The sequence below is a fragment of the Sebastes fasciatus genome, chromosome 20 (assembly GCF_043250625.1).
Source record: "Sebastes fasciatus isolate fSebFas1 chromosome 20, fSebFas1.pri, whole genome shotgun sequence".
Taxonomy (NCBI): Eukaryota; Metazoa; Chordata; class Actinopteri; order Perciformes; family Sebastidae; genus Sebastes; species Sebastes fasciatus.
The window spans coordinates 2,217,583-2,278,530 of NC_133814.1; the positions used below are offsets into that span (position 1 = coordinate 2,217,583).

The 60,948-nt window shown below is 40.9% G+C and overlaps 2 protein-coding genes across 3 annotated transcripts; one reads left to right on the top strand and one right to left on the bottom strand.

Annotated features, from left to right (window-relative positions):
• The first annotated feature begins 8,576 nt into the window (after positions 1-8,576).
• Positions 8,577-28,391, top strand: LOC141758427 (protein NLRC3-like). 2 transcript variants are annotated; one of them, XR_012591874.1, is made up of 7 exons: positions 8,578-8,787; positions 9,570-9,686; positions 11,243-11,472; positions 17,334-19,131; positions 22,374-22,550; positions 26,988-27,161; positions 27,818-27,921. XR_012591874.1 is itself a non-coding variant. In XM_074619844.1 (6 exons), exons 1-6 carry the CDS (start codon positions 8,660-8,662, stop codon positions 28,041-28,043), a joined length of 2,676 nt encoding a protein of 891 aa, XP_074475945.1. In that variant the 5' UTR covers positions 8,577-8,659; the 3' UTR covers positions 28,044-28,391. The 2 variants fall into 2 exon arrangements, 1 of the variants encoding a protein (XP_074475945.1); XM_074619844.1 differs by lacking the exon at positions 26,988-27,161 and having other exon boundaries at positions 8,577-8,787; positions 27,818-28,391.
• Positions 28,392-33,325: 4,934 nt separating this feature from the next.
• Positions 33,326-58,882, bottom strand: LOC141758444 (NACHT, LRR and PYD domains-containing protein 3-like). The gene is made up of 11 exons (XM_074619872.1): positions 58,718-58,882; positions 56,911-57,057; positions 55,678-55,794; positions 53,205-53,321; positions 50,735-50,970; positions 45,992-46,711; positions 45,038-45,929; positions 42,188-42,361; positions 41,915-42,088; positions 38,910-39,083; positions 33,326-35,804 (listed from the first exon to the last, which is right to left on the bottom strand). The coding sequence occupies exons 1-11, from the start codon at positions 58,843-58,845 to the stop codon at positions 35,795-35,797; spliced, it is 2,889 nt and encodes a 962-aa protein (XP_074475973.1). The 5' UTR covers positions 58,846-58,882; the 3' UTR covers positions 33,326-35,794.
• Between the last annotated feature and the right edge of the window lie 2,066 nt (positions 58,883-60,948).

A 60,948-nucleotide genomic window follows, 5' to 3' on the forward strand; every position in this document is an offset into this window, starting at 1 on the left:
GAATGTCACGTGTAAGCACAGTCACGGACACGCAGCTCAGACACATCTGGTCTTATTTATAAACCTTCTGGTATGAGTCAAACAGTTGAATGATTGCAAAGACTGTTTTGGTGTTTTATATGAAAAAGCTGGGTGAGTCAGAGTTCCTTGATTGTCTCCCCACCACCAGCACAATGTGGTCTGATTTCATTTCCACCCTCTCTAATTGTGCACGATGATTGAAAGGACAACGGAGAAGGAGACACCTGTAGTCAGGAAATGAATTTGTGACAGGATTTATTCCTCTCATCAGTGTTTTGTATCCCTGGGGACTCACACCTCTGTTCAGCTACTGTGGTGCGCTGATATCAGACTGACTGCCAATGGCAGATCATTTGTGTTCTATTATTTTCTAAGGTTAATTATTACAAAGGCTTGCAAGTATTCAAATGTATACTGCATTCAAATAACTGCATGGTTTTTGCCCCCAAACTGCATGTGATTATCATAAAGTGGGCATGTCTGTAAAGGGGAGACTCGTGGGTACCCATAGAACCCATTTAGATTCACATATCCTGAGGTCAGAGGTCAAGGGACCCCTTTGAAAATGGCCATGACAGTTTTTCCTCACTAAAATTTAGCCCAACTTTGGAGCGTTATTTAGTCTCCTTCCCGACATGGTGGTATGACGTGGTTGGTACCGATGGATGGTTTTCTAGTTTTATATGATATCTGTGTCTTCACTCTATAGCTGTGAAACTGAACCTACTAGAGTCTCTGAAAGACAGTAAAGTCAGTCAGGATTGTGGGTCTCAGAGGGTTAAAATAGCATTTAGACCTGCTGGGATGCTAAAACTTTCCATTAAAACACATTCCCACCTTCTAATAATAATAATAATCATAATAATACTAATAACTAGAACATTTCAGAGAAAGTTTGAGTGTGCCTGCTGCGTATACCAGTAATCAGTTTTCTGATTCTGGTTGTTTCCCAAGTGGATGTGAGGGAGCATAGGTTGTGTGTACGAGCAGTGTATTACGACCAAGCCCCCAGGAAGTGCACCGGTCGTCGATCCTGACTTTCGTAGTGGCCAAACGGCGGTACTGCAACTTCTGTGTCCGTCACGTGATGCCATTGGGCCCAAAAAGACTTTTCCCCATAGACTTACATTGGGAAAGAGACGTCTGTAGCTCTGTGATTCGTTTGTTTCTCTAACGGGACTCTAATTAGCTAATGCAGCAAGTTGGGCTAATTAACTACAGCTAACTAGCTAACTAACTAGAAAGACAAACTGACAGACAGATAAACAGATTTATCAGTTTGCTGCTCAGACTCAAACGAGCATTAGTGAACCTGCAGCTTGGACGATGACCTTTGACCTGCAGCTTCTACTATAGTCATACGTCATATTCCCATTTTAGCACCAACCTTCTTTTTTTGTTTTTGTTTTTTACTTTGAGCACAAATTTAAGTTATTTGTCAAAAAAAAATTGACAAACAGTGTGGCTAATCAACTTAGTCAGGAAATGACTCAAATAAATATGAAATATCATAGAAATGACAAAATAGACTGGAGGGGGGGCTTTAACTTAAGGACGCTAAATTAGGAAATGCTCCTGTGGGTCGTACAAACATACTCCCCTGCTTTCTGTCATCCCTTCTTCTTTCATTATCTTTGCAGACACCCGGATCAAGTAATTACACCTCCAGAGCAGCATGCTAACCCACCAACCTCCAACCAACACACACACACACACACACACACACACACACACACACACACACACACACACACACAGGTCCTCAGTTTATTCATCAAGTGTCAACCTTTAACCTTTTTCAGGTGCATGACTCAAATCAGATCCAACATGCTGACATGGAAGTGATATTCAGTTACTTTACACACAAAGCCTGTTTCTTGTATTCCACTCTGTTTACATGGCTTATCTTGAAGTTGCAACCTTGTATTTCTAAACCTACTGTATGTTTGTTTACTGACTAATTGTGTCTATTTTGAGGAGTTCTTAGGAGGCTTCGCTGCTAATTGTAATGACTACAATTAAAGCAGGGTGGAATGGCTTCACGCTGCCGCCTCAGTAAACTCAGTCTGTGTGTCACCGATGACATTGCCTTTGATAACTTTCTGAATCAACGTGTAATTACTCATTAAGCTGGCTAATTTAGACATAATCAAGTGCTTACATCATCTAAATGTCAAAATGAAAGGCAGGGAAAGAAATGATCATTTTTTTACAAGTTTGTTGAAGTGACAGTTTGAGGTGCCCTGAGCTCCTCAGTACACTCTTCTATTCAGACTGATCACAACAAGAGCAACACTGCCCCCTGTAGATCGTATCTCTTAGTTGTCTGCAGGCAGAGAAAAACAGCTCACAAACACAAAGACTTCATTCGGCTGGATTGTTGCTGGATTGTTTTGGTTGCATCAGTGTTTCTTTTTCTCTGTTTTTGTCACTTTGAGTTCTTTGTCTTGCATTTTAAATGGGCAAAAAGAGGAAAGAGAAAACAGACAAACAGAGAGAGAGAGAGCACTGCCTACGAGGGGTGGAAGTAACAAAAACAGAGTGATAAACTATCAAGTGATTTGATTCATTTAAAGCTGCTTTGACTAAAACATTCGTGATATGATCTTATATACTGGAAAAACAAAGTTCGGAAACTTGTGTTTGGTCAATTATTTCTCTGTTGTTACAATGCTAATTGGCATTGTATTTTACATGGTTGGAAAGCCTGTTTATTTACCTTCACAATGATGTCCAACTTGTAAGGATCATGCATTTGTGGGATGAGCAGCACAGCTGATTATGTGGGTAGCGCCCAAGAAAAATTTGCCAAAATGCTCTGCCAATGGTAAACAGTGTATTCTCATAAGGCTACCAGGAAGCCTGCAATGACTGCCCTTCACCGTCAGGCCCGTTGGCGTTGGTGTCGACAACACAGACAATGGAACCTGAACATGTGGGGGAATGTCATGTTCAGTGATGAGTCCAGGTTCTGTCTGTTAAAGTTGGATGGCAGGGTCAAAGTATGGAGACGACGTGGAGAACGCTATGCTGATTGTTGCACCGATGGAGTAACAGCTTTTGGTGGGGGCAGTGTCATGGTGTGGGGGGGCATCTCCCTCACTGGTAAAACAAGGCTTGTCATCATTGAAGGCCATCTCAATGCAGGGAGATATTGGGATGAGATTCTGCAGCCAGTGGCGATCCCATATCTCCACAATCTGGGACCTAACTTCATCCTCCAAGATGACAACGCTCGCCCCCACAGAGCCAGGGTTATCACAGACTACCTCCACAATGTGGGAGTAGAGAGAATGGAACGGCCTGCCAAGAGTCCACACCTCAACCCAATTCAACACTTCAGCACAGCTTGGGCGTGCTGTACGTGTTAGAATGACCAACACAACCTCGTTGGCTGACCTGCAATCATCTAATCCACCAAACAACTCAAAACAAGAGTCAATACCAACAGGAGAATACACTGTTTACCATTGGCAGAGCATTTTGGCAAATGTTTCTTGGGCGCTCCCCACATAATCAGCTGTGCTGCTCATCCCACAAATGCATGATCCTTACAAGTTGGACATCATTGTGAAGGTAAATAAACAGGCTTTCCAACCATGTAAAATACAATGCAAATTAGCATTGTAACAACAGAGAAATAATCAACCAAACACAAGTTTCCAAACTTCCAAACTGTTTTTCCAGTTTATATATATATATATCATCTTTTTCACCATCTTACACTGTAGAAAAACAGATAATGTCCTGGGAGAAAATTACCAGTACATAATCCGTTAAAGGGACTATTTGTAAGATTCAGAAATGCTGCTTAACAGCGACACCTGTGACCTTGAAATCAACGAAAGTCAGTGTCGAGCTCACGCTTGCTCGCTCTACATCGACATGAACGACACACGTCAGCTAAAACCACAATATCACTCTATATTTCAGCTGCTTGGCAGTAATGTTAGCAGACCAGACGAAGGTCTCTCCATGAATCAATGCTGATCCTAGTGTTGGCTTTTCCTGCTCAGCGCAGGCTTCAGCAGCGGGGCTCCTCAACGAGTTACGTTATCGCCTCTCGATCGCAGCCGGCAGTCGAAGACACCGGCACCCGGTCGGTAACGAGACGATAACGTAACTCGTTGAGGAGCCCCGTCACTTCACAAGACACAGGAAACCTCTGTTGGTCTGGAGGAGCTGCAGCATTTATTTCTGCACAAACGTCCATTCACTAGATATTCTCAGAGCTAAACTAACTCTTCTGCAGTGTAGAGTGAGCGCGCGTTCACGTCTAGAGGTGGAGCGAGACAGCGAGGACGCGCGCTCTGTCTGAGTGAAGGAGAGCAGGCAGCGGAGACGAGGTTCCGGCCACACGCGAGCGCGCATATGCGAACGCGCATGTGTGCCGACCCGCTACATTTATACGTTTAAAAAGTTACAAACAGTCCCGTTAAGTTTAAGGACATTTTCTTCAACCCTAAAACGAAAATTTCTGTTGATTTACAGGATGTTCTCCGTACCATTCACGGACACTTCTGTTAATCCTAAAACGGAAAAGTCTGTAAATTTACAGTATATCCTCCGTACCGAGCCAAATAACAGGCCCAACCTTTACATTCTGGAGGGAAAACATACGCTAACAATAACATTTCTTTGTGCACCGCCTGAGGCTAAAACTGGAGCTAACTCTACCTGACGTCTAAAATATAAACAGCTGAACTAAACAACAAAACCGCTTTCCAACTAAAACGATACTGTGCTAAGGTTAAGTCCTTCTTTCTCTTTATCCAAAATTTGAACTAAACTTTGCTGTGTGTGATGGTCACTGCCTCTTCCAACTTTCGCGCTAGCATTGTTCCCATAATGCAATGCGTATCTAAAAATATGGGTTAAAATTTCTGTGAAAAAGCGATACAGAATATTCCTTCATATTAACACGGTACATTAGCCCGTATTTTGACGGACTTTTCTTAGAGTGTACATTCATCATTCACAACACAAAATTACCATTTATCATTTAAGGAAAGAAAATAATTGAAGAAAAGGGAAATTATGAAAATGCTTATGAATTAAAGGGACTATTTGTAACTTTGTACGCGCATAAATGTAGCGGGTTGTCACACATGCGCGCTCGCCTGTAGCCGCTGTACCCTCCTCCTCTGCCTGCTCTCCTTCACTCAGACAGCTCAGCTCGCTCCACCTCTAGACGTGAACGCGCGCTCACTACACACTGCAGAAGAGTTAGCTTAGCTCTGAGAATATCTAGTGAATGCACAGGGGACGTTTGTGCAGAAATAACTGCTGCAGTTCCTCCAGACCAACAGAGGCTTTTCGTGTCTTGTGAAGTGACCAAGCTGTGCAGAGAGTTACGTTGTCTTCTCGTTACCGACCCGGTGCCGGTGTCTCCTCTGCTCTCTCCGGCTGCGGGCGGAGAGAGCAGGGAGACACGCTGCAGAGCCCCGCTGCCTCAGCCTGCACTTAGGCAGGAAAAGCCAACACTAGGATCAGATCTAAATCATGTTCATGGAGAGACCTTCGTCTGGTCAGCTAACATTACTGCCGAGCAGCTGAAATATAGAGTGATATTGTGGTTTTAGCTGACGTGTGTCGCCTCACTGTTTTGTCTTTATACATCCATGATTAAAACCAATACCAGACATTTCTCATATTATCAAAGATAAATATTTGCTTGTGACAAACAGAAAGAATCAGATCAAATCTGAATTCAGTCGAGGCTTCACTTCAGTTTCTCAACTGACTACAAACACATGATGTCTGTATTTTGGTGTAAAGTCAGCACCTTCATATTGTATATAATGTTTGATGTAAAATAAACAAACAGAACTGATTAACATACATATTCTAGATTTTATATTCACTAATCATGTACATACAGGAAAATTCCAGTTTCATGTTTGACTCTGCTAGTTTTCACATTACATCACTGAACACAGACACATAAAGTCCACCGTGGAGCTTTCTCCCCTCAGAAATCCGTGTTGAAGCGGTCGTGTCGTTCTCTACACCGTTCATGTTCTGTTGTTCCTGCTGGAGCTGCTTTCTGCCAGCAGATGTCACCGCTCCCTCTGTTTTACCACAAAGGAGGTTTAACTGAATGGATGCAGTGAACTCTGAACTGAAGATGTGAATGCTTTCTTTCTGACTGACTTGGTTTTGTAAAGGTTAAGTGTCATCATAATGTAGTTAATTTTGATTTAAAATGATGGAAACTGGATTTGAAAATAAACTCAGCAAACAAACGTCCACTTGGTCTCAAGTATGAACTGATTACAGTTTGGTGGTCAAAGGTCAAAGGTCACTGTGACCTCACAAAACACGTTTTTGTCCATAACTCAGGAATTCATATGCTAATTATGACAATTTCACCCAGATGTTTATTATGATAAAATTATGTAGTGATGACATTTTGGACAGACGTGGATGTAAACTGCAACTTGACTGGTTGGGGGAATCAGACAACCGTGAGGCGGTAATTCTTGTTTTTTCTTTTCGAAGAGAAAACAAGTTAATTTATTTCATCTATGTTTAAGTATTGTGAGTTAACTAATTTTACAATAAGTTAGCTCACTTTGCGATATCAACAAAGAGATGTAGCTAACGTTAGTGTTAACGGTCACTTAAATTTTTTTAAAACTTCAACATGTTTCTGTGGTTTTCTGTCCACATTTTAAGATGAACTAATATCTGTTACTGCACTGGACAGTGAACTCATCATTGTAGTAAAGATGAGACTGCAGGTATTTTGTCATATTAGCATTCAACAACTGTCTTTGACAGAACCTCTTTAACATCTCACACAATAAATAAAAGTTGACAGTGTTCCTCAGCAGGGAGAGAAAACTGCATGTTCACATGTTCTAATAAGTGCCTCTCATGTCTTACCTTTAAACTCCAGTCACAGAGCTAAGCAGACTATTTTCTGATAGAGTTCTTCATCAACAACACTTAGAGCTGTTTTAAAGACTCCACAAAAACTCTTCTGAACATCTGTTGCAAATAAAAACACATTTTAATCACTTTACCAAGTTGTGATTGTATTTCTAAATCCAGGTCGCTGGAAACGGCACGTCCTTGCTCTTTTTTTGTAAAACACAAGCAAAACGTTCACACCTTTTGTATGATATTGGAATTGAATATTGGAAGAAACATCAATATAAAGAAATGATAATATAATACATTTTAAAATTGTGCTTTGAGCAATAAAGATGTAATTTCTTGCTACCATCTGTGTTTGGATTATGAAAGAGTTGCACATTTGCAATGTAGGAAAATGGCTGAATTTTTTTTTTTATTGTGTAATTAATTTAATACATATATATATAATATAATATAATATATATAATATATGTATATATTTATATATAATATAATAAATATAATATATGTATAATTTTTCATCCAGATATTCAGAAGAATTATATTTGTATGAATCTGAAAAACAAAACAAAACAGAAAAAAATACTTAAGTTTTATACTAAATAGATTAATTAACATAATTCACATTGTACTAATTGAGCAATAAAGATGTAATTTCTGGCTACCAGAAATGGTATTAAAAAGAGTTGCGCAGTTGCAACGCAGGAAAATGGCTGAAATTGTTTTTTATTGTGCAACAGACAGAATAATTTTTCATCCAGATATTCAGAAGAATTATATTTGTATGAATCTGTAAAAGAAACAGAAACACTTAAGTTTTATACTAAATAGGTTTATTAACATGATTTAAGGATGAAGCTGAGATCTCTCCATTCCTACACCACCATGTTCTTGTTTGGTTGGCTTCGGCTTTGTTACTAGATTAAGTTTAACACCCTTCATTCACCACACAACCACTCATCCATCTGCTGACAAACTGATAACACTGACTCACACACCTCATCACCTCACCATGTGTTTTTTGGTTATTGTGTGTTTAATAATAAACTTGTTCAACTTTCAGTTTAAATCCGTGTCTCTACCGTCTCTTGTCATGGCTCATGAGCCAGGTCATGACACTCATAAACACATCAAGTTAAAAAACTGATCCGTGTGAGCGCACACACACACACGCACACACACGCACACACACGCACTCACACTCAGATAAACTCACCTGATTTCCCGTAAATAGAGATGGGAGGAGCCACACAGACCAGTTGATCCAGGTACATGCGAATAGAGAGGAAATCCTGAATGTTTTCAGTCAGCTCAAGACTCCATTTTTGAGTCAACAGAGCAGAAGGATGAAGACTGAAGACTGAAGACTGAGGCAGGGTGAGTGTTAATCCAACATTTTATTATTTCACTGTCAAAGTCTCTGAGTCAGTTTTGTCCCTGTGGACTGTAGAGGAGAGAAATGTTTGAATGAACTCAACAGTTTGATTCTTCTGTGAACACAAAGTCATGACTTGCTGAATAATATTTAATTAACCTGCTGTAACCCAAGAAAACAAGCAGAGATTTAAAGACAACTGACCAGGTGAATGCTGGACGGTTTTATTATACTCTAAACGGTGTGTGTGTGTGTGTGTTACTTCCTGTTCTCTCAGTCTTCCCTGTGACTCTTGAACAAACTTGTTTATCTTGATTCTTGTGTTCTGAGCTCACAGTCAGTGTTGCTGTTTTACCTCTCAGACTGACTTCAGATCAGAAGATGAGTGATTGTGAGGAGGAACAGGAGGACAGAGAGTCTCTAGTCTCTGGCTGTCTGTCTATGAAGAGTGACCGGCCTAAACATATTCCTCTGAACTTCAGTAATGAACCTGGACCCTCAGACACAAAGTAAGAGAGCTGCTACTACCTCATTTATAGGACTCATTTTCACTTTCCTCTACCAATACTGTTTTCTGTTGATTTTGTGTTTCTATTTTAAAATTTCTACTAAAATGTATTTGCTAACTGAAGTTGAACAAACTTTTCTTGACACAAAGAATAAAGAAGAGAGCGAGTGAGAGAGACAGTCAGTGTGTTGTTTTAATTCTGTCGGTGGGATTTTGTGTAATTCACTGTGTTGATTTCACCTGTTCAACGCACACACAAACGCCATTGTGAAAATAAACACACTAAAGTAAGGTGGAGGAAACTAAACAATAAAATGAAACCCCTCAGTTAGTTAATGCAACAAGTTGGGCTAGTTAACTACACCTAACTAGTTAACTACACCTAACTAGCTAACTACACCTAACTAGCTAACTACACCTAACTAGCTAACTAACTAGAAAGACACTGACAGACAGATAAACAGATTTATTTCAATAACTGTAATGTGATTTTGTTGATTGTGTGTTTGTATATTAAATTTCTACTAAAATGTATTTACTAACTGAAGTTTAACAAACTTTTCATGACAGAAAGAATTACATTTTGCATTCTTCCTCTTCGTATCTGTGACAGCTGTCAGTCACCCAGAACAGCTGTAATCTAAGAGGACTAATACAAACTTTTAAATCACATTATTGACAGTAGCAGTAGTTTGTGTATGTAGAGCTACTGAAATGTCTTTGTCATCAGAGAATTTATCAAGGATTCATGTGATGTGAATAAAACCATCTTGGTGTTTGCAGAGTTCAGTACAGACAGAGAGCAGAGTCTCCAGTACCCAGCTGTCTGTCTGTGAAGAGTGACTGGTCCATGGGTTATCCTCCACACTTCAGTAATGAACCTGGACCCTCAGACACAAAGTAAGAGACTGTTTTTACTGTGCACTGACCTGATGGATGATGATGCATTGAGGATGAAGACTAAATGTTCTGCTAACAGATTTATATTCCTGATGCAGAACTATTAGTGCAGATACTGTTTCAAACTAAGATGGATCTTATTCTGGGTTTTATAGCAACAAACTACTGATTGTATTTCTGTAACAAAACACCTGAGAACCTCCATTTCACAATTTACACTTCAAGAAAATATTCATATTTTTGCCGGAACGTTGAAGTCGCTTTAAATATTTACAACTATTCAAAATCTGAAAGAATGTGCTTCAAATATTTAATTAATTTTGTCACGTTTGTCCCCAAAATACTGTGTTGGTTTGACTTCTCCTAAAATCAGCTGTTATGACAGCGTTTTTGAAGTGGGGTTGTACGTATACTCCCGTGTTCTGGGAAGTAAAATTACTGCTTTTGTGAATGGAGTCTGGTGGCTTTGAAGAGAGCCATATAACGGCTTTATTTCTCCGTCAGAAAGTCCTGTCTTACGGCGAGGTAAAGCGGCTGTGGACGGGAGCAGCAGCAAAACGTATTTTAGCCACCTAAAAAAAAAAAAAATATCTGTTTAAGTGTGCGCTATATTTAGAATATTTTCTCTGCTTTACCTCGCCATCAGACAGACCTTTCTGTCGGAGAACTGATGCCGTTATATCACTGTCTTCAAACCACCAGACTCCATTCACAAAAACAGTGATTTTCCCTCTCAGAACAGGGGAGTTGCTGGTATACCACTGCTTCCATCGGTTAGTTAGTTTGTGTTATTGTGTGACTTTCTGATCTGAACTAACGTGGCGTCCACAGCAGCACATCGCTTAACTTCCTGCCGGCTCCCCTGTCTGCTTCTCCTAACTGGGAGCACGCCGACCGCCATCTGACTTACTGTTTGTCATGTTAATACACTGACTATAAGGATGTATATATTTCAATCAGGAGAGACTCCATATTGAATGAACAATAATTTAGTGCATGGTGCATGATAAGTTGAGTAGTGCAAAGTCTTTGGTGATCAGACTCCATCGTGACGTAGTATATCAAAGGGGGTAGTGATGCTGTGTCATGCTCAACACATCATGTGATTATCATAAAGTGGGCATGTCTGTAAAGGGGGGACTCGTAGGTACCCATAGAACCCATTTACATTTACATATCTGGAGGTCAGAGCGTTTTTCACGACAAGCTAGCATGACATGGTTGGTAACAATGGATTCCTTAGGTCTTCTAGTTTCATATGTTACCAGTATCACAAACTCTAGCTTGAAAATTGAGCCTGCTACAACCTCTGAAAGACAGAATAGCGTCCGTCGGATTGTTAAGAGGTTAATAAGACAGCCAGATAGGAAATTCAGCTCATTAGTGTTTATGAAAGCAGCAGAGTTGCAATAAAAGGAACACTGTCATCACAAACTGAATGCTGAATTCAAACAGAAAAGTACCAACTCTTTAACTGTTCCCTGTGACCATCTGAGCTTTGAGACATTGTCGGCCAATCAACAAATCATTGTAGTTATAAAGACATGTCTTCACAGGAAGAGGAGTGATGTTTCTGTGGAGGAGCAGCTGTCCTGCTGTGCTTTGTGTCAGGACGTCCTGAAGGATCCGGTCTCTACCAGCTGTGGACACAGGTTCTGCAGACAGTGCATCACCTCATACTGGGACCAGTCTGCTTCATCAGGAGACTCCTCCTGTCCCCAGTGTGGAGAAAGATCCAGAACAAGAGCTGGACTGCAGACAGCCGGTCAGACCAGTACTGTTCAAAGTAAGACTATACATCTGTCTGATGACATCTCCATGTCTGAAAACACTACTTGTTGGTTTAATACAGTGACATATGTTGTGTCATACTGCACGACAATTTAAGATCATTATAAGTATCATTACATTTTAAGTCCACCTGGAATTTAACTGCATGTTTTTTCTGCTCCAGCACTCATATGTGCTCTGTATCACCTGTCCTGTGTTCTCCTTTGAGAGGAAATCTGAACCCTTTGGTTTTATGATAGCAACCCTTGTCTTGGCATCAACCCAGGGGCCAGCAACCTTTACTATCACAAGAGCCTTTACTTCGCCTGTATAGACATTTCTACAACTGTTCATTGAGAGACCACAGGGACAGTCACATGACCAAAGGGACAGTCACATGACATATATATATATATATATATAAATATTTGGAAAGAAAAAGGCAACACACTGGGCAAAGACATGTTTTTGCTGCAGACTGTGAAAGAATATGAGAGATTGTTTTGTTAAAGTAAAAAAAGGTCTCATGGAAAGAGATGACCCGAGGGGGAAGCACCGAGAGACAGTAAGTAATTCAGACTTGGAGGTAAGCGACAGTAATAATTGCAGTACACAAATTCAATATTTGGCGGTACGTACGTCGGTGTTTAGTGTTTACTGCTGTTGCCAGGCAGCCTACTTTCCGTTCCGGTGCCACTCGTTGACTTCTTGCTTATCCGCTTGATATTTTGTTTGTACACCTCTTGGCGTTTCGGAGCATACTGCAACAAACAACTCGCTTGAAGTCCTTGAAGCCTTTCCTTCCGTAATGTGGTGATGTCACCAAGTTACACATTTGCATAACACAACAGTGGGCCGACTGACAAAAAATGTCCTCTTTAAATTTTCTTTTTGGGATTTTGGTTGCGACCCAACCGGAACAGCGGGTGATGGTTGTGGCCCAACCGGAACAGTGGGTGATGGTTGTGGCCCAACCGGAACAGTGGGTGATGGTTGCGTGGAGCAGACGTCGCTGGACCGCCGACAGGACACGTGGAGCTGGCGTCGACTGGACCGCCGACATGACACGTGGAGTAGGAGTCGGCTGCAATGCCAACAGGGCACGTGGATCAGGGGCCTCATGTATAAAAGACTGCGCAGCTTTCACACTGGAAGATGGCGTACTCACAAAATTGGAAAAGTACGTACGCACAGAAATTTTCACATGTATAAAACCGTGCGCACGCCTGTTCCTGCGCACCTTTCCTTTATACATCCCAATTTACGTGAAATTGAGCGCAGCTGCACGTGCGACTTGGTCCGCCTTGTCTCCTCCCATTAATAACTATGCAAATGACTAAAAACACGCTCCATGCTGTAACCTATTGTCCAAATAACGATGGCAAAACGCACTGGAAAAGGTACAAAAAAGAAGAATTTCACAGAGTGTGAAATTGAAGTGCTTGTTACTGAGGTGGAAGCTAGAAAACATATTTTATTTGATGGTCTTTCCTCGGGGAATCAGTAACAAACGCAACGCGTCTCCACAGCAGCTGACCATGCGCTCCCGAAGGCTCCCGAAGGCTCTCGAAGGCTCCCGAAGGCTCCCGAAGGCGCACGGTCAGCTGCGCCCCGTGCATCGACTGCTGAGGGGTGCCAGTTTGGCCGCGTCCTCACATATATATATATATATATATATATATATATACACACATATATATATATATACATATATATACGTATATATGTATGTATATATATACACGCATATATATATGGAACCTTCAAGATTTGAAGACTGTTTGTGTGGAAGAATGGGCCAAAATCACACCTGAGCAATGCATACGACTAGTTTCTCCATACAGGAGGCGTCTTGAAGCTGTCATTACCAACAAAGGCTTTTGTACAAAGTATTAAATAAATATCAGTAAGCGTGTTCAATACTTTTTCCCTGTGTCATTTCACATTATTACACATAACTTAATTTCTGAACTTATTTGTTTTGGTTTCTTTGTATGTATAGATTACTTGGGTTGTTACCAACATCTGGTGAAAATGTCATGTCAATAGCACCTTTGGAAATATATTTACTGAGAAAAATGGTGACGTGTTCAATACTTATTTTACCCGCTGTATATATATGTATGTATGTATGTATATATATGTATATATATATGTATATATATACTCACATATATATATGTATATATACTTATTTTACCCGCTGTATACATTCAGACATGGTCAAAATTGTTGGTACCCTTCCGTTAAAGAAAGAAAAACCCACAATGGTCACTGAAATAACTTGAAACTGACAAAAGTAATAATAAATAAAAATTTACTGAAAATTAACTAATGAAAATCGCTATCGATATTGCTTTTGAATTGTGGTTCAACAGAATCATTTTAAAAAACAAACTAATGAAACTGGCCTGGACAAAAATGATGGTACCCCTAGAAAAGATTGAAAATAATTTGACCATAGGGACATGTTAAACTAAGGTGTTTCCTGTAAATAGCGTCACAGGTGTCTTCAAACTTGTAATCAGTCAGTCTGCCTATTTAAAGGGTGAAAAGTAGTCACTGTACTGTTTGGTATCATGGTGTGTACCACACTGAACATGGACCACAGAAAGCTAAGGAGAGAGTTGTCTCAGGAGATTAGAATGAAAATTATAGACATTCATGTTAAAGGTAAAGGCTATAAGACCATCTCCAAGCAGCCTGATGCTCCAGTGACTACAGCTGCACATATTATTCAGAAGTTTAAGGTCCACGGGACTGTAGCCAACCTCCCTGGACGTGGCCGCAAGAGGAAAATTGATGACAAATCGAAGAGACGGATAATACGAAGGGTAACCAAAGAGCCCAGAACAACTTCCAAAGAGATTAGAGGTGATCTCCAAGGTCAAGGTACATCAGTGTCAGATCGTACCATCCGTCACTGTTTGAGCCAAAGTGGACTTAATGGAAGACGACCGAGGAGGACGCAAATCATAAAAAAGCGAGACTGGAATTTGCCAAAATGCATATTGACAAGCCACAAAGCTTCTGGGAGAATGTCCTTTGGACAGATGAGACAAAACTGGAGCTTTTTGGCAAGTCACATCAGCTCTATGTTCACAGACGCAAAAATTAAGCATACAAAGAAAAGAACACTGTACCTAATGTGAAACATGGAGGAGGCTCGGTTCTGTTCTGGGGCTGCTTTGCTGCATCTGACACAGGGTGTCTTGAATATGTGCAGGGTACAATGAAATCTGAAGACTATCAAGGCATTCTGGAGCAAAATGTGCTGCCCAGTGTCAGAAAGCTTGGTCTCAGTCGCAGGTCATGGGTCCTCAAACAGGATAATGACCCAAAACACACAGCTAAAAACACCCAAGAATGGCTTAGAACAAAATATTGGACTATTCTGAAGTGGCCTTCTATGAGCACTGATCTAAATCCTATTGAACATCTGTGGAAGGAGCTGAAACATGCATTCGGAGAAGGCACCCTTCAAACCTGAGACAGCTGGAGCAGTTTGCTCACGAGGAGTGGGCCGAAATACCTGTCGACAGGTGCAGAAGTCTCATTGAGAGTTACAGAAATCGCTTGATTGCAGTGATTGCCTCAAAAGGTTGTGCAACAAAATATTAAGTTAAGGGTACCATCATTTTTGTCCAGGCCAGTTTCATTAGTTTGTTTTTTAAAATGATTCTGTTGAACCACAATTCAAAAACAATAGCTGATTTTCATTAGTTCATTTTCAGTAATTTTTTATTTATTATTACTTTTGTCAGTTTCAAGTTATTTCAGTGACCATTGTGGGTTTTTCTTTCTTTAACGGAAGGGTACCAACAATTTTGCCTACGTGTGTACATATATACATACATATATATATGCATATATATATACACCTCGTTGCTTTGGCCGAACCGCTGACAGGAAACACGGAGAAGGGATAGGCTGAACCCCCGACACAGGAGCAGGCCCCGATTCGGCTGAGACACTGGGCAGTCTAGATTTCCTTCTGCGATACACACGCCTCGCTCCAGGGGGCTCCAGCCCCCAGACAGCAATCCGGTTGGAAGCCAGCAGGCCGGGGCAGGGGCTGAGGCTGAGGCTGGGGCTGAAGCCGGATGCCCAAGAAGGCATAAAAACTTTCTGCTGGATCTATTTTGGTCAGTTCGTTCTGTCAAGGTTCTGGTATTACAGTTGGACCCAAACGCAGAGAGATCAAGCGGGCAGGATAATTCAACAAAAAGTGAGCTTTTAATTGTAAGCTGGTGGAATAAAACAAAGTTGACAAAAACAAAACCAGAGTCTAGATCCTAGGAAACAACAAAGTACAAATGAAAACACACCAAAAACCAAACTGAGAAAAAAAAAAAACTACAAACCACAAGACACGAGAAACACGGGCAGGAGGAACACTAGGAACATGGCAGGAGTGACGAGTAAAACGGAGACAAGGCAAACCAGGCAGGAACGACAACGAACTGACAAAAGGGGGAACACACAGGCTTTAACACAAGAGGGTGATAGACACAGGTGGAACAAATCAGGGCGGGGCAGACACTCAAAAAAAAGGCGGGAAAACAAACAAAGGTAGGAAGTAAAACCACACAAGAACACAGGAGGAGTGAATTTAAAACTAAAACAGGAAACACTACAATGCAGACAAAATAACAGAAAACCCAAATCCAAGAAAAAACAATTCACTTATACAGAACTAATAGACTAAAAGGAGGAACACAAGATCTAAACAAAAAGGAAACAAGTCCTAATGTCCTCTGGCACAGCCAGACCATGACAAGAGAACTATTAAACTGTGTAAAGCAGTAACATCACTGTTGAGAAAAGAGAAAGTTTGTGACCCGGCCGCCATGTTGAGATCAGTTGAGGAAATACCGAGCACCGCCCACCAGCTAAACACTTCACTACAAGATGTTTCTGAACACATTTGAGGAGAGTAATAGACATTACAGTAACAGAATATTGATTCATATTTGATCAGCGCTGCCTAGTTTGATCAGAGTTCTCAAGTGATTGACAGTTGCCTCCGTTGAATGAACAGCCAATAGGAACACTCTCTCTCTGAAATGACCTGTGATTGGTAAAATTCTCCCGTCACGGGCTAGATTTTCGAAAGCCTGAAAACAGAGCGATGAGGAGGAGCAGAAGTCTAGTTTTCTCTCAGAACACTTGAATTATAATATGCTGAAAGGTTATTTTTTGCCCAATGATACCAAAACATTCTGCCTACTGCATGTTTTAAGTCCAGTGTGTAGGATCTGGTGGTATCTGCTGGTATTTTTTCACACTTAAACACAGGCTGCAGAGTTAATTGTTTACCGCTACGACCACCAACAGCCCTCGTCACATGTCATGTTGCTTTTTCATACATCAGAGGACTAATTTGCTGAATCTTCACAGGTCTTTAGACCGTAGTGGAAACACAGACAAAAGTGGACTGAAGGAACCTTTTAGTCCCTTAAAAGTAGTAGGACTAAAAATGTCCCAGGAACTTTTGGTGGAAACCCGGCTTTTGTTATTGGTGCTGTTCAATAAAAACAGGTCTACACAACGAGATATGAACATATTCTGCATTATTTGATGAGTGGACCAGTTTTAAATACTACAGTGAGGAAGGAACAGCCACAGTGAGCTGTTTAGATGAAGAGCTGCAGACGGACAGCTGAGGCTCCGCCTCCTCTGCTGTCAATCAAACATGTACACCGACTGAGAGAAAAAAAGGAGCATTTCTGATGCTTCCACAAAAATTGGATTGTATAACCTTTGCTTCTTTTTTATTTACTTTATATTGATCACTTCAATATTGAAAATGAAAATAATAAGCAGATTGTAAAAATGGTCTTTATTTTGTCTCAAACTTTTTTCCTTCTTTTTCAGCAGATAGAGGTCTGCAGGAGGTTTTAGATGAACATAAGATCAGTCTGAAGAAGAGATGTGAATGTGTGACTGAAGGAACTGATGAAACAGGAAGTGGAACCCTCCTCAACAGGATCTACACTGAGCTCTACATCACAGAGGGACAGAGTGAAGAGGTTAATACCCAACATGAGGTGATGCAGCTTGAGACAGCTTCCAAGATAAACAACCTCCATGACACTCCAATCAAGTGCCAGGACATCTTTAAAGCCTTTCCTGACCAACTGGGAGACATCAGAGTCGTTCTGACGAACGGCGTCGCTGGTGTTGGAAAAACCTTCTCAGTGCAGAAGTTCACTCTGGACTGGGCAGAGGGCTTGGAAAACCAAGATGTCAGTCTGGTGATTCTGCTTTCGTTCAGGGAGCTGAACTTGATCAGAGATGAGCAGTACAGTCTTCTCATGCTGCTCCATGTTTTCCATCCAACATTACAGAGGGTTACAGCAGAGAAGCTGGCTGTCTGTAAAGTTCTGTTCATCTTTGACGGCCTGGATGAAGGCAGACTTTCACTGGATTTCCACAACAACGAGGTTGTGTCTGATGTCACCCAGAAGTCATCAGTCAACATGCTGTTGACAAACCTCATCCTGGGGAATCTGCTTCCCTCAGCTCTCGTCTGGGTAACTTCCCGACCTGCAGCAGCCAATCAGATCCCTCCTGCATGTGTTGACAGGGTAACAGAAGTACGAGGCTTCACTGACGCCCAGAAGGAGGAGTACTTCAGGAGGAGAGTCAGTGATGAAGAGCTGTCCAGCAGAATCATCTCACACATCAAGACATCCAGGAGCCTCCACATCATGTGTCTAATCCCCGTCTTCTGCTGGATCACTGCTACAGTTCTGGACCACATGTTGACTACAGACCAGAGAGGAGAGCTGCCCAAGACCCTGACTGACCTGTACTCACACTTCCTATTGGTTCAGACAAAGAGGAAGAAGCAGAAGTATGGTGAGGGACATGAGACGAGTCCACAGGAGCTGACGGAGGCTGACGGGGAAGTTCTTCTGAAATTGGGGAGGCTGGCGTTTGAACATCTGGAGAAAGGAGACATCATGTTTTACCAAGAAGACCTGGAGCGGTGTGGTCTTAATGTCACAGAGGCCTTGGTATACTCAGGAGTTTGTACAGAGATCTTCAAAAGAGAGTGTGTGATCTTCCAGAAAACAGTCTACTGCTTTGTTCACCTGAGCATTCAGGAGTTTCTGGCTGCAGTCTACATGTTCCACTGTTACACAAACAGCAACACAGATGTACTGAAGGCATTCCTGAGAGAAGAATATGTTCATTCAACCCTGGATGTCTTCCTGAAGAGAGCCATGGAGAAATCCCTTGAAAGTAAAAATGGCCACCTGGACCTGTTTGTTCGCTTCCTTCATGGCCTCTCTCTGGAGTCCAACCAGAGTCTCCTAGGAGGTCTACTGGGTCGGACAGACAACAATCCAGAAATCATCCAGAGGGCGATTAAAAACCTGAAGGAGATGAACATGGATGATACCAAAATCTCTACTGACAGAAGCATCAACATCTGCCACTGTCTGACGGAGATGAACGACCACTCGGTACATCAGGAGATCCAAGAGTTCCTGAAGTCAGAAAACAGATCAGAGGAGAAACTCTCTGAGATCCACTGCTCAGCTCTGGCCTACATGCTGCAGATGTCAGAGGAGGTTCTGGATGAGTTGGACCTGAACAAGTACAACACATCACTAGAGGGACGACGGAGACTGATTCCAGCTGTGAGGAACTGCAGAAAAGCAGAGTAAGTCACGATGTGATTAACTTTATAGATCAGTGTAGATTAGTAGTTTAGTTCTTAGTAATATACACACTATAAAATTATTCTTAAAATATAATATTCTTATAAGTGTTCCACGTGTTTATTACATAAATATGTCAGTCGTATTTTGTCACAGATGTTCTTGAGCTGTTTCAAATATTGAGTTAAAAAATTTTCCCGTAGGTTGTGTTTCTAGCTGTCAAGTTAATGAACACATTTATTCTATTTATTTCTAATAATTGTTTAATTTTACAATTTTTTTCTTATTTATCTTTTTTTCTGGAGACGACATGTGAAGCTGGTAAAACAAATGAAAAAAACAAAAGATCAGCTGTCTGGTGGAGCGCTGGGTCTAACAGGTGTTGCGGTAGTAATAGAATGTTTGCTGATCCAGCGGGGAGTGGGGGCGGTCCTGGGATCAGAGTCCTGTTGCTGGGGTTTGCACTGGCTGAGTTTGAGCTAACTGCTAACTGGGGGGTATGTCTCCTGGAGCTGCCGCACACTCTACTCCCGGCGAAGCAGCCTCCCGGCGGCGAGGAGGGCAAGGCGGGGCTGCGAGTCGTTTTCTTGTTTCTGCTTCTACTGATTTAATCCAGATAGTGCAGTGTCCGTTCAAAGCATGTCTGTTGAGAACGGGCCGAATGCTTGGCTTGTGGTGTTGCATCTTTCTCGAGATCGCTCGTACAAATAACTTCACACTCGACATTGTGCCTCCTTGGGTCCTGAGCAATACACCTGCCATGACATAGTTGCATCACACACCCAAGTCATGGCTACTCACGGTTAGGAACACCGGTGAAATATACTCTGTTTCACAGGAAGAAACAGACCCCAGTAGCTGTTACTCGCAGTCAGAAACATCGGTGAAATACACTTAGTGTAGGTAATTTCCAAATAGGTGTATTAATTGCTTGCTTTGACATAACCACGGTTATAAAGTAGAGCATGGATTTAATTATCGGAAGTATTTTCCTGGAGGTAACATTATTAGTTATTTCTTAGTATCAAGTCTGACACCGGGGAAATACCGTCTTACTCAGGGGGGGAAAATACACACAGGTCACAGCTTACTCACGGTCACACCAGTAAGATACAATAGAAGAGTTTGGTTGTAAAGTGAACTGCAGTCAATGAGCAGCAGTCTGCCCGCTGTGGACGACATGCTGGACCCCGCTGACACACAGAGTACTGGTCACTCGTTTATTGAAAGTTTAATAACATTGTATGTTTCAAGCATCCAAATAGCACCAAACTTGACAATGCACTTCCTTGGGTCCCCAGCAATACACCCACCAAGTGTGAAGTCGATTGGATGACAGACAGAAAGACAGACAGACAGACAGACAGACAGACAGACAGCTTTATAGTTAGATAAACAAACTATCAAAACGCACACAGACCCTGGATGTATTATTGACAAGCCCTCAGTGCAGCTCTACTTCTTGGTCCTCTCATGTTGGACTGAGGACAGACTGGACGCTACAGTGACTCACTATCGCCTCTCGAGGTACAAGTAGGCTAGTACTACAAGAAAGTCAGGGCAGGACATTGCTGGTTGGCAGTAGATATCCCTGCAGCACAATATATTGATGTATTTTACATAACGTCAAAATTGTAACTTTTTCACATCCTTTTGATAATGTTAATTAATTGTTTTAATGTTTTAAACTAAAATTCTGGCCAGATTTTACATGGTGCACCTTTACAGAGCCTGGACCAAAAACAACTAATTCCTGTTGCCTCCACACTGATTTCCATTGTATTTATTCTTTTTTGTAACTGCCCTATATACAGACGTAGGCAAAGTTGTTGGTAACGTTCCGTTAAAGAGAGAAAAACCCACAATGGTCACTGAAATAACTTGAAACTGACAAAAGTAATAATAAATAAAAATTCACTGAAAATTAACTAATGAAAATCAGATACTGTTTTTGAATTATGGTTCAGCAGAATCATTTAAAAAAAACAACTAATGAAACTGGCCTAGACAAACATGATGGTAACATTAACTTAATATTTTGTTGCACAACCTTTTGAGGCAATCACTGCAATCAAGTGATTTCTGTAACTCTCAATGAGACTTCTGCACCTGTTGACAGGTATGTTGGCCCACTCCTCGTGAGCAAACTGCTCCAGCTGTCTCAGGTTTGAAGGGTGCCTTCTCCAGACTGCATGTTTCAGCTCCTTCCACAGATGTTCAATAGGATTTAGATCAGGGCTCATAGAAGGCCACTTCAGAATAGTCCAATGTTTTGTTCTTAGCCATTCTTGGGTGTTTTTAGATGTGTTTTGGGTCATTATCCTGTTTGAGGACCCATGACCTGCAACTGAGACCAAGCTTTCTGACACTGGGCAGCACATTTCGCTCCAGAATGCCTTGATAGTCTTGAGATTTCATTGCACCCTGCACAGATTCAAGACACCCTGTGCCAGATGCAACAAAGCAGCCCCATAACATAACCGAGCCTCCTCCATGTTTCACATTAGGTACAGTGTTCTTTTCTTTGGATGCTTCATTTTTGCGTCTGTGAACATAGAGCTGATATGACTTGCCAAAAAGCTCCAGTTTTGTCTCATCTGTCCAAAGGACATTCTCCCAGAAGCTTTGTGGCTTGTCAATATGCATTTTGGAAAATTAAAGTTAATGACAAAACACCATGCAGTCATCAAAATATCTAAGTATATGAATGTTTAATTATGTATAGGTCTAATATTATTACGCAATTTTTTTCATTTTTCTACCGTTTGGCAGCAGTCACTGAATTTTCCCATTTTTGGACGTGAACCTGCTAGCAGCAGGTAGCAGAAAGAGAAATCTTCTTTCTCAACTGTATTATTATTACTTATTCAGTTTTAAAAAATGCTTTTCGAATCAAGAAGCCCTCATGCTAACTTTGTGGAGACAGTCCTGGGATCAGATCACACTGACAGACTGGACATTAGGGAAGCCTCAATGTTACTACATGTATCTCTCTTCCTCTGCAAGATTAAAGAAAAACAAAGGTTAAAAGTCTGCAGGTTTGAGAGAGACTGATGAGAATTATTGTTTCATATCAAACAGTGAGATAAGATTAGCTGAACAACTGATGTGAGGAGTAAATGTTAATCAAAGAAGTATATATATCAAACTGTTTATATACTTTATATAGTCATTAAATACATGAAGTAAATATAAACTGTCCTCTTTCATAATAATACATTTTGTAATTTTTGTGTCATGACAGACTTTCTGGCTGTTGGATCTCAGATACTCACTGTGAAGTCATGGCCTCAGCTCTGAAGTCCAACCCCTCCCATCTGAGAGAGCTGGACCTGAGTGACAACAACACCCTGAAGGATTCAGGAGTGAAGCTGCTGTCTGCTGATCTGGAGAGTCCAAACTGTAGACTGGAGACTCTGAGGTCAGTTCACTGACTGTAGCGTATGTAGTGAGTGCGTGCGTGCGTGCGTGCGTGCGTGCGTGCGTGCGTGCGTGCGTGCGTGCGTGCGTGCGTGCGTGCGTGCACTCGCTCCCATTACCGCCGCTCTCTCACCACTCACTTCTCATGTACACAATGACTACTACTTTTGATAAATAATCATCAGTAATGTGGATCTCATGTCTTAGTGTAAATGACAAATAGAACAGCTAGAAAAGTCTGGAAAAATTCAGAAAATTACTTCACTTTATTTTAATGTAGCCTTGAAAACCAGGAAAAGACAGCACTTATGCCATATTACGTTATTACGATATCAAAAATCTAAGATGATATCTCGTCTCATATCCAGTATCGATATCATATCGATATATTGCCCAGTCTTAGTATGTAACCAGTAAGTATGTTGTGTTTGACAGTTTCCTTGTTGAGCTGCAGGAGGATTAGTAACACAAAGAGGGAATTTGGTACTAAATAGTCTGTAACTTTGGTAAACACTAGGGTTGGAAATAAAATTGATTCACCTACGTATCGCAATTTTTTTTCTTACATAAACACACACAGTGCATGTCGAGCGCACATGGAAGAGAAGTGAATCTGATTAAGGATTGAGTCCCATGTGTCATCACTAAGAGTAGAGTCTAGGTCTCGTTCCCACGCAGTACGTATAGCTGCCATTGAGGGGCAGTGTAATTTTGAGATAAGGTTGTAAAGGTTTGACATAATACTTTGTGATGTAGGGTTGAGAGAAAGAAATATATCAACAGGAATGACTGGGGGTTTGTGAGGAAATTGAGATATTAAACACTGTGTATAATGCCTAACTTGTAAGAATTGTAAAGAGTGTGTTTTGGCAATACCAAAGGTTTCTGTCAGTTGAGAAAAGCTGGCAAAGTGATTATCAATAAAGAGATCACTAAAACATTTCAAGCCTTTTTTGTTCCAAATCTGAAATGCAGCACCTGCCATATTAGGTGTTATAGGGCTTCGAAGAGAGAAGCTTTGCATTCCAAAATCTTTCCTAAATTGGGCTCAGATTCATAGGGAATGCTTTACAACTGGGTTACTGCGGGGTATATTAGCAGTAAGTGGAAGTGCGGTGCCTAAAAGGGCAGGTAAAGAAACTGGGCCACTAGCACTGACCTCCATGTCTACCCAGGCCGGACATGAGGGTTCAAGGTGGAAATGCATCCAATACATCAAACTACAAATATTTGCTGCCCAGTAATAGTATTGAAAATTGGGCAGAGCCATTCCCCCCACTTGCTTGGGTCTTTGAAGGAATGCTTTCCGTAACATAGGCTGTTTGCCATTCCAAATGTAAGAAGTAATTAACGTGTCAAGGGCCTTAAAAAAGGATTTGGGTATGAGAATGAGGAGACACTGGAAAAAATAAAGAAACTTTGGAAGCAGTGTCATTTTAATTGAATTTATTTGTCCAGTAAGGGACAAAGACAGCTTGGACCATTTATATAAAATTTGTTTTGCTTGACTAAATAGACTAAGGAAATTTGATTTAAATAAATTATTGAATTCCCAAGATTGCTCAATGGCAATAGCAAAAAGAAGCAAGCTCAAAGGGCAGCCCTGCCGGGTCCCACGGTGTACGTCAAAATATTTAAAGTAATGATTATTTGTTAATACAGAGGCAGAAGGACACGTGTACAGCAGTTCAATCCAGGAAGAGAAAACAGGACCAAAACCAAATTTTTCGAGTGTTACAAAAAGATAATTCCATTCAATTATATCGAATGCTTTTTCTGCATCCATAGAGGCAAGGCATTCTGACTCAGTATGATTTGGGGAATATAAGATGTTGAACAATCGACAAATATTATAAAACAAATGACGTCTTTTTATAAACCCAGTTTGATCCGAAATGACAGAGGGGAGATTATGTTCCATCTGTGGGCCAGGACTTTGGCAAGGATCTTTACATCTGTATTAAGTAATGACATGGGCCTGTAAGAAGCACAATCTAGTGGGTCTTTATCTTTTTTCAACAACAAGGAGATGCAGGCCTGGTTGAATGAAGGAGGGAGTACACCTGAGTCCAAGGAGTCGGAGAGCACTAGACATAAAAAAGGAGTCAGTTCGTCAGAGAATTTCTTAAAAAAGTCTGGTGGGAGCCCATCTGGGCCAGGAGATTTACCCGGTTGCTTAGATATTGCTGCAGTAATTTCCTCCTCGGTGATGGGAGCCTCGAGGTTATTTCTCATGTCTTGAGAGAGGGACGGTATGTCAAGGTTACTAAAAAAGTTATCCATGACTTTTGAGTCAACTGTACAATCTGAAGTGTATAAATTGGAATAAAAGGCTCTGAACTTTTCATTTATCACTTTCGAGTCTGATGTTATATTCCCATTATCTGTCCGTACTCCAGCGATAAGTTGCTTCGCTCTCAACCAACGCAGTTGGTTACCCAGGAATTTACCTGACTTTTCCCCATGCTCATAGAAATTACTTCTACACCATTGACTTTCAACTTCGCGAGAGGAAAGAAGGTTAAATTCCGTCTGGAGTTTCAAGCGTTCCATGTACAGGTCGGGGGAAGGTGAATTTGCATATTGTTTATCTATATTTAAAATCTGATTAGCAATTTCTGTTTGTTTCTGATTTGAACATTTCTTTTTATATTTATTGGTACTTAGAAATATTTATATATGTGTGTAGAAATGTGTGTAAGAAAACTCTCATCTTTGAGCAACAAAGGATCAAGCCTCCAGTGTTTTCTGGCATACTCAGCATCTGGGAAGGCCAGTTGAAGAGCAAGCGGTGCGTGATCAGAAATAATAATACTTTCGTAACTGCAGGATTTAATGTTCAACATTAATGAATTATCTACAAAGAAATAATCTATTCGACTATAGGTGTGGTGGACGTGAGAAAAGAAAGAGTATACTCTTCCTGTAGGGTATAAAAACCGCCATGGATCAGAAAGGCTAAAATCGTCGAGAAATGATTTGATATAGCCAGCAGATTTGCTAAGAGTAGTGGGCTTAGGGGAGGAGCGGTTTAACACTGTGTCCAAGCAGCAATTGAAATCCCCTCCAAGAATTAGAGAGTGGGAATTGAGGTCCAGGAGTTGAGAAAATATATATTTTTTAAATTGTACATCATCAATATTAGGCGCATACACATTGGCCAGAGTCACAGACTTATTGTAAAGTTTGCCTGAAACAATGATAAATCGTCCAAATTTATCTGATATAATGTCAGATGGCTCAAAAGGAATGTTTCTATCAACAAGAATAGCTGTGCCCCTAGACTTACCCTTAAAGTTGCTCCATCAACACTCATCATAACGTCATCTAGGCATAAATACGGCAGCGACGTTGTTGTAAACGGATCAAAAGTGTGCCGAAATAACGACATAATAATGCTGATTAGTAAAAAGTCTGAATTCATTCTTTGTCGGATCTGTCCGCAAGACGACAAGCAAACACGGCCAGTGCCAGGATATGTTAACATTGTAGCTGCTCCATTAACACTCCATCAAGGAATAAATAAGGCAGCAACCACGTCAGTGATGACGTTAACTTTCGCAAAGTATGTATATATTGTTCCACACCACTTATATGATGAATGCTTTTGATACACATGCCTCAATAAAAAAATTAAATACTTTTAACCTTGCATACTGTATGTCATGCTAATACTTTTTCACCTTGTGTAAAATGTATAATATACTGACTAGTAAATGTTACCATTTACTATTACTGAATGTCATTTGCTTCATTATAAGTTGTCTTTTAATCAAACATTAAGATATAAGTGGAAAAAACTGTTCACAAAACATAATAGACATGACCACTGACTATTTGTGTAACAATTTAGCCACAAATTCACATACTTACCATATACGGTCCAGCCACATACTCAGTTTTGACTGAGTCTTGTTCTCGTGGTCTAGTGTTAAAAAAGTTAACAAAAATCCCAATAAATTGCAAAATCGAATCACAATACTTAAAAATCACAAAACATATCGAATCGAGAGATAGTTGAATCGTCTCAGCCCTAGTAAACACTCACTTGATTTGTTGGACTCAGACTGCTGAATCTTCATATTAGTTTCAGTTGAACTTATGAAGTCATTTCTTACAGTGTAGTTGTGTTGAAGGGGCCACTTCACAGGAGGAATGATTACTGCCACCAATAACTCCTTTAATGTACAAGTGACATGTGGCTGTTGTTTACAGACGCACTTGAACAAATGTGGACCTTTCCTGTAAATGACATAAACCTGCTAAGCAACCAGTTACAGTGAGAAGAAGGCCATGTAATAAATGAAGTAATGAAGTCCAACAAGTCTGATTTGATATTGATCCTCTAATTCCAGACTTGACTGAGATCAGCAGCATGTTATTGATGTGTGTTGACATGAATAGGTGTATGAATGTCAATCATTTATTCTTTATTCAGATTGTCGATCTGCAGTTTGACATAGATCAGCTGTGCTTCTCTGGCCTCAGCTCTGAAGTCCAACCCCTCCCATCTGAGAGAGCTGAATCTGGATTGCAACAAGCTGCAGGATTCAGGAGTGAAGCTGCTGTCTGGTTTTCTGGAGAGTCAACACTGTAGACTGGATACTCTGAGGTCAGACACCATTTTTTACTTGTGTACTGAGATTAATATGATGTGAAAGTTGTAGTGACACTAAACTGCAGACATAAGGCTGATATTATACTGATCCACACTGAGGCCCCTATCTTACACCCAGCGCAAAGCGGCGCACAGCACAGTTTCAGACTGAAGCAATCGTCATTTTCCGGCCCAGCGCCGACGTTGTGTAAGTAGCAAATGTACTTTTGCTGATTTTTTTCTTCTTTTTGTTAACTGATTGTCTTCCCTTTCCCCCCAAATCCATCCTGATATATTTGACATCTTTAGAAACTTTGAGATCTTGAGTTGAATCTTGAATCAATTTCTGTGGTTTTTATTTGTGTTTTGCTGCTCAACATGAGTTTGTATAGATGGATCCACTAGTGGAGCTGTTAGAGTTTAAGAGGTGAAGTCACTACGTCTTTATTGAAGTAGCAGCACGTTGTCATTAATATTTATGAGAGCTCTGTTTCACTGTTTGTATTCTACAGTTTTTAACCTGCATCCTGTTGGCTTCAGGTGTTTGGAGTTTACATTTTCTAAACTTCTACGTTCTAAACCTTCTTCAGCTCTGAACACATTATTAAACATTGAATGATTTCAAGCAGGAACGTTGTCTTCTAAACTTACATCTTTTATTCTTTATTCAGATTGTTTGACTGCAGTTTGTCAGAGATCAGCTGTGCTTCTCTGGTGTCAGCTCTGAAGTCCAACCCCTCCCATCTGAGAGAGCTGGATCTGGGTGGAAACAACCTGCAGGATTCAGATGTGAAGCATCTGTCTGATCTTGTGGAGAGTCCACACTGTAGACTGGAGACTCTGGGGTCAGTAGAAGGTCGGAGTCGGTCCATGCTGGTTTCAGCAGTATTGTTGTGATGTGTTTCCTCCGTTAAGCTGTGAGAGGAGAACGGTGACACACAGAGAGAGAGAGAACAGTCAGCCAATCAGATCAGCCAGAAGCTTGTTGTGATCATGTGTTAGAGTTGATGTGAAGAAGATGTTGTTGTTGTGTTCATGTCTCCAGGAAATAAAGCTGGATTACAGCTGACAGCATCACAACATGTATAGAGACAGTGGTCCTCATCCATCAAACTGTCGTACCATCAAATCTGATCAGAAAGTCTTTGTTCTCTCATTGATCAGTTCATCTCTGTCACAGCTCTGAGATCAGTCGGACTGAAGCCTCAGATCACTGGCTCTTATTTCATAGAACCACAGTTACATTTAGTAACCATGATGTGGTCTGCCCAAAGAGTTATTAAAGGAGGGTAACAGGATGAGGGTGTGGCGTTTTAGTGTCTTTATTAACTCGTTCCAGTCACTAGGAGCAGCACACTGGAATGAGTGATGACCAGAGGAGGTGCAGACTTTAGTATCGACCGTACTGATTAATTTACTAGAAGATAAATTGCGGTTCCTGTTGGAGATATTGAGTAGTGAGCGGAGATATGGAGGTTGGTTCTGCCAATGATAGTTTTATAAATGAACTGTGTGCTGCATCAGTGACTGACAGCTGATGAAGGGAGTCTCTGTAAAAACTGATTCATGACTTCTGTTCTCTTCTTCTCTCATCAGATGGAAGCGGGGATCTCTGTCAGTGAGTGATCAGACAAGTGGATGTGTTGAGAGGATCAGACAGTGGTCCACAGAGGTTCACCACCGTGATCTGGATCTTATTGTCTTTTTTTTTTTGTTCATTCATATATTCTGAACCCAAAATGCCTCTGAGGATTAGTTCAGTTTATGACAACATAACTGTAGATTAACACATTTAGATAGATCTTTCTGCTCTGCTTTGTGTCGCAGCTCCACCCTGTGGAACGATGGAGTTTTGCTGTTTATTTCCACACATTTCTAAATAACAGTGGAAGTTAATAAAGTTACCCTATTAAAACCAAGCCCTCAGGAAGAGCGCAGGGCTTTGATGCCAACGTTCGTCGCGGCCAAAGGGTGGTACTACAAGTTCCGTGTCCTTCACGTGATGCCGTTGGGCCCAAAAATACTTTTTCCCATAGACTTACATTGGGAAAGAGACGTCTGTAACTCAGAGGATAATTCTTTTTTGAGGAAAATCAACTTCACAGTACGACTATCTAATAGCCCTTATTTAAATCATTAGGTCCTAAAAGTTGTAAAATGCACTAATAGCTGAATCCAGAGTTATTTACATTCCTCATTCATGTGAATAAGACCCAGACCGAGGCTGGAGCGAGGGCTGGGAGGAGGAGTTAAAGGAAACACTACTGCGCCTGCTCTATGGGCCCAATGGATGAGCAACTGCAACTCTCATAGGAATGAACGGGAGCCTCTGACGCTGTATCCAGATCTCTTTATACGTCCATGATTAAAACCAATACCAGCCATTTCTCATATTATCAAAGATAAATATTTGCTTGTAACAAACAGAAAGAATCAGATCAAATCTGAATTCAGTCGAGGCTTCACTTCAGTTTCTCAACTGACTACAAACACATGATGCCTGGATTTTGGTGTAAAGTCAGCACCTTCATATTGTCTATGTTTGATGTAAAATAAACAATCAGAACTGATTAACATGCATACTCTGGATTTTATATTCACTAATCATGTACATACAGGAAAATTCCAGTTTTATGTGTGACTCTGCTAGTTCTCACGTTACATGACTGAACACAGACACATAGTCGCCCGTGGAGCTTTTTCCCCTCAGAAATCCGTGTTGAAGCGGTCGTTCTCGTCACCGTTCATGTTCTGTTGTTCCTGCTGGAGCTGCTTTCTGCCAGCAGATGTAATATAATAAATATATGTATAACTTTTCATCCAGATATTCAGAAGAATTATATTTGTATGAATCTGAAAAAGAAAACAAAACAGAAAAAAATACTTAAGTTTTATACTGAATAGATTAATCAACATAATTTAAAGATAAAGCTGAGATCTCTCCATTTCTACACCACCATGTTCTTGTTTGGTTGGCTTTGGCTGTGTTACCAGATTAGGTTTGGTGACTATTATCTGTGTACTATCGCCACCTTGTGGACATGTGGTTACAGCATGTGGTCAAAGTACAGTATAATAGGACTTTGATGACTTTCATGGAAAAAATCCAACACCAGTTTTTAAAAAAAGAACATTAATTGTAAGTTATTTAAGTGAGAAGAGAGACACAAAATTCAAAGCCTGATGTGAAAATTAATAACCATTTCCCTTCTTTCTATTTTCAGTCTGGAAACTGCAGATGGTTGGATTTTTGGTTAAGAGAAGCTGTGTATCTGCGGCGGGGGCAGACCCAAGCTCCTAACCTAGGACAACCCTTACGTCCTGGGGATACGGGACACAGACAGCGTCCAGCTACAACCCCATCACTCTGGATGTTTGTATTGTTATGGACATGCAGGTATATACCTTTCAGCATGTTGTAATTCAAGTGTTCTGAGGGAAAACTAGACTTCTGCACCTCCTAAAAATCTAGCCTGTGACAGGAGACTTTGACCAATCACAGGCCGTTTCAGAGAGAAAGAGAGAGAGCGTTCCTATTGGCTCTGCTCCAGCTGGTGGGCGGTGCTTGGCATTTTCTCAACTGATCTCAACATGGCTGCTGGGTCACAAACGTTCTCATTTTACAGCTAAACAGTACACTACAAGATGATTCTGAAAACATCTGAGGAGAGAAATAGGCATTACAGTAACAGAATATTGATTCAAATCTTGAAATCTTGCAGATGCCGTTCGGAGCACCGGAGGACAGAGAGGGACATGATTTTTTTCAGATTACCTGTCTCATGCAGTACTGTCAGGATATACTGACCGTTTTATAAAAATAACTTTTTTTAATCATATTTGCTCCAATTCTACCCACTGCAGCTTTAAGGCTGAAATAGGCGAGATTGTTGCAAATATCAGTATTCTGTCAATAATCAATATTCTGTTACTGTAATGCCTATTTCTCTCCTTATACACAATCATTACAAGAATCTTGTAGTGAACTGTTTAGCTGTAAAATTAGAAAGTTTGTGACCCAGCAGCCATCTTGAGATCAAGTTGAGATCAAGATGAGATGGTTTGAAGGAACGCCAAGTACCGGTCACATGACCGGAGCACAGCCAATAGGAACGCTCTCTCTCTGAAATGACCTGTGATTGGTCAAAGTCTCCCGTCACGGGCTAGATTTTTTAAAGTCTGAAAACAGAGCCATGAGGAGGAGCAGAAGTCTAGTTTTCTCTCAGAACACTTGAATTACAATATGCTGAAAGCTTATTATGGAATTTTTGCCCAATGATGCCAAAAATATACTGCCTACTGAAGCTTTAAACATTGATGAAATAAATAAACTTGTTTTCTCTTGGAAAAGAAAAAACATGAATTATCGCCTCACGGTTGTCTGCCTCCCCCAACCAGTCAAGTTGCTGTTAACATCCACTTCTGTCCACTTCATCATTTTATCATAATAAACATCTGTGTGAAATTGTCATAATTAGCATATGAATTCTTGAGTTATGGCCGAAACTGTGTTTTGTGAGGTCACAGTGACCTTTGACCACCAGACTCTAATCAGTTCATACTTGAGTCCAAGTGGGCGTTTGTGCAACTTGTTTGCTGAGTTTAATTTAAAATCCATCATATTAAATCAAGTTTAACTACATTATGATGACACTTAACCTTTACAAAACCAAGTCAGTCAGAAAGAAAGCATTCACACCATCAGTTCTGTACTGCCCTTGCAATGTGTTCTCTCTAGCAGAGCTAGACAGTCAGTTAACATTCAAAGTCCTCCAATAAACACACACGGCTTGACTTTTCTTGTATTTCACTGGTTGGTTTCCTCTTCTGGATTAACTTTTGGTTGTAAAACTGAAACATTACAAAAATAAGGCCATAAGTCAGATAACTTAGTACACAAACATTAACACATCCATACAGGCTAGAAAGTAGGAGTTACACTCATGATTATGATAACAACACAATTTCTACCAAATATAAAGCAGCACTGTAATGTATGAAAGAACACAGCTCAAAAAACCACAGCATCTTCACCACACAGTCAATACTGAGCAGACCTAGCTACCCACTGTAGCCTAACTGCTAGGTAGCAGAGCACATGTTTTACCAAAACAATAAAAAACATACTAACATAATATTCCTAAACAAGAACGGTTTGCTAATTATTTACACATATTACTCACAGACAACTGTTGGGCAGAATCCTGTAGAAACACTTTCAGCAGCAGCAGCATGTATCCAACACTGTCTGTCTTGCCTGTCTGTGCTCAACTGAAGCATGTGCTTCATTGACCAGCGTGTCTGACTGCAGGCATGCCTCCGACCAGTATATGGCAGCACACAATATGAACTAACACAAATGAATCACACGTTTTTAACTTATTTAACTTGTAACTTAATTAAATTACAAAATTAACTTCAAAGGCAGCACAAGTTCAGTGTTCACTGCATCCATTCAGATAAACCTCCTTTGTGGTAAAACAGAGGGAGCGGTGACATCTGCTGGCAGAAAGCAGCTCCAGCAGGAACAACAGAACATGAACGGTGGTAATAACAACCGCTTCAACACAGATTTCTGAGGGGAGAAAGCTCCACGGGCGACTTTATGTGTCTGTGTTCAGTCATGTAACGTGAAAACTAGCAGAGTCACACATGAAACTGGAATTTTCCTGTATGTACATGATTAGTGAATATAAAATCCAGAGTATGCATGTTAATCAGTTCTGTTTGTTTATTTTACATCAAACATTATATACAATATGAAGGTGCTGACTTTACACCAAAATCCAGACATCATGTGTTTGTAGTCAGTTGAGAAACTGAAGTGAAGCCTCGACTGAATTCAGATTTGATCTGATTCTTTCATTTGTTACAAGCAAATATTTATCTTTGATAATATGAGAAATTGCTGGTATTGGTTTAAGATTTAGATTTTATTCGTTTACACATATAAAAAAGTTACAAGTAGAGATTAAAATAACAACAACAAATGTGAGGGAGAGGTGCAAAAAACCCTCTGTGGGGCTTGATCAGGGCACTCCAGTGCATACCTTAATCAAATTTAAAAAGGGAATAATTGTTAAAAAGGATGGTAAAGAGTTATAGAAGAAGAAAAAAGACATTAGCATCACATGCATTCCAAAGACAAAGTTAAATGGAATTAAGATTCACATTATAATATCGTCAGTCAAGAACTTATTATCAGTAAGCAATTAACAGAGATAATCCATAAGGAAAACATTGGGGAGATAAAAACAGCTTTCTTAAATTGTTCTGGTGACAACTCCAAACATGAGATGGCAGACATTCCATATCACTGAACCTCAGTGAATAAAACCAAACTGTAACTGAGATGTTCGACACAGAGGAGGTCTGAGTTTGGAGTTAATTAGAGTCAAATAATTGTGGAATTGTTGATTAAAGGAAAACAGTTCATGGAAATATGAGGGAAGGGTCCTGTTCAAAGAGCTGGACACAAATAAAGCGATCTGAAGTTGGTTAACTTGATAAACACTGAGAGACGAATGAGTTTGATGAACACAGTTAATAATTCTTAATGCTCGTTTCTGAAGATGAAAAATAGGGATGAGTTTAGTTGGGTGAGTACTCGCCCAGACTGAATTACAGTAATATATATATATGGATAAACCAAAGAATAGTATAAGAGAGTGGCAACCTCAACGTTCATCATATTTCAGACTTTTCCCAAGATACCAACACTTTTTGCAATTTTAGTAGTAACTGTGCTGAGTTGTTTTTTCCAAGATAGAGACTCATCGAGATGTACACCCAGAAATCGTGTAGACTGCACTTTGCCAGGAAATGATAATCAGTTTTTAAATATAAAAATTAACGATACTATTATTGACAGAGTACAAAAGAGAACACATTCTTTATATTGAGAGATAATTTGTTACAGTTAAACCAATCACTTATCTTGATGAGTTCTTCATTTAATACTTTGGCTATTTTGTTGGGGGTATAATGCGAGTAAAAAATGGTTGTGTCATCAGCAAATAATACCTTAGACACTTTGCAAGAGACATTACATAAATCATTAATATAAATTAAAAATAATAATGGCCCAAGGACCGATCCTTGAGGTACACCACAAGTAACATGACAAAGGGAGGAATTAAAGTCATTGTAAGAGACAAACTGTTGTCTGTCCTTCAGATAACTCGAAAACCAGAACAACCCAGATTTGTTTTACTCCAAGATGAGAAAGTTTAAGAAGAAGAATGGGATGACTTACAGTATCGAATGCTTTAGATAAATCTAAAAATACTTCAATAGTGCTTTCCTTTCTATCTCGAGCTTTATAGATTTCATTAACAAGATAAGAGACAGCCATAGAAGTGGAGTGGTTTTTCCTGAACCCATATTGACGGATATACAAAATATTATGTCTATCCAGATGATCCAACAATCTTTGATAAACACGTTTTTCTAACACTTTTGCCAGTACAGGTAGAATTGAAATTGATCTGTAATGATTGAAAATAGCTGGGTCATCATCTTTATAGACCGGAATTATTTCAGCTATTTTTAATTCATCAGGGACAACACCTTTTTCTAAAGAAAGATTGAAAATGTGAGTTAAAGGCTTTAGTATAAGATCCTGAGCTGATGTAAATAGACTACCGGGGATATTGTCAAAACCAGGAGATGAATCTTTTAGATCGTATAGGACCTTCTGGACCTCACCTTCCGTAACTGGAGAAAATTGGAAATCTTCAATTACAGGTGGATTCATAAAGTTTAGAGGAACATTTTTACTGAGTGAAATCTTTGAAGCCAGATTGTCTCCTATTTCAGAAAAAAAAAATTATTTAAATTTCTGGCAATTTTTTGAGGCTCACTGATAAGACCAGAAACTGTCTTAAATTCTGATGGAATTTTTGGGGGATTTTTTGTGTTTATTAATAATAAAGTTAATGGTTTTCCATAGATAAGCCATATTATTTTTATATTTGCACAATTTGGTATTGAAGTAGTGTTTCTTAGATCTTTTCATAACATTTTAAATTGAGCAAAGGAGTAGGATTCCATAGATATTTTTTGTAAAGTCTATGTTTAGTTTTTACTGAAGTCATTATAGCAGGAGTTATCCAGGGATTAGCTGATCTACAGTGAGATTTGGAGGAGACAAATGTAATGGGAAAAGACTCCCTGTAACATTGGGAGTTTGATATTAGAAAAGGAGGTGAAAGCCCTCTGAGGATCATCCGATATAAGGACATCTGTCCAATGATGTTGAGAGAAGATTTTACGGAAATTTAAGGTATTTGTTTCATCATGAATTCGTTTACGTTTCGGTGTTGCATTGAAAATTTTTGGTTTTAATAGGGTAACTTTATTAACTTCCATTGTTATTTAGAAATAAACAGCAAAACTCCATCGTTCCACAGGGTGGAGCTGCAACTCGAAGCAAAGCAAAAAGATATTTTTAAATGTGTTAATCTACAGTTATGTTGTCATAAACTGAACTAATCCTCAGAGGCATTTTGGGTTCAGAATATATGAATGAATAAAAAAAAAAAAGACAAAATAAGATCCAGGTCCAGGTGGTGAACCTCTGTGGATCATCAGGACACGGCTGATCCTCTCAACACATCCACTTGTCTGATCACTCACTCTGACAGTGATCACTCCAATCTGATGAGAGAAGAAGAGAACAGAAGTCATGAATCAGTGTTTACAGAGACTCCCTTCATCAGCTGTCAGTCACTGATGGAGCACACAGTTCATTTATAAAACTATCATTGGCAAAACCAACCTCCATATCTCTGCTCACTACTCAATATCTCTAACAGTAACCGCAATTTATGTTCTAGCTAATTCATCAGTATGGTCGTTCCTAAAGTCTGCACCTCCTCTGGTCATCACTCATTCCAGTTTGCTGCTCCTAGTGACTGGAACGAGTTACAAAAGACACTAAACCTCCACACCCTCATCCCGTTACCCTCCTTTAATAACTCTTTGGGCAGACCACATCATGGTTACTAAATGTAACCATGGTTCTATGAAATAAGAGCCAGTGATTTGAGGCTTCAGTCCGACTGATCTCAGAGCTGTGACAAAGATGAACTGATCAATGAGAGAACAAAGACTTTCTGATCAGATTTGATGGTACGACAGTTTGATGGATGAGGACCACTGTCTCTATACATGTTGTGATGCTGTCAACTGTAATCCAGCTTTTCCTGGAGACATGAACACAACAACAACATCTTCTTCACATCAACTCTAACACATGATCACAACAAGCTTCTGGCTGATCTGATTGGCTGACTGTTCTTTCTCTCTGTGTGTAACTGTTCTCCTCTCAAAGCTTAAAGGGACTGTTTGCTCGCATGCGCGCTCGCATGCGCGCTCGCATGCGCGCTCGCATGCGCGCTCGCGTGTGGCCGGAGCCTCTCCTCCTCTGCCTGCTTGCCTTCACTCAGACAGCGCGCGCGTCCTCGCTCCACCTCTAGACGTGAACGCGCGCTCACTCCACACTGCAGAAGAGTTAGTTTAGCTCTGAGAATATCTAGTGAATGTACAGTGGACGTCTGTGCAGAAATAACTGCTGCAGCTCCTCCAGACCAACTGAGGTTTCCCGTGTCTTGTGCCGGTGTCTCCCTGCAGGCGCAGTCGGGAGACACCGGCACCCGGTCGGGGAGGCGATAACGTGTCTCGCTGCGGAGCCCCGTCACCGACCCACTTTTCCTGCTCAGCCTCCGGTGTCTCCCTCCGGAGAGGGAGAGGGAGACCGGAGGCTGAGCAGGAAAAGCCAGCAGTGATTCAAGGAGAGACCTTCGTCTGGTCAGCTAACATTACTGCCAAGCAGGTGAAATATAGAGTGATATTGTGGTTTTAGCTGACGTGTGTCGCCTCACTGTTTTGAGCGATGCTCCTTCATGTACAGACGTAGGCAAAGTTGTTGGTAACGTTCCGTTAAAGAGAGAAAAACCCACAATGGTCACTGAAATAACTTGAAACTGACAAAAGTAATAATAAATAAAAATTTACTGAAAATTAACTAATGAAAATCAGCTGTTGCTTTTGAATTGTGGTTCAACAGAATCATTTTAAAAAACAAACTAATGAAACTGGCCTAGACAAAAATGATGGTACCCCTAGAAAAGATGTAAAATAATGTGACCATAGGGACATGTTAAACTAAGGTGTGTCCTGTAATTAGCATCACAGGTGTCTTCAAACTTGTAATCAGTCAGTCTGCCTATTTAAAGGGTGAAAAGTAGTCACTGTGCTGTTTGGTGTCATGGTGTGTACCACACTGAACATGGACCACAGAAAGCTAAGGAGAGAGTTGTCTCAGGAGATCAGAAAGAACATTATAGACCTTCATGTTAAAGGTAAAGGCTATAAGACCATCTCCAAGCAGCTTGATGTTCCTGTGACTACAGCTGCACATATTATTCAGAAGTTTAAGGTCCATGGGACTGTAGCCTACCTCCCTGGACGTGGCCGCAAGAGGAAAATTGATGACATATTGAAGAGACGGATAATACGAATGGTAACCAAAGAGCCTAGAACAACTTCCAAAGAGATTAGAGGTGAACTCCAAGGTCAAGGTACATCAGTGTCAGATCGCACCATCCGTCACTGTTTGAGCCAAAGTGGACTTAATGGAAGACAACCGAGGAGGACACCAAATCATAAAAAAGCGAGACTGGAATTTTCCAAAATGCATATTGACAAGCCACAAAGCTTCTGGGAGAATGTCCTTTGGACAGATGAGACAAAACTGGAGCTTTTTGGCAAGTCACATCAGCTCTATGTTCACAGACGAAGAGATGAAGCATCCAAAGAAAAGAACACTGTACCTAATGTGAAACATGGAGGAGGCTCGGTTATGTTATGGGGCTGCTTTGTTGCATCTGGCACAGGGTGTCTTGAATCTGTGCAGGGTGCAATGAAATCTCAAGACTATCAAGGCATTCTGGAGCGAAATGTGCTGCCCAGTGTCAGAAAGCTTGGTCTCAGTTGCAGGTCATGGGTCCTCAAACAGGATAATGACCCAAAACACAGCTAAAAACACCCAAGAATGGCTAAGAACAAAACATTGGACTATTCTGAAGTGGCCTTTTATGAGCCCTGATCTAAATCCTATTGAACATCTGTGGAAGGAGCTGAAACATGCATTCGGAGAAGGCACCCTTCAAACCTGAGACAGCTGGAGCAGTTTGCTCACGAGGAGTGGGCCAACATACCTGTCGACAGGTGCAGAAGTCTCATTGAGAGTTACAGAAATCACTTGATTGCAGTGATTGCCTCAAAAGGTTGTGCAACAAAATATTAAGTTAATGTTACCATCATTTTTGTCCAGGCCAGTTTCATTAGTTTGTTTTTTTAAATGATTCTGCTGAACCATAATTCAAAAACAATATCTGATTTTCATTAGTTAATTTTCAGTGAATTTTTATTTATTATTACTTTTGTCAGTTTCAAGTTATTTCAGTGACCATTGTGGGTTTTTCTCTCTTTAACGGAACGTTACCAACAACTTTGCCTACGTCTGTATATTTAGAGCGCGCGAGCGTGAGCGTGAGCGTGAGCGTGAGCGTGAGCGTGAGCGTGAGCGTGAGCGTGAGCGTGAGCGCGAGCGCGACGCTGACTTACGTTGACTTAACGGCCACAGGTGTCGCTGTTAATAAGCAATTCTGAAAGTTACAAATAGTCCCTTTAACTGAGGAAACACATCACGACAATACTGCTGAAACCAGCATGGACCGACTCTGACCCTCTACTGACCTCAGAGTCTCCAGTCTACAGTGTGGACTCTTCACAAGATCAGACAGCAGCTTCACTCCTGAATCCTTCAGGTAGTTGTTACTCAGCTCCAGCTCTCTCAGATGGGACGGGTTGGACTTCAGAGCTGAGGCCAGAGAAGCACAGCTGATCTCTGACAACCTGCAGACACTCAATCTGAATAAAGAATAAATGATGTAAGTTTAGAAGACAACATTCCAGCTTGAAATCATTCAATGTTTAATAATGTGTTCAGAGCTGAAGAAGGTTTAGAACGTAGAAGTTTAGAAAATGTAAACTCCAAACACCTGAAGCCAACAGGATGCAGGTTAAAAACTGTAAAATTCTAAAAGTGAAACAGAGCTCTCATTAATATAAATGACAACGTGCTGCTACTTCAATAAAGACGTAGTGACTTCACTTCTTAAACTCTGACAGCTCCACCAGTGGATCCAACCTTTTTTTTCTCTGAGAGCTACTTTGACAAAATGAAAATGGCCTAGAGCTACTCATATTTTATATTATTAGTAACATTTATTCACATCGCTCAGCTCCACCCAAACCAGCTGAATAAGTTTTTTTTGTGTGAACATTTAGAAAATGTTGATATCCAACACTCACATTTTGACATCATCAACATCTTAAATTCAGCAGCATGTGCATGTTTATTTTCTCTATGCATTTCTTTACATATTCAATGTGTCAAGCTCACACTATTAAATTCACATCAGATTAATGTCATAGAAAACAAAACAATGTTGTTATTTTACTTGTCCTTATTTTCTGTCTGTCCACATATCACTGTATCACATCACTTCCCTTCACATTCCCTTCATCATCTGTAGTTCACATGCATGTATTACATGCATTCAGTCTTTAACAGTTAGTGAGATGACTGGCACTGCATGTAGTCAACAAGAGAGGTGTATGCTAGAGTGGATCCACTTAGGCTCACTCTTATGGACTCATTTAAATGTTAATCTGTCAGTCTTGTTCTCAACTTAGATTTCATGACATGCAAGACGGCCAGCTGGGCCGTATCGCTGGAGTCAACCGACTCATCGCACTGGATGGAAAACCATTTGCACCTGTCCATGTCCCGTTGTAGCTGCTCCACAGCGTCCGCAGACAGCGCAGACACTCTCTTTGCCAGGGTATTAGCACCAAGTTGTACATCGGCGATAGCAGAAATATTTTCTGTCTTACTTTTATGGTCATTCAATAGCTTTTCAGTCACCGCAGTCATCGCCTCTTTTAAAATGCCGCCATCGGTGAAGTTTTTTTTTTGTGCTTCGTTAACATGTGTGCCACTTTAAACAAAGCCTCTGGCTGTATTTGAAACCGCCTACTGCATACAGCTGAGGAACGCAGTATGCAGTATACAGTACATACTGCATACTGCGTTCCTCAGTAGTATGCAGTATGTGACGGTTAAAGCGATGTATTTCGCAGTATATGCTAGACGAGGCTTTAGCCTTTAAACCAGCTCTTAAAGCACTGGACAAAAAAAAAAATCGTACCACTATTACAATATTATCAAAAAATACAACTTTGATTTTTATGTTGATGTTCTGTTAGTTTACTTTATAACGTACTGCAGGTTTAAACTGTTTATTCTAACAGCTCATAATGAAGTGAGACAAACAGGATCATCAACGAGGGGAGACGGGAAATATGAAATATTGATCCACAAAATTTACGTTACTCAAACAGCTTTTTCAGTTACAGCAACTAAACAGTGGACTGATCTCCCTCCAGATATTAGAGGAATGTTAAAAAGGGTCGTGTTGTCTCAACAGGTCTCTCTCTGCCCCGTCAGAGGAGGCTCTTTACCTCTCCTCTTCTCTCTCCTTTTCTCTCTCCTCTTCCCTCTCCTCTTCCCTCTACTCTTCCCTCTCCTCTTCTCTTTCCTCTTCTCTCTCCTCTTCCCTCTCCTCTTCTCTCTCCTCTTCTCTCTCCTCTCCTCTTCCCTCTCCTCTCCCCTCTTCCCTCTCCTCTTCTCTCTTCTCTCTCCTCTTCCCTCTCCTCTTCCCTCTCCACTCTGCTGCTCTGTGGCCTGCTCTCCAGCGAGCTACGCCCGCGAGCAATTGTGGAGCTTTTCAACTCCATAAAGGCAGATAAACACAGATTCCTGTTCATTTATAATGGACATCTGTGTTGTGATATTTAAACAAACTATCCGTCAACAAGGAAATAAAAGCCCCTCGTCTACAGACCGGTCTCTAGAGAGCTCCAGCCAGCTCATAGCGGTCTCTGAGAGTGACTACCGGGCTGGCTGACAGCGACTCCGGCAGGCGCTATAGCTAGCTGTCACGGCATTTTGTGGTGCTTCTAAACTCCGACAACGGTGGAACAAATGTTCGATTCGCCATCTAACTTCGTAAAACTGCCGATATTAATAATCTACACGGTTGATTTCTCGCCTCAAAAACTTTCAGAAGTGAATTTAGTGATGAAATAGCTACGAAAAATGTAAAAAACAAGCTGCTGTTGTGGTAACTGTAGCCTGTAGTGGTCCAGTGCTTTGCATTGTGGGATACAGTAGGCGAGGTAGACTGGTCCGATGCATACTGGAGATTTTTTCCAAATCAGTACGACATCCAGGTATTTTTGGCATACTATAGATTTTGCTTTTGTTCGCATACTACATACTACAATTTGGCCAAATCAGTATGTACTACTAGTATAGAATGAGGTTTCGAATACAGCCTCTGTTGCTGAGTTGGCCTTCTTCGTCGGTTTGGTAAACAGAGATTGTTGTCTTTTAAGCAAGCGACTGGTCGCGAGCGAGCGATGTGTTGGAGACCCCTGATCTATACAAACTCATGTTGTGCAGCTAAACACAAATAAAAACCACAGAAATTGATTCAAGATTCAACTCAAGATCTCAAAGCATTAAGATACTAAGTGTGGATCAGTATAATATCAGCCTTATGTCTGCAGTTTAGTGTCACCACACCTTTCACATCATATTAATCTCAGTACAGAAGTAAAAAATGGTGTCTGACCTCAGAGTCTCCAGTCTACAGTGTGTACTCTCCAGAAAACCAGACAGCAGCTTCACCCCTGAATCCTGCAGCTCGTTGTCACTCAGATCCAGGTCTCTCAGATGGGAGGGGTTAGACTTCAGAGCTGGGGCCAGAGAAGCACAGCTGATCTCTGACAAACTGCAGTTATTCAATCTGAATAAAGAATAAATGATGAAGATAAATATTAATTTATAATCTGCTGAAAACATTTCATTAATAAAAAACTTCATAAGCGACAGTCAGTGAACTGACCTCAGAGTCTCCAGTCTACAGTTTGGACTCTCCAGTCCAGCAGACAGCAGCTTTACTCTTGAATCCTGCAACTTGTTGTAACTCAGGTCCAGCTCTCTCAGATGGGAGGGGTTGGACTTCAGAGCTGAGGCCACAATTTCACAGTGAGTCTCTGAGATTCCACAGTTAGAAAGTCTGTCATGATTATATGAAAAGGGACACTTTATAAGTTATAGCATTCAAAATGCTTTAAAGATTGAATATATACAGAGCAGCTACAAAATAGAATAAATACAGTGCAATTCAGAAATACGTTAAAAAGTGTAACTGAAGCTGCGGTCGTGCGTTGCGATTGGCTCAATTTCAGCGAGTGCAGACCAGATTTTACTGCGCATGTGTTGTACCCCAAAGATATGACGCGTTGATGACACGTGACCCAGCCTCCTTCAATAGGCCTTGCACACACTGTACAGTATATTTATTATTTTTTACCCCTATCAGGAGCTTTAACCCCATAATTTATAATATCTTCAACTGTGTAATACTGAAAAAAGAGAAATTAGTGCAATAAGTCAGCCGTGCAATAATCTGGTTTACTTCGGCATTAACACTGCATTTATTTACACAGAACATTTAAACTAATCTTTACACTATTCTTGCATTTTTATAAATGCATGCATTTATATTATTTGCATAGATCCTATTTTTCAACATTATTATTTGCACTGTGGTTATACTGTATATATTTCTCATTTATATTTTCTTATGATTTCTCTGTTCTTATATATGTATATTTATATTCTAGAAGCAAAACATAAAACGTAACTCAATTCCCCCCAGGGATCAATAAAGTATTTCTGATTCTGATATTTATTTCCTTGCCTGAGAGAGGGAAGTTCGTCCCGAAGTGGTCGCTGTATTTATATTATTTTTAACAGCATAAACTCTGATGTTCAGTGGTGTAGTGTAACTAAGTAGGCCTACATTTACCGTAGTACTGTACTTAGGTACGATTTCGTATTGTATTTTTTACTCCACTACATATTACAATACATATTACATATCTTAAAGCTTTATTTACTAGGTACTTAGACTATTTATATGTTGTATCAATATATGATATAAGCCACCAAGCACATCAGTATACTGTGATTAGATCTTGAGCTCCACCTTTACCAGCTGCAACATTACAGTGGTGGACACATAAAACACATCAATTATAACAATCAATTAAAATGAAATAATAATCATATCATATATAATTAAGAATATATATGATTCTGAAATGGGCCATTCTCCATTATGAATATTTTTACTTTTGATACTTTAAGCATATTTTGATGCTAATAAGCTACTTCTGTCCTTTTACTCAAAGGCAGGGTTGACGATGTTATCCAGTCTACACTACTTGTTATATTGGTTGAAATGGTCTTTACACCCCAACAGCAATCCATCACTGATGAGCTCTGAAAAAGGACCGGAAAAAAGCCCGTCATCTGTAGCTACTGTAATCCTGTAAAAACGTCTACCAATCACTGCATCGAGGTCCGCTCGGAAAGAACCAATCAGATGCCTCCCTGCCTCCCTGCCGTACTCTACCCTTGGCGTGCACCAGCCTGAACTCAAAGCGCGTCGCCGCTGCATGTTTTCTGGAGAATGGAAGAGAAAACTCAGCCACAAGTAGCACTGCCGCGGTTACTTGTCATGGTGTAGCGTTGTTGAGTTGAGGTCCTCTCTCGTGAAGTGAATTATTATCATACTGTCAGAGATGTGTCAGTGTTTTTGTTCCTGTGTTTTGCACGGAGCTGACACCTGCCCGCTTGCCCGTTCTGTCTCATCTCAGCTCTGTAGCCCGTTGTTTCCTGGCAGCAGCGGTGTCGGTGGCACGGAGGTCCCGGGGGCCACCAGTACAATAACCTTTTATTTTGATGTTATCTGTCTCTTGTCATTTTCGCTTTGATTTACCCTTTACATTTTACATTTTAAAAAAAAAAAAAAAAAAAATTTTAACAACTGGCCTGGAGAGCCAGGCCAGGTGTTAAAATTTGCCTGGTGCTCCCGATGGCCAATCAAGGCCTGAGTAAAAGCAGCACCCATAATCTATGTACCTCCAATTCAAGCTGATCACCTGAAGAGAGGTGTAAATATCTATACATACCTATTTGAATAGAACGACAAGCTGGACACGTGTGTTAAATTCCAGAGTAATAACATAATATAGCAGCTTGAGCACCACCCTCGGGTTTTTTATTTGTTTTGTTTTTTTGAAGGGTTTACTTTGCAAGCGCACAACATGTTTTTAGAGTTTGAACAACAATTTGATCCTTGGGAGGAAATCCCCAAAGTCATGCCTTTTTGTGAGTTGTTGAATCAGGTTTAACTTTATAAACTTGGAAAACGGGGGATAGGCCTACATTAAGGTATTTCTTTTTTTGTGAAAAAAACCCAAATCTGTTTCTGTCAGTTTCTCCCGGCCTGTGACAAATCAGCTGTTCAGACTAGAGCAGCTATTGTGTGAAACCACAACCACCTCTAAAGTCTTTAATTTGTTTTATCTGTTTTGCATGTCACCTCCATCACCCAAATAAAGATAAATAAAAGAAACTGTTAAATCTAACAGTTATTAGAAATACTATGAATAAAACTGTGTTCATTACCTTGACAGCTATAAACACAACCAACTGAAACATTTTTTAACTCAACATTTGAAACAGCTCAAGAACATCTGTGACAAAATACAACTGACATAATTAATGTAATAAACGTGTAGAACACTATTTGAAGGATAATAACAATTTTATAGTGTGTATATTTGAAGAACTAAATTACTAATCTACACTGATTTACAATGTTAATCACTTCTGGACTTACATAGCTTTTCTGCAGTTCCTCACAGCTGGAATCAGTCTCAGTCGTCCCTTCGCTGATGTCTTGTACTTCTTCAGGTCCAACTCATCCAGAACCTCTTCTGACATCTGCAGCATGTAGGCCAGAGCTGAGCAGTGGATCTCTGAGAGTTTCTTCTCTGATCTGTTCTCTGACTTCAGGAACTCTTGGATCTCCTGATGTACCGAGTAGTCGTTCATCTCCGTCAGACAGTGGAAGATGTTGATGCTTCTGTCAGGAGAGATGTTATCTCTGTTCATCTTCTTCAGGTTGTTGATGACTCTCTGGATGCTTCCTGAACTGCTCTTTGTCCGACTCAGCAGACCTCCTAGGAGACTCTGGTTGGACTCCAGAGAGAGGCCATGAAGGAAGCGAACAAACAGGTCCAGGTGGCCATTTTTACTTTCAAGGGATTTCTCCACGGCTCCCATCAGGAAGTTCTTCAGGGTTGAATGAACATATTCTTCTCCCAGGAATGCCTTCAGTACATCTGTGTTGCTGTTTGTGTAACAGTGGAAAATGTAGACTGCAGCCAGAAACTCCTGAATGCTCAGGTGAACAAAGCAGTAGACTGTTTTCTGGAAGATCACACACTCTCTTTTGAAGATCTCTGTACAAACCCCTGAGTACACCGAGGCCTCTGTGACATCCAGACCACACCGCTCCAGGTCTTCCTGGTAGAACATGATGTTTCCTTTCTCCAGATGTTCAAACGCCAGCCTCCCCAGCTTCAGAAGAACTTCCCTGTCAGCCTCCGTCAGCTCCTGTGGACTCATCTCATGTCCCTCACCATACTTCTGCTTCTTCCTCTTTGTCTGAACCACCAGGAAGTGTGAGTACATGTCAGTCAGGGTCTTGGGCAGCTCTCCTCTCTGGTCTGTAGTCAACATGTGGTCCAGAACTGTAGCAGTGATCCAGCAGAAGACTGGGATTAGACACATGATGTGGAGGCTCCAGCTCCAGGAGGGATCTGATTGGCTGCTGCAGGTCGGGAAGTTACCCAGACGAGAGCTGAGGGAAGCAGATTCCCCAGGATGAGGTTTGTCAACAGCACGTTGACTGATGACTTATGGGTGACATCAGACACAACCTCATTGTTGTGGAAATCCAGTGAAAGTCTGCTTTCATCCAGGCCGTCAAAGATGAACAGAACTTTACAGACAGCCAGCTTCTCTGCTGTGACCTTCTGTAATGTTGGATGGAAAACATGGAGCAGCATGAGAAGACTGTACTGCTCATCTCTGATCAAGTTCAGCTCCCTGAATGAAAGCAGAACCACCAGACTGACATCTTGATTTTCCAAGCCCTCTGCCCAGTCCAGAGTGAACTTCTGCACTGAGAAGGTTTTTCCAACGCCAGCGACGCCGTTCGTCAGAACGATTCTGATGTCTCCCAGTTGGTCAGGTAAGGCTTTAAAGATGTCCTGGCACTTGATTGGAGTGTCATGGAGGGTCTTCTTCTTGGAAGCTGTCTCAAGCTGCATCACCTCATGTTGGGTATTAACCTCTTCACTCTGTCCCTCTGTGATGTAGAGCTCAGTGTAGATCCTGTTGAGGAGGGTTCTACTTCCTGTTTCATCAGTTCCTTCAGTCACACATTCACATCTCCTCCTCAGACTGATCTTATGTTCATCTACAACCTCCTGCAGACCACTATCTGCTGAAAGAGAAGGAAAAAATTTGAGACAAAATGAAGAAAAATTTGACAATCAGAAATGCTCCTTTTTCTCTCAGTCGGTGTACATGTTTGATTGACAGCAGAGGAGGCGGAGCCTCAGCTGTCCGTCTGCAGCTCTTCATCTAAACAGCTCACTGTGGCTGTTCCTTCCTCACTGTAATATTTAAAACTGATCCACTCATCAAATAATGCAGGATATGTTCATATCTCGTTGTGTAGATCTGTTTTTATTGAACAGCACTAAAAACAAAAGCCGGGTTTCCACCAAAAGTTCCTGGGACTTTTTAGTCCTACTACTTTTAAGGAACTAAAAGGTTCCTTCAGCCCACTGTTGTCTGTGTTTCCACTGTGGTCTAAAGACCTGTGAAGATTCAGCAAATTAGTCCTCTGATGTATGAAAAAGCAACATGACATGTGACGAGGGCTGTTGGTGGTCGTAGCGGTAAACAAACTCTGCAGCCTGCCGTTCAGTGTGTTCGCCCGTTTCATCTAAAAAACACGTTGAAAAAACTACCACCAGATACCACCAGATGCTATACACTGGACTTAAAACATGCAGTAGGCAGCATATTTTTTGGCATAATTGGGCAAAAATCCCATAATAACCTTTCAGCATATTGTAATTCAAGTGTTCTGAGAGAAAACTAGACTTCTGTATCTCCTCATGGCTCTGTTTACAGGCTTAGGATATCTAGCTCGTGACGGGAGACTTTGACCAATCACAGGTCGTTTCAGAGAGAAAGCGTTCCTATCGGCTGTTCATTCAACGGAGGCAACTGCCAATCACTTGTGAACTCTGATCAAACGGTCAAACTAGGAAGCGCTGATCAAATATGAATCAATATTCTGTTACTGTAATGTCTATTCCTCTCCTCAAATGTGTTCAGAAACATCTTGTAGTGAAGCGTTTAGCTGGTGGGCGGTGCTTGGTATTTCCTCAACTGATCTCAAAATGGCGGCTGGGTCACAAACGTTCTCATTTTTTGCAACAGTCCTGCCTTGAACAGGCTGTGTGATAGGCAGGGTCGGCGCCAGAGTGTTAGGGGCGGACAGGCAATCAGCTTTGACAGGGGGGGCATTTTGTTTCACCTCATATAGTCTTTATTAAGTGTATCTTTAACATTATCATGTTTCATGAAAGTAATAAACTGACAGATAGATGTATACATACTGCCACTTATGCGCACAGGCGCGCACGCACGCATACACATTCTGTTATGTCCACAAAAACAGGTTATAAACTAACACCATGTCCTAACTGGATGCGAGCGTCCGACTATCGCACTGCATCTGACGCTCTCTGTCCACAATCCGTTAAATCTGCACTTCTGTTACATCATGTAAACAAACCAGGAACATATCAGCTGTGATCTCCAGATCAGACTGGAGCTGAAGACGTAACCACCTCAAAGATGGGTTAGTAGTACTTGTTATCTTCCTACGTTCGTACTTTTTTTTTTTATCAGAAAACACAAGTTTTATTTGTGATATTTACTGGAAATAACAAACGATGTAGCCAAGATCAAGTAGGTTGTTATCTAGGGATCTTCTCCAGCCAGCTGACACCTTATTATGGTTTCTGTTTTGAAATGAGGAGGTACTGGAGGCTACAGATAACTTCTCAGGCACGCCCTGTGTCTTGCTCGTGTCAGGGTCAAAATCTGCACACAGACGGGTGCCGAGTAAACAGGGAGTGAAACAACACATTAATCTAACAGTCTGACTGATTTCTTCATAACTATAATTTAATTTAATAAAGACTAAATGTGGATGGTTCACTCACCAGTTGTTGTCCCTGCTCAGCCTGCTGTATAACGTTATAACATTAGTCCATTGTTTTATTCCACTATACAGAACAAATAATCCAAACAGGTAGAAAAAGTAAGATGTAAGAGTAGCACAGGATGCTTTTTACTCTCTTGGTCCTTTAATGCACCCGGTTTGTAGGCCTACTTTCTCTCATTTTTTCAGTTTGAGCTAGATTTAAAAAAACACACAAACTTTTAACGGAGCAGATCAAAACAAGGCTTCTTACTGATTGTACTATTGTAGTGACGGCTCATATTTCACAGAGTTTCCACAGTTGTCTCTTTTTGCTGTGTGTTCGTGTTTTATTTGAACCATTAGTGAGGTGGCTGTTATATTTTTTGACAGGTAGCTCGTAATAAAGTTTCACTAGTAAAACATATAACTGTGAGCGTCGATGCTTGTGCTAACAGTCTCAATAATCAGGTTAATATCTTCATTTACATCCAGGATAACTGACACGGTTTTCTCGGCTCATTTAATCTAAACTAATCAGCCGTTCCTCTCAATATGAGTGACAGGAAACAATAGGAACAAGGTGTCCGACAAAAATTCAGACAAAACATTGCGCCGCGCTGTGCAGCGCCGTGTTCCTCGCGGCCAGTTAGGACACTCTTATAGAAAACAATGTAATCAAGCCCAAGTTCATGTCGTAGTTGTTTCCTAAATGCAAAACTATCACTGTTTTGTGCTTTATTTTGCATTGCAGTGTTAAGTCCTTCCATTACCAAACTGTATGACTTAATTTTACTTATAGCCTAGCTGTTATTCCAGTTTAGTTTTTTTGTGAGGAGAGAATTCAGCTGAGGGGGCACAGTGACCTTTTTGGACGGGCCTGGACCCCCGAGGCCCGCCCCTAACGCCGACGCTGGACCAGAGTAGGTTAACCCTGGTCCAACCCTGGTCATTGGTATGAAAGTGGTATATAGAACAGGGATGTTACTGCTTTACACAGTTTAATAGTTCGCTGTCTCCATCTATGCAGATTGAGAGAAAACAGATTGCTGATTGGTTAATGAAGGGGTCAGCAACCTGCGGCTCAGTAGCCCCTCTCCAGTGGCTCCCTGTGGCTTTGACAAATAATTATATGGAAATGAATAACAGTTATTTTTTAACATTTTAATTTTCTTTTATCTTTGTTGTAGTGATCCTTACATTCTCCAACTCTAAAAATGTGTAGCCTTGACTATGCATTGAATAAAAAAAATCTGAACATTTCAGTCAACTAAAAAATGCGTCATAGCCTACATACGTCTATGGCCCGGCGCCTTATCCTCTAATTTTGCTGACCTAAATAGCGGTGGCTAATCTTGAGTTTCCTTAGCTAAGCTAGCTATGGATTCAAAATCCCCAAAAGAGAATTTAAAGAGGACCTGTTATGCTTATTTTTGGTCAGTCAGCCCACTGTTGTGTTATGCAAATGTGTAACTTGGTGACATCACCACATTACGGAAGAAAAGGCTTCAAGGACTTCAAGCGAGTTGTTTGTTGCAGTATGCTCCGAAACGCCAGGAGGCGTACAAACAATATCAAGTGGATAAGCAAGAAGTCAACGAGTGGCATGGGAACGGAAAGTAGGCTGCCTGGCAACAGCAGTAAACACTAAACACCGACGTACGTACCGCCAAACATTGAATTTGTGTACTGTAATTATTACTGTCGCTTACCTCCAAGTCTAAATTACTTTCTGTCTCTCGGTGCTTCCCCCTCGGGTCGTCTCTTTCCATGAGACCTTTTTTTAACGTTAACAAAACAATCTCTCATAATCTTTCACAGCCTGCGGCAAAAATGGTTCTTTGCCCAGTGTGTTGCCTTTTTCTTTCCATATTTAATGACATGTGACTGCCCCTGTGGTCTCTCTATGAACAGTTGTAGAGATGTCTATATAGGCGAAGTAATGGCTCTTTTGATAGTAAAGGTTGCTGACCCCTGGGTTAATGCCAAGACAAGGGGTGCTATCATAAAACCACAGGGTTCAGATTTCCTCTCAAAGGAGAACATAGGACAGGTGATACAGAGCACATATGAATGCTGAAGCAGAAAAAACATGCAGTTAAATTTCAGGTGGACTTAAAATGTAATGATATTTATAATGATCTTAAATGGTCGTGCTGTTTGACACAACACATGTCACTGTATTAAACCAACAAGTAGTGTTTTCAGACATGGAGATGTCATCAGACAGATGTATAGTCTTACTTTGAACAGTACTGGTCTGACCGGCTGTCTGCAGTCCAGCTCTTGTTCTGGGTCTTTCTCCACACTGGGGACAGGAGGAGTCTCCTGATGAAGCAGACTGGTCCCAGTATGAGGTGATGCACTGTCTGCAGAACCTGTGTCCACAGCTGGTAGAGACTGGATCCTTCAGGACGTCCTGACACAAAGCACAGCAGGACAGCTGCTCCTCCACAGAAACATCACTCCTCTTCCTCTTCCTGTGAAGACATGTCTTTATAACTACAATGATTTGTTGATTGTCCGACACTGTCTCAAAGCACAGATAGTCACAGGGAACAGCTAAAGTGTTGTTACTTTTTCTGTTTGAATTCAGCATTCAGTCTGTGATGACAGTGTTCCTTTTAATGCAACTCCGCTGCTTTCATAAACACTAATGAGCTGAATTTCCTATCTGGCTGTCTTATTAACCTCTTAACAATCCGACGGACGCTATTCTGTCTTTCAGAGGTTGTAGCAGGCTCAGTTTTCAAGCTAGAGTGAAGATACTGGTAACATATGAAACTAGAAAACCTAAGGAATCCATTGTTACCAACCATGTCATGCTAGCTTGTCGGGAAGAACGCTCTGACCTCCAGATATGTGAATGTAAATGGGTTCTATGGGTACCTACGAGTCTCCCCTTTACAGACATGCCCACTTTATGATAATCACATGCAGTTTTGAGCATGACACAGCATCACTACCCCCCTTTGATATATTACATCATGATTGACTCTAATCACCAAAGACTTTGCACTATTCTACTTATCATCCACCATGCACTAAATTATTGTTCATTCAATATGGAGTCTCTCCTGATTGAAATATATACATCCTTTTAGTCAGCGTATTAACGTGACACACAGTAATTTAGATGGCTGTCGGCGTGCTCCTGTTATGAGAAGCAGACAGGAGTACCAGCAGGAAGCTAAGCGATGTACTGCTGTGGACGCCACGTTAGTTCAGATCAGAAAGTCACACAATAACACAAACTAACTAACCGATGGAAGCAGCGGTAGACCAGCAACTCCCCTGTTCTGAGAGGGAAAATCACTGTTTTTGCGGATGGAGTCTGGTGGCTTTGAAGAGAGAGATATAACGGCTTCAGTTCTCCGTCAGAAAGGGCTGTCTGATGGCGAGGTATATATAAACTGGGAAATAAAAGTTCGGAAACTTGTGTTTGGTGGATTATTTCTCTGTTGTTACAATGCTAATTGCCATTGTATTTTACATCGTTGGAAAGCCTGTTTATTTACCTTCACAATGATGTCCAACTTGTAAGGATCATGCATTTGTGGGATGAGCAGCACAGCTGATTATGTGGGTAGCGCCCAAGAAAAATTTGCCAAAATGCTCAGCCAATGGTAAACAGTGTTGGTATTGACTCTTGTTTTGAGCTCTTGTTTTGTTTGTGTGCATGGGGCCTGCTGGGTACTGCGCCCTACTAAAGTGATCATTTGGTGTCTGCTCCGAGCATCGGCATGCCACGTTTATCTAATCTGGGTAAGGCCCGTGCGATAGGGCAAGTTGAATGGAGGTGCTAGGCTGTTGTGGCTGTGTATGGATCTTCCACCGCTACTGAGGCTCCTGACGGTGTATTAAATGAATAAAGTGTAAAATAGCCAATATGTATTGTTGGTTCCTTGTTACTGAAAGAGAGTTCAATCATCCAATCCACAAAAACAACTCAAAACAAGAGTCAATACCAACAGGAGAATACACTGTTTACCATTGGCAGAGCATTTTGGCAAATTTTTCTTGGGCGCTACCCACATAATCAGCTGTGCTGCTCATCCTACAAATGCATGATCCTTACAAGTTGGACATCATTGTGAAGGTAAATAAACAGGCTTTCCAACGATGTAAAATAAAATGCCAATTAGCATTGTAACAACAGAGAAATAATCCACCAAACACAAGTTTCCGAACTTTTTTTCCCCAGTTATATATATCGATCTCTTCAAAGCCACCAGACTCCATCACAAAAGCACTTCATCACAAAAGCACTCAATCACAAAAGCACTTCCCAGAACACGGGAGTATACGTACAACCCCACTTCAAAAAAGCTGTCATAACAGCTGATTTTAGGAGAAGTCAAACCAACACAGTATTTTGAAGACAAACGTGAGGAAATGAATTATATATTTGAAGCACATTCTTTCAGATTTTGAATAGTTGTAAATCTTTACAGCGACTTAAACATTCGGGCAAAAATATGAATATTTTCTTTAAGTGTAAATTGTGAAATGGAGGTTCTCGGGTGTTTTGTTACAGAAATACAATCAGTAGTTTGTTGCTATAAAAGCCAGACTAAGATCCATCTTAGTTTGAAACAGTATCTGCACTAATAGTTCTGCATCAGGAATATAAATCTATTAGCGGAATATTTAGTCTTCATCCTCAATGCATCATCATACATCAGGTCAGCTTACAGTAGAAACAGTCTCCTACTTTGTGTCTGAGGGTCCAGGTTCATTACTGAAGTTCAGAGGAGTCATTCTGGACCAGTCACTCTTCATAGACAGACAGCTGGGTACTGGAGACTCTGCTCTCTGTCTGTACTGAACTCTGCAAACACCAAGATGGTTTTATTCATATCACATGAATCCTTGATAAATTCTCTGATGACAAAGACATTTCAGTAGCTACAAACACACAAACCATTGCTACTGTCAATAATGTGGTTTAAAAGTTTGTATTATTCCTCTTAGATTACAGTTATTCTGGGTGACTGACAGCTGTCACAGATACAAAGAGGAAGAATGCACAAATTAATTCTTTCTGTCATGAAAAGTTTGTTAAACTTCAGTTAGTAAATACATTTTAGTAGAAATTTAATATACAAACACACAATCAACAAAATCATGGCATTGTCATAATTTTGTTTTTGTATCATTCTGTATCTTCCCAGTGGTGTTCCTTATGTATTCAAATCTGAACACTACGTACATACACCGATCAGCCATAACATTATGACCCCATGCCTAATATTGAGTAGGTCCCCCTTTTGCCTCCAAAACAGCCCTGACCCGTGGATGCATGGACTCCTCTAGACCTCTGAAGGTCTGATGTGGTATCTGGCACCAAGCCGTCAGTAGCAGATCCTTTAAGTCCTGGAAGTTGCGAGGTGGGGCCTCCGTGGATCGGACTTGTTTGTCCAGCACATCCCACAGATGCTCCATTGGATTGAGATCTGGAGAATTTGACGGCCGAGTCAACACCTCCAACTCGTTGCCATCCACATGATGTAAAAGAAAACGTGATTCATCGGACCGGGCCACCTTCTTCCATTGCTCCATGGTCCAGTTCTGATACTGACGTGCCCATTGTAGGCGCTTTTGGTGGTGGACACGGGTCAGCACGAGGCACCCTGATCGGTCTGCGACTAAGCAGCCCCATACGCAACAAACTGCTCCTCACTGTGTGTTCTGACACCTTTCTATTGGAACCAGCATTAACTTTTTCAGCAGTTTGAGTTCCAGTAGTTCTTCTATTGGATCTGACAACACGGGCCAGCCTTCGCTCCCCACGTGCATCAATGAGCCTCGGGTCTGACTCTGTCGCCGGTTCACCGGTTTTCCTTCCTTGGACCACTTTTGGTAGGTCCTGACCACTGCAGACCGGGAACATCCCACAAGAGCTGCAGTTCTGGAGATGCTCTGACCCAGTCGTCTAGACATCACTATTTGCCCCTTGTCAAAGTCTCTAACATCCTTACGCTGGCCCATTCTTTCTGCTTCCAACACAAAGTTCAAAGTTCAAAGTGTTCACTTGCTGTCTAACTTGGCCCCCCCGACTGCCAGGTGCCATTGTAACCAGATAATCCATGTTATTCACTTCACCTGTCAGTGGTCATAATGTTATGGCTGATCAGTGTATGTTTTAGTGTCAAAATGCTATTTTCCCTTCAAGCTCTTCTAAAAACTTCCTCCCACATGTCCTGACGTAGGTTTCTGCATGATGACGCTGCTACATGTACAGTAAGTATACGTCCTTATAGTCAGTGTATTAACGTTACACACAGTAACTTAGATGGCGGTCGGCGTGCTCCCAGTTAGGAGAAGCAGACAGGAGTACCGGCAGGAAGCTAAGCGATGTGCTGCTGTGGTCGCCACGTTAGTTCAGATCAGAAAGTTACACAATAACACAAACTAACTAACCGATGGATGCAGCGGTAGACCAGCAACTCCTCTGTTCTGAGAGGGAAAATCACTGTTTTTGTGAATGGAGTCTGGTGGCTTTGAAGAGAGAGATATAACGGCTTCAGTTCTCCGTCAGAAAGGTCTGTCTGATGGCGAGGTAAAGCAGAGAAAATATTCTACATATAGCGTACACTTAAACGGATATTTATTTATTTTTTAGGTGGCTAAAATACGTTTTTCTGCTGCTCCTGTCCACAGCCGCTTTACCTCGCCATCAGACAGCCCTTTCTGACGGGGAACAGAAGCTGTTATATCGCTCTCTTCAAAGCCACCAGACTCCATTCACAAAAGCAGTAATTTTACTCCCCAGTATACGTACAACCCCACTTCAAAAAAGCTGTCATAACAGCTGATTTTAGGAGAAGTCAAACCAACACAGTATTTTGAAGACAAATGTGAGAAAATGAATTACACATTTGAAGCACATTCTTCCAAATTTTGAATAGTTGTAAATCTTTACAGCAACTTAAACATTCGGGCAAAAATATGAATATTTTCTTGAAGTGTAAATTGTGAAATGGAGGTTCTTGGGTGTTTTGTTACAGAAATACAATCAGTAGTTTGTTGCTATAAAACCAAGATTAAGATCCATCTTAGTTTGAAACAGTATCTGCACTAATAGTTCTGCATCAGGAATATAAATCTTTTAGCAGAACATTTAGTCTTCATCCTCAATGCATCATCTTCCATCAGGTTAGTGCACAGTAGAAACAGTCTCTTACTTTGTGTCTGAGGGTCCAGGTTCATTACTGAAGTGTGGAGGATAACCCATGGACCAGTCACTCTTCATAGACAGACAGCTGGGTACTGGAGACTCTGCTCTCTGTCTGTACTGAACTCTGCAAACACCAAGATGGTTTTATTCATATCACATGAATCCTTGATAAATTCTCTGATGACAAAGACATTTCAGTAGCTACAAACACACAAACTACTGCTACTGTCAATAATGTGATTTAAAAGTTTGTATTAGTCCTCTTAGATTACAGTTATTAAAATAAATCTGTTTATCTGTCTGTCAGTTTGTCTTTCTAGTTAGTTAACTAGTTAGGTGTAGTTAATTAGCCCAACTTATTGCATTAACTAACTGAGGGTTTTCATTTTATTTTTTAGTTTCATCCACCTTACTTTAATGTGTTTATTTTCACAATGGCGTTTGTGTGTGCGTTGAACGGGTGAAATCAACACAGTGAATAACAGAAAATGCCACTGACAGATTTAACACAACACACTGACTGTCTCTCTCACTCGCTCTCTTCTTTACTGTCTCCTCCTGCTGGAGATAAATTAACGGAAAACAGACGATGGAGGAGCACAACTTTCAGCTCAAAAGAGAAAACGAGAAATGTCCGGTTGGAGAAATAAACGAATCACAGAGCAGCCCGGTGCGGTATCAGTGCTGGAGCTGAGGAGAGAGCAGCCGGTGCTGGTGGACAGTGAACCTCCAAAACGTCCTGAAATTGCATTTCAATCGGTGGACCTCAGCTACACGTCTACCCGTCCTGCGCTGCGCTGTGGCCGGCGTGCGGCGGTGCAGCAGCAACCAGACAGCCGCCTCGCCAGGAGGAGACGGTGAAGAAGAGAGTGAGTGAGAGAGAGTCGGTGTGTTGAGATAATTCTGGTCTCATTTGTGAGCAGATAAACAGTAAATTCATCCAAACTGGTTTAATCTAATCTGGGTTGAAAACGATGCAATCTGGTTGCCGTGGTAATGAATTACCTCTGACTATTTACCACACCCCCATTCTCTGTTTGAGAAACAACCAAAAAACAGGAAGTAAAACTGGCTCGGGGGGGGGGGGTTCTCTCTTTGTGTCAAGAAAAGTTTGTTCAACTTCAGTTAGCAAATACATTTTAGTAGAAATTTTAAAATAGAAACACAAAATCAACAGAAAACATTATTGGTAGAGGAAAGTGAAAATGAGTCATAAATTAGTTAGTAGCAGCTCTCTTACTTTGACTCTGAGGGTCCAGGTTCATTACTGAACCTTGGAGGACAATCTTTGGACCAGTCACTCTTCATAGACAGACAGCCAGAGACTAGAGACTCTCTGTCCTCTTCTTCCTCCTCATAATCACTCATCTTCTGATCTGAAGTCAGTCTGAGAGGTAAAACAGGAACACTGGCTGTGATCATGTAAAGGAAACAAGTTTGTTCTCGAGTCACAGGCGAGACTTTGTGGTCACAGATGAATCAAATTGTTGAGTTCATTCTAACATTTCTCTCCTCTACAGTCCTCAGGGTGAAAACTGACTCAGAGACTTTGACAGTGAAATAAACTCGGGAAAAAAAGTTCGGAAACTTGTGTTTGGTGGATTATTTCTCTGTTGTTACAATGCTAATGGTCATTGTATTTTACATCGTTGGAAAGCCTGTTTATTTACCTTCACAATGATGTCCAACTTGTAAGGATCATGCATTTCTGGGATGAGCAGCACAACTGATTATGTGGGTAGTTCCCAAGTGAAATTTGCCCAAATTCTCTGCCAATGCTAAACAGTGTATTCTCCTGCTATGCTAATTGTTGCACCGATGGAGTAACAGCTTTTGGTGGGGGCAGTGTCATGGTGTGGGGCGGCATCTCCCTCACTGGCAAAACAAGGCTTGTCATCATTGAAGGCCATCTCAATGCAGTGAGATATCGGGATGATATCTCCACAATCTGGGACCTAACCTCATCCTCCAAGATGACAACGCTCGCCCCCACAGAGCCAGGGTTATCACAGACTACCTCCACAATGTGGGAGTAGAGAGAATGGAACGGCCTGCCAAGAGTCCAGACCTCAACCCAATTCAACACTTGTGGGATCAGCTTGGGTGTGCTGTACGTGTTAGAGTGACCAACACAACCACGCTGGCTGACCTGCAACGAATCCTGGTTGAGGAATGGAACGCCATCCCACAGCAACGTGTGACCAGGTTGGTGACCAGCATGAGGAGGAGGGGCCAGGCTGTTGTTTACCATTGGCAGAGCATTTTGGCAAATTTTTCTTGGGCGCTACCCACATAATCAGCTGTGCTGCTCATCCCACAAATGCATGATCCTTACAAGTTGGACATCATTGCGAAGGTAAATAAACAGGCTTTCCAACGATGTAAAATACAATGCCAATTAGCATTGTAACAACAGAGAAAAAATTGACCAAACACAAAAATGGAAACTTTTTTCCCCCCGAATTTAATAAAATGTTGGATTAACACTCTTCAGTCTTCATCCTTCTACTCTGTCTCAAAATTGAGTCTGAGCTGACTGAACACTTTTTAGTTTAGTTTAGTTTAGTTTTAGGGTTTTCTCCCTGTTCTCATGTACCTGGATCACCTGGATCATTGTGGCTCCTCCCCTCTCTATTAACAGGAAATCTTTGACCTCAGAGTTTATCTATGAGGGCGTGCGTGTGTGCATTACTCACACAAATCATCTTTTTAACACAGTGTGTTTATGACAATCTCTTTTGGCTTGAGCAGTTTGAATTAAAATTATGTCTAAATCAATTTGGTTAAAGACTAATGTGCTTTTCCTGTAATATTCCTTTTTTTGTCTGCTGCATAATTAAAACATGATTTAAGCCATTTTCCTGAGTTGCAACTCTTTTTCATAATCCAAACATAGATGGTAGCCAGAGCTGACACATCTCCCTGCTCAGTTAGTACAACATGAAGCTACATGTTGAGGAATATAAATATTTTAGCAGAACCTTTTGTTTTCATCCTCAATACCTCATCGTCGATCAGGTCAGCTTACAGTAAAAACAGTCTCTTACTTTGACTCTGAGGGTCCAGGTTCATTACTGAACTTTGGAGGACAATCTTTGGACCAGTCACTCTTCATAGACAGACAGCCAGAGACTAGAGACTCTCTGTCCTCCTCTTCCTCCACACAGTGACTCATCTTCTGATCTGAAGTCAGAACAGGAACACCGACTGTGAGCTCAGAACACAAGAATCAAGATAAACAAGTTTGTTCAAGAGTCACAGGCGAGACTGAGAGAACATGAAGTAACTCACACACACACACACACATACACCATAGAGTATAATAAAACTGTCCAGCATTCACCTGGTCAGTTGTCTTTAAATCTCTGCTTGTTTTCTTGGCTTACAGCAGGTTTAATAAATATTATTCAGCCAGTCATGACTTTGTGTTCACAGAAGAATCAAACTGTTGAGTTCATTCTAACATTTCTCTCCTCTACAGTCCACAGGGACAAAACCGACTCAGAGACTTTGACAGTGAAATAATAAAATGTTGGATTAACACTCACCCTGCCTCAGTCTTCAGTCTTCAGTCTTCATCCTTCTGCTCTGTTGACTCAAAAATAGAGTCTGACTGAAAACATTCAGGGTTTCCTCTCTGTTCTCATGTACCTGGATCAACTGGTCTGTGTGGCTCCTCCCATCGCCATTTACAGGAAATCAGGTGAGTTTATCTGAGTGTGTGTGTGTGTGTGTGTGTGTGCGTGTGCGTGTGCGTGTGCGTGTGCGTGTGCGTGTGCGTGTGTGTGTGTGTGTGTTTTTAACTTGTTGTGTTTATGAGTACTCGGCTCATGAGCCATGACAAGAGATGGCAGAGACACAGATTTAAACTGAAAGGTGTACAAGTTTATTATTAAACACACAATAACCAAAAAACACATAGTGAGGTGATGAGGTGTGTGAGTCAGTGTTATCAGTTTGTCAGCAGATGGATGAGTGATGAATGAAGGGTGTAAGAGATATGTTGCAGGAATCTAGCTATCTATCTAACGCTAGCTACCTTTGCATTTTTTGTGAAAATTGTTGCTATTTTTCTTTCTCAGCATGGACACGTTAATAAATATTTAAGACGCAACTGGTAGTTGGTAAGAGTGTAAAAATGCTCTTGGAAAATGTTCTGTTATAGCTAGCTGACCAAAATGTCCTTTAGTACATGACAACAGAAAACAGGAGCAACGTCACATCCGTGTTTACAATAAACTACGGCAAGTTTTAAAAGCGCACGCACTGAGGGACGCGCTTAATAAGAAGAGGAATTGAACGCGTGTTTGTGACACCTGTATGTCTGTTGAAGAAATAATATCTCAGAGTGACGATAATATAGTATGTTTGCGTCTCGATACTTTATTTTAGTTGAGGCATGAAGTTGTTACGTCAATAAAATCATCTATTGAAAATATAAACATGATACAATGAAATGCAATACAACAGCCCTGTAATAAATGTTCAGTTTTTGTTGACGCTTTAATTCCCTATATGTGTTGACTTAATATGTTTTTAGATTTCAACTGAATTTAATTGTGAATTAGAGTGTTTCAGGAAAATCCCTGTCTGTGCGCAATGATCCGACTTATGTGTAACGAGACGACTACACTCACTGATCTGTCCAATTTATGGTATAATAACATGTACTTTCATTATTTCAGTGGCCGACTGGCAATAACGTGTTGTTTTTATGATGAGTGTTATGTATATTGATATGGTGAATGCGCTTCCATGCACACAATGACGCACTGCTACAAATATTGCGATACTTTGCATTCAATGAACAAAATTAAAAACTCAAAGTAATAATAAACTCGACAGGAGAGAAGGAATATTTTTGAACCTCTAGAGCAGACCCGGGCATTGTACGGCCCCCGGGCCACATCCGGCCCTTTGGCTGTCCCTGACCGGCCCGCGTGAGGTCAATGGTAAATTAGGAATCAAACGTAAGTACGTGTACATAATGCACGCAATACAACTTTATTTTGAGGGCGACTGCTATTTTTTAAATTTCCGTAGGCCTACGTTTGTGCGTGTGGGCGTGCCTGCGAGCGTTTGTGCCTTCACTGACGAACAGACGTTTACGAGAGATGTGAGTTAGCTGTTAGCCCTCAAAAATGTCAGCTCACCTTAAAAAAAGAAAGATTGACACAGAATGTAGAGTTTTTAACAAAACATGGACTTCTAAGTATTTATTTACTGAAGTCAAAGGTAAAGCCGTGTGCATAGTTTGTGGAATACAGATCGCTGTGTT

Excerpts from the sequence above, each read along its gene's own strand:
- LOC141758444 (XM_074619872.1), bottom strand. The coding sequence starts at position 58,845 with ATGAGTCACTGTGTGGAGGAAGAGGAGGACAGAGAGTCTCTAGTCTCT. Across the intron at positions 57,058-58,717 it reads CCTGGACCCTCAGAGTCAAA|ACTGACTTCAGATCAGAAGA; the intron begins GTAAGAGACTGT and ends TTTACCTCTCAG. Across the intron at positions 55,795-56,910 it reads CCTGGACCCTCAGAGTCAAA|AGTTCAGTACAGACAGAGAG; the intron begins GTAAGAGAGCTG and ends TGGTGTTTGCAG.
- LOC141758427 (XM_074619844.1), top strand. The coding sequence starts at position 8,660 with ATGAGTGATTGTGAGGAGGAACAGGAGGACAGAGAGTCTCTAGTCTCT. Across the intron at positions 8,788-9,569 it reads CCTGGACCCTCAGACACAAA|AGTTCAGTACAGACAGAGAG; the intron begins GTAAGAGAGCTG and ends TGGTGTTTGCAG. Across the intron at positions 19,132-22,373 it reads AGGAACTGCAGAAAAGCAGA|ACTTTCTGGCTGTTGGATCT; the intron begins GTAAGTCACGAT and ends GTGTCATGACAG.